Consider the following 71,592-nt stretch of genomic DNA (forward strand, 5'->3'; position numbering starts at 1 on the left):
GTTACAGACAGTAATGCGCTGTCGTATGGGTGCTGGGATTTGAACCTAGGTCCTCTGGAAGGATAGCCAGTACTATTAACCCCCAAGGCACCTCTCCAGCCCCTGAGGTGGATTCATTTTGTGTTTGAGACAGGCTCTCTGTGTAGTCCTGGCTGTCCTGGAACTTGCTATGTAGACCAGGCCTGCCTGGAATTCACAGAGATCTGGTTGCCTCTGCCTCCTGAATGCTGGGATTAAAGACAGGTATGACCACACCTGGCTCTGAAGTGGATTTTTATAAAACTCCTATTTTTGAGGAGTAAGGGTTGGAAAACTCTGTCTATTTATTTACCCATTTGATGAGTATTTAATTTAGTACGCAGGGTATATATCATAGTGAAGAAAGATAATAAAAAAAAAATTGTCCCAGTAAGGTTCTAGATCCAAGTGTCACCAAGTAGGCCCAGGGACAGAGTCAGTGGCCTTCCTCCACCCTGCTCTGCTCCTGAATCCAAGCCTTCTAGCAGACCTCAGACACAGTTTCCAGTAGGTGGCCAGCCCTTTTAATAACAACAGTGATTTTGAGGAACCAGCAAAGCACGGGCCAGTGACTCAGGGAAAGGAAGTTCTCAAGACAGCTGAGTAGCTTCTGGGCCACTCACCAACCGCATGCCTTAGCCAAACACCCCGTCCGTGGTTGAGAGCAATGTCGGTTCTGTGCCAGAGACGCCGCTGGGAAAGAGGCAGGGACTAACACGATGCAGGTGGAAGCGCTTAGAAAATCATTTGTGTAACGCTTGACATATTATACGCATGGTTTCAGGTATTTGTATAAATACAGTATTATATAAAAAAGAATGACCCATTCAGCCAACTCAATGGCATTTCCAGTCGTCTCAGAAAGTTCGCAGTGGTGCTCTGGGTGGATGAGTCAGCATTAAGTTTGTCGACTTGATGAGACGCATTGTTCAGTTGCCCTTTGAAATATTAAGTTTGAGCTGGATGCAGCGGCGGCCAAAACCAGTAGGACCCAGAGCTGACATCATCCGGGGAGGAAACAAGTGGGCATTTTCTCATCCTGCCATCAAACACACATTTGCTGGTTGCCAACTCTGTTTTGGTCATTGCTTATGCCCGCAATAATTATGTCCAGAAAAACACCACCGCCTGACGTGGTTTACCTTGTAATAGGGGGAGATAATATACAGAGATGTGCTTATGTTGGGTAGTGAGTGCTACAGGAAAAATGAGATCAGGCTCTGGATGGTGGGATGGAGGGAGGGAGACTGCGTTAGTGAGATAATTAATGCCAGCTGTGTCAACGAAGAACCCTGCTGTTTCAATGACTTTGCCCAGCAAGGCTTTTTTTCCTCCACTCTCTATCTCGCTTCTTGGGTCTTCAAAGCAGCAAATAAATAAATGAATGAATGAATGAATGAATAGATTTTTAAAAAGGCTTGGTGGAACCAGGCTGATTCTGAGGAAAAGGTGCAGCCTGGTGGGCCTCTAGGGTAGGTGGGGTCCAAGCAAGTGAACAGCAAAGGCAAAGCCAAGGTTAGTCCCAAGAAGAGTCAAGAGTGTGGCCACCCAGTGCAAGAGGTAGCCAAGAGCTAGGAACTTTGGGTCTCTCCAGCCACCGTAGAAAGTGAGAAAATATAGATGTTTAGGACCATCGGGTGTCCCTTAAAGAATTTTAAATATAAAAATGTAACAAAATAGAAACTGTTGATCGCTACAGTGACTACATGAACTGAATTAAGCATTATGTTCTATTTTTTAGAGCAGCAGTTCTTAACCTGTGGGTCCATATCCTGAATATTAGATTTACATTATACTTCATAAGAGTAGCAAAATTACAGTTATGAAGTAGTAACAAAATAATTTTATGGTTGGGGTCAGCACAACATGAGGAATTGGATTAAAGGGTCTAGGAAGGTTGATAACCACTGCTCTAGAGTAAGTCTTCTCAACTTTTTCCCATTTATGACTTTTTTATTCAAGAAAAAATTATATAACCTTAGATACATAGCTATATATAATCATTATAAAAAATCAAACGTTTACTGATAATAAATCAATTATTTCAGACAATTATTTTCTATGCATATAATTTCACTATGAAATAAAGACAAAAATTGCATACTATTGAGATAAGTGTGCTTTTCTGTTTTTAAAGAAGCAGTACATCTTGAATGAAAGTTTGGTACTGGAAGGCACAGCATCTTCAATGTCTTTCAGAGTTGATTGACATTTGTTTTTATAATCATCAATGCTTGAGAACATCATTTCCCATAAATATATAGTACAGAAAAAATGCCAGAAGTATATTTAAGGTCATCTCATAAATTGCTAACAATTCTATCCTAACCCCAAGCCAAAATTCACTTCACAAATTTTTGTAAACTTAAGTCAGCAACTTGAACAGCAGTTGTAAAATCAAACACGCGAACACAGACTAAAGAGGATTTGACACATGCGCGGTGAGAAAGGACAGCGTGAAGCTATTCTCCTTTCTATCATGGTCCTATAAGAGCAAAGAACTTCATATGCACACTAAAAAACACCACCGCTTTAATACAGTGGTCTTAAATCACAGCTGGGGCCCATGGCGTAGCATTCTTTGGCTTGCATGTCTGATGGCGGGCGCCCTGCAAAGTGCACTTACGGTGTCTGCAGAACCATGCCTGCCGTGAAGTTGAACATGCAACGCGGCTGAGTGCTGCTAGAAGCACTTCAGACCCGCTATGTACTTGATTGTGAATTAGTTATTTCTGTTTGCTGCCTGTTCGGGAAATTTTTACTGTTGCCAAGTTTGTCATGACCCTCAAGTTCAGTTATGTGGCCTCTATATGGGATTGTAACCCACAGTTTAAGAAACAATCTTCTAGACATATCTCTTGTAAATGCATTGCTATATTCACTCCCCTGGGTGAATGATTGTAAGTTATTAATGCTTAAGCACATTCCTGCTATATCCATGACCCTCTGGGGTAGAGTGTTTCCTGCCATTCTGACCACAGAACCAAGCAAGCATCATGACAGTTTGTTAACCTCTCTCCCAAACCCTTATGTCTGAAAAGCATAAAGTCCTTAAGGCTGCTCTGTCAAGCTGAGCTCTTACAGATGTGTGTGCACTTGGACTATCAATAGACTCAACACCATGGAGGTCCTTAGTTATTGCTTCCACAGTTGTTCAAGTCTTCTGTAAGAGCTTCATGTAAACTCCTGGAATTGTTATACCTGAGATAAGCCTGAAACTATGTAACTAACTCTCGAATCTAAAAGAGCAGTAGAGTGAATCTACTGTGTTTTGTCTGACACATTGTAGACTAGACGAACATCTTTTGAGTTACTACATCATATAAGCAGTTTAGTGTTGGCTTCATGTTTCTGATCATGCCAAGTGGTGAAGGAGAATCCCAATGATTGCTCTCCATGAGAATCATCATATCCAGAAAAAGCTGCACTTCAGAATTAGATTGAGTTATGGTTTTGCATGAGGAGGCACAGTGTGAGTCTGGTGTACTGGGTTAGGGGCTTACAACAAGAAGCTTAGATTACCACAGTGCTTAGAATAGTGGAATATTCTTCTGATCGGATTCCCAGACTGTCATAGAAAGGGTTAGAGGACAGGCTGAAATTAATGACATGTGACTAAAGAGCTCCAATTAGGGTTTTCTTCAAAGGAATAGGCTAGACTCAGTTAAGGAGAGTATGAGAAAATAAGCCTTGGGCAAGTTATATACTGAAGGAAAAGATATGAAACAAGGCAACTATAGGAGACTGGACTTGATAAAAATCTCAGGAAATGAGCTTTAATTGAGGAGAGGAATGGTTAATGACCTAGGAGGAAATGTAAAGGTGTGAACATAGGGACCTTCCCTATTGTGTACCACACCTGTAACTGCAATGTTAGGATTCTTATTCTCTTTAGGAAAGAGGTCAGAGATTTGTGCCTCCCCAGACAACAACAACAGCAGCAGCAACAACTGAACAGTGCTTTCCGCATACGTCATTTCCTTCACCTGTAAGATAAGGATGACGTTATCACGGAATCCACACAACCCTAGGAGTTAAATGCAATGCCAGCGACTCGCTCAAGGTCATACAGCTACTCAATGTCAGAATCCAGCCTGGCACCTGCAGCCTGGCTCTGAAGCCGAGCTCTCACGAGTGCTAGCTTTCTGCATACACTTACTGGAAACTTTTTCAGCTCCTCTCCCGCTACACCACCCTGGCCTCTTGACAAACAAGGACCTCCCCGTCTCATCTCCTTGCCAACAAGATCAGAGAGTACAGGAAAGAAAAGAGCTGTACCTGCAGTGAACACACCCCTGGCAAGGACATCCTTATCACTGCAAAAGCTAATCCTCATTGTGCAAGCTTTTTATCACACACGTGGGGTTAAAGTCATTTTAGGAGCATTCACTCCGAACCGTCAGAGAGGGAACGGTCATCGTGGATGCAAACACTCACTTTCTAAGATGTGTGTCTTTGGACTGGAAACACCGAAACAATGTCAGAGGATTCACTTCTGAAAAAGAAAACAAAAAACCAAACGCACCCGCAAGCGCGGTCCACCTAAAGGCCGCCAGTGTTTCCACACCCGCCACGAGGGGGCAGCGGCGGCCGCGGAGTCGGCGCCAGCGCGGCTGCTCGGCCATCGCTTGCTCTGGTCTGGCACGCGGCTCTCGGCGATGGATTAGCGCCGCTGGGGACGTGGGAGGCCCGGGCCCCGCCCCCAGCCGGCGGCGGCGGCGGCAGCGGCGGCGGCCCGGAGCCGCAGTCCTGGCTGCGCGCAGAGCGGATCGGCGCGGAGGGCGCGAGCGGAGCGGGAAGCCGAGTGTGCACGGCCCTCGGAGCTCCCCTCGGCGCACAGGGGCGCACAGGGTGCTGACCGCGGGGCCCTCGGGCCGGCCCGGGCTCCGGGCGGCTCCGGGCTCGGGACCATGGCGCTGCGCGCCCGGGCACTCTACGACTTCAGGTCGGAGAACCCCGGCGAGATTTCTCTGCGGGAGCACGAGGTGTTGAGCCTGTGCAGCGAGCAGGACATCGAGGGCTGGCTCGAAGGGATCAACAGCCGCGGCGATCGCGGCCTCTTCCCGGCCTCGTACGTGCAGGTGATCCGCACGCCCGAGCCCGGCCCTCCGGCCGACGGCGGCCCCGGAGTCCCGGCCCGCTACGCCAACGTGCCGCCCGGTGGCTTCGAGCCTCTGCCCGCCGCTCCGCCCGCCGCCTTCCAGCCGCTGCTGCAGCCGCAGGCGCCGCCGAGTTCCTTCCAGCCGTCGGGCGCCGGCTTCCCGTACGGCGGGGGCGCCCTGCAGCCGTCGCCGCAGCAGCTGTACGGCGGCTACCAGGCCAGCCAGGGCAGCGACGATGACTGGGACGACGAGTGGGACGATAGCTCCACGGTGGCCGACGAGCCGGGCGCGCTGGGCAGCGGCGCCTACCCCGACCTCGACGGCTCGTCCTCGGCTGGCGGCGGCGGCGGCGGCGCGCCTGGTCGCTACCGCCTGTCCACACGCTCCGATCTGTCGCTGGGCTCACGGGGTGGCTCGGCGCCGCCGCCGCATCAAGCGTCCGGAGCCAAGAGCTCGGCCACGGTGAGCCGCAACCTCAATCGCTTCTCCACCTTCGTCAAGTCGGGCGGGGAGGCCTTCGTGCTGGGCGAGGCGTCGGGCTTCGTGAAGGACGGGGACAAGCTGTGCGTGGTGCTGGGGCCCTACGGCCCCGAGTGGCAGGAGAACCCCTACCCTTTCCAGTGCACCATCGACGACCCCACCAAGCAGACCAAGTTCAAGGGCATGAAGAGCTACATCTCTTACAAGCTGGTGCCCACGCACACCCAGGTGCCCGTGCACAGGCGCTATAAGCATTTCGACTGGCTGTACGCGCGCCTGGCCGAGAAGTTCCCCGTCATCTCGGTGCCCCACCTGCCTGAGAAGCAGGCAACCGGGCGCTTCGAGGAGGACTTCATCTCCAAGCGCAGGAAGGGCCTGATCTGGTGGATGAATCACATGGCCAGCCACCCAGTGCTGGCGCAGTGCGACGTCTTCCAGCATTTCCTGACCTGCCCCAGCAGCACGGACGAGAAGGCCTGGAAACAGGGTAAGCGAAAGGCTGAGAAGGATGAGATGGTGGGCGCTAACTTCTTCCTCACTCTGAGCACACCCCCTGCCGCCGCCCTGGACCTGCAGGAGGTGGAGAGCAAGATCGATGGCTTCAAGTGCTTCACCAAGAAGATGGACGACAGCGCGCTGCAGCTCAACCACACTGCCAACGAGTTTGCGCGCAAGCAGGTGACCGGCTTCAAGAAGGAGTATCAGAAGGTGGGCCAGTCCTTCCGAGGCCTCAGCCAAGCCTTTGAGCTGGATCAGCAGGCCTTCTCGGTGGGTCTGAACCAGGCCATCGCCTTCACCGGAGATGCCTACGACGCCATAGGCGAACTCTTCGCTGAGCAGCCCAGGCAGGACCTGGACCCAGTCATGGACCTGTTAGCACTGTATCAGGGGCACCTGGCCAACTTCCCAGACATCATCCATGTGCAGAAAGGTAAAGCCTGGCCTGTAGAGCTGGTGGCATGGGATGTTTTGTTCAGGCTGAAAGCAATGACTTGGATAGGCGTCCCCCCTCTCTGGGTTCCGGTTCCGGTTCATTCTCCATGTCTGGGGACCCTTAGGGCTCTGGACTGTTGGGACTTCCTTAGAGAGTTTTCAGTGGATTGCTCGATTTGCTCCTTCTAGTCAGAGAGGGTGCTCAATGTGTTGTTGTCATTTCAGATTTGAGTGGGCAGGGAAATCAGCTGCTCTGGTCTATATAATCGTGTGGACGGGGCCAGAATTAGCATGGGGACCTAAACCAGGCTAGGCATCCCTTTGAGCACCGCAGTGCTGGCAGAGATAGGAGAATAGGAATCATGGATGCCTGGGAATAAAGGTAAGTCAGGCTTTCCACTCAGTTCCTGCTGTGGCTTGGGGGGTTTGGCCAACCAACCCTGTTCACAGAGCTGGGGCAGCCCAGGGACTTCCTGTGTCAGCTTCTTATGAAATGCCCCAAGAGGCTCTCTACCTTCAGGAACCCAGCTCTCTCCTTGAGTTCGGAATTTCTTAACCAGCTGACGTTTGGGCTGTTCTTTAGGATGCAGGGAGGCTAGGAGTATCACGTCTGAGAGCAGTGAGTTAGCCATCCCAGTGCCAGAGTGTGCTGCTTTTAGTAGTTGGTGGTGGTACCGGCTTTTGTGAAAACACGGACTCTGCAAATCCTTTTTTGTAGACTGCAGCAGCCATGCCTGCCTGACCTGAGGTTCCTCGCCAGCCGGCCCTCCCATATAATGGCTCTATTGATGGAGAGAGATGGGGAGGTGTTGCTGTTAGGAATGTGGCCTTGCCTCTGGAGGTCCACTGTGGGGGAGGTGGCAAGCAGGCAGGCAGTCACCTCCTGTAGCATCCTGGGCTGGTGGAAGGCTGCATGGACAGCCACGTTTGGCCTCGGGTGGGGGTGACCTGTTCACTTCCCTGCCGTGGGGGCGTGGGGGAACAGAGCATTTGGGAACATCCCTGATCTTTGACTTGTTCTTTCTTGGGTTCAACTCAGTTCTTCTTTCTGGTTCGCTGGAAGCAAACAGAACAAATCTGTTCCCCATCATGTCAGGCCCTTAGACATTTGGGGACATCAGTCTCTTTGCCATCTCCTTCCTTTCTGCCCTTTTTCCTTCCTTTTCCCAGTGTGACAAGTCAGTCCCAGTCTGACTCTTAATAGGGTGGGGGGATGGGGAAGTTCAAAGGTCTTGAGTCCCTTCTGGCTGCTGCCGAACGTAGTACTGTGCATATCGGTGGTACTAGTTTCCTGAGCGAACAGCAACTTTCTTGACAATTTGTAGTTCATAAATACAGTCTAAGACTGAACTGACTCTTTGAGCAATAATATTGCTGCTGGCCTGTATTGAACTCACATCTACATTCTTTCTGTTTTATTTTTAAGTTTGTTATGAATCCTTACCCTTCTGGGCTGGTGGGAGTGAAACTGACATGCAACATCTTACCATTTAAATCCTATTGCAATAATACTTCAGTGGGTCCCACGCAGCCAGCTGCCTACTGATGGATTTCTGTGGGTTGGTACAGAATGTTGACAGTACTTGGAGAATTGCAGGACCACGTACTGACTGACTGCCTCCTAGGTGGTGGGGGCGGGCAGATGTCTGCTCCACCTCTGTGTGGGTTCATTCACTGGTTCTACTGTCGTTCGGGCCTTTGGTGAGCCCTGCTGTGGAAACTGAGTATCAGAAAAGCTGTGTTTGTCCCGAGGACTGCTCCAGTGTGCAGTGAGTCTAGTCAGCCATGGAGGTTTTTTTTTTTTTTTTTTTTCCCCTAGACCATAAAGCATGGATTGTCTCCTGTTGCTTGGGACCTGGAAATCCTTCCTTTTCAAACTGATGTTTCAGGTGGCTTAAACAGTTCTACAGGATAAACATCTGTAGGCATTACTTCGGGAACACGACTGATTGATTGATTGATTGGTTGGTTGGTTGTGATGTTTTTTCTTCTGTCACCTTGGTGTGTAACGCACAGGGAGCTTGAGTCTCTAGATGACTTCTTCTGGAATGCTGACATTTAAAGATGTAGTGTCCAATGCATAGGGCCAACGTTGGCTTACCACCAGTATCTCTTAAGGACGCTAGTATTAGAGGTGCAGTTGAGATTCAAATCCTAACCCCCTGGCCTGGGGGAAGCTTTTTGAGTGTGCTGGGGACTTGGTGATGTAAAGGTCAGCTGACCCTCCCTCTCCTCAGCGATGGAGTTGCTGTTGCAATGACTCTTGGGGTTTTTTTTTGTTTTTTTTTTTTTTTCAGTCTGAGCACTTGGGAGTCTGTTGACTGCTTGAGCTGCTTGAGTTTTTTGTTTTGTTTTGTTTTTCATCTAAGATCTCAAAGTACAATCACATCAAAGGGCTCAGCTGACTTGAGAATAGCAACTGCAAAAAAAAAACCACAAGAAAACCTCAAGCGGCCTCCCAGTCTTTTGCTGTAGGTGATCCCAAGTTTTTAATCTCAGTTTAGGAAGAAGTTTTATAGTTGGACATTCACAACAAGTGTCTCACCTCTGGTGCTCTCCTTGTTTAAAGGAAATGCAGGTTTTTGTTGCTTTAACATTTTACATGCGTGGGAAATTAACATGCAATCTGATGGAAACTTCAGTTCCTCATTCAAACGGTTATAAGTAACAAGTGCTTAAGTGAGTTGTGACCAGAAGATTGGGCAATAGACACCGAGGTGGCCATCGTGGTTCAGAGTTTCAACAGCACTGTCTGTTGACTTCAGTAACTCCGCGCTCCTGAGATTCCGGAAAGTTAGTTACCTTTCCGTGTGTTTTTCTAGTAGTTTTCTTTTCCTTCCGTAATTTTGTGGCAATGCTTACTTCCCTTGTGAGCTTAATTGATAAAAAGTGGGAGGGGAAACAGGTTCTGCTGGATGGCTCTTGCAATCCTCCCAGCTGTGAGCCCTGTGAGCCCTATTAACTGGTCATCGCCATGTCTCAGTACACCCACTGGCCTCCTTTGGGAATCTGAGCCATCCTGGTGGGGACCTGCACTACAGAATGGGGGTGGGTATGCTTTAAATGTGATGGGCTGGCTTTTGCTTAGGCTCATAAAGGTTTTAGTTTAGTACTTGGAGCCAAAGTGAAGAGAGCCATATGGTTCCATCAGCTGAAAGATAATTCTAGAATTGTGTTTTTAAATCAACTAATGGACTCTTGGATAAATAGACCTACTTAGTTTAATGGAGTGAGCGGAGGGTGAGGGGGTTGCTGTAGCCTGTAGTAAGGAACGTTGGGTGGACATTTAGAATGTGCACAGATTGCAGCCATACTTGGCTTGACTTAACAGGAGGAGTTCTTTCAGCTCTTCAGAGCCTCTGCAGGCAATGTGTACGCTCCGCTCTGTCACTGACCTGGAAACCCTGTGGCTCTGATTTTGTTTCCCTCACTGGTAACATTTTATCTTCTCTCTGTCTATGGTTCTTGCCTGCAGTGTGCTTTGATACCGCTGAAGCCCAGGGACTTTGAAGCAGTCCGTGGGAGAGTATTTAGTAGGGGACTCCCAGCATGCTCAGTTTGGTTTCCAAAGATGTGATTAGCTTCTCCAGTTTAATAAAGCCACACTGGATGGCTGCAACTCAGGGTTTAAGTTTTATGTTTATCTCTTGAGGATTACAGTAGGAAAGACCATAACAGCAAAATGAAGAGTTCCCTTGTGCTCATCTTTGTTTATAAGTATGAACTAGAGGACTGGAGGAAGCCACACAGAGCAGTTTCTTTATTCCGAGGAAAAGGCCTCAAACCATATTCCACACTGAAAGATAACTCATTTTGGGGAGAATCTTAGGAAAGGGACCTCTGAAGCCACAGCCTGCTAGGCTGTGCTGTTCAATGGAACTTTCAATAATGACAGCATGTCTGTTGGATGAGACCTCATTTGTCCCCTGTGAAGCAGGACCAGATAAATAGACAGTCCGATTTCTGTATTCTTCACTTGATGGTGCAGACTCTATTTCTTTGCTCTCTAAATGGTCCAGATGGCCCTGCCTTTTCAACAAAAAAAATAGCCCCAGGACCTGAGGCCTGATGGCCAGAAGCTGGCCTGCCAGCCCTAGTGGGTAGAATTTCACCATTGTGCTGTCTTTCAACACCCTGAGGAGGGTAAGTCTTGTGTCCCTCGGACATTAATTAAAGATAGCCAGAGTCCCAGCAGGGCAGACAAGGTGAGGCCTTGCTGCCCGGCTTCCATTCAGCGCCCTGTTCTCCTGTACTAAAAATAGCCTGAAGAAGGTGGTGCCCGGAATAAAGAGGAAGGGCTAAGGAGGAGGGCTGTTTGCAAGTTCATCCTTTTGAACCCCCTGTGCCAGACATGGAGGCCAGTCGATTTTTTTGTCTGAACTCAGCTGGAGCATTTCTCCCCTCCCCGCTCCACCTCAGCTGTTGACTTCATTTCTAGATGTAACGTTCGTCCCAGTTTGCACTTTTCTTAGTGGCTCTAAGGTAACCTCTGGGATTTCTGAAGGCGAGGAGTCAGTTGCTTGGTTAAAGCTTAAATGTGGCTGGTCCGTGACTGGTCCATGACTGTCCTGCTCAGATGGCTAGGTGGATGCTTCTGTCTTCTCCCTGCTGGTGGTTTCTAGACTCTGAGCTCTGCAGTCCTGTCTGCCCCACTGGGGAGCCCAGATTGTCCTGCCAATCGCAGCGGAACCGAGGGGACTTTCCTTCCCAGTTCCACCAGGAACTCTTCGCACCCCTGGGCTTCATTGGACTTCCCTTCTTGTTGGGAAATGACACCCTGTCAGATCACCTTATGATTTCCAAGCAGGAGAAATTCTGTGATTCACTAGGAAACAGGAAACTTCCCTTAAACATAGGTTCCTTTTTGGCAGCTCTATAAAAACCTGCTGTATTTCTAATATTTTTAAACCAGACTTTAATATTGAGTTTAATGTTGAATTGCATCATCTCTGAAGCCCATGATACATGATCATCACCAATAAAGTGGTCAGATGACTGAGATTTATTGACAATTTAATGAGATTGTATCCAGAAGACATAGCCTGAACCATCTGGCTGCTGTGGGATGCCTTTCTCTATGCTGTGAATATGTGCTGCGCTGACTGGTTGATAGATAAAGCTGTTTGGCCAATGGCAAGGCAGAATAGGCAGACTAAGGTGAGGCGGTACATTCAAACTGAAGAGACAGGAAGAAAAAGGTCAGGCGAGATGCTGCGAGCCGCCACCGGGAGCTGCAAGATGTAAAAGTACCGGCAAGCCACAAAGCCACGTGACAAGACATAGAATAATAAGAGTGGGTTGAATTAAGTTATAAGAGCTGGTTAATAATGTGCCGGAGCCATAGGCCATACAGTTTGTAATTAATATTAAGCCTCTGAGTGATTATTTTATAAGCAGCTGAGGGACCGTGGTCTGGATGGGACCAGAGAAACTTCTGTCTACATCTGGCAGCTGGTGTTTAGACAGCACATTCTAGATTTTACTGGAGGCACAGATAGCATGCTTTGATCCTCAGTGAGTTCTGGACCAGTGATAAAGGGTGGTCATCCTGCTGTGGCAGTGTGGTTGTGTGCCAGGTTCCTGAGAGTCCGGAGGATCATGGGAAGGGGGTGTGCTCATAGTGTACCTGTGGCACAGAGCGGTTAGGTGGTTGGGCCAAGAGGTCTTGTGTGCTGCTTCATGGCTATGGCGCCGGGCCCATCTGTGGACCAGCGTGGAGTCTGTTGGGCTGGTGTGTGGGTGAGTGGGAGTAACTTTGAACAATAATCCATAATCTTCAGTGCAAAGTGGGAGCACTTCCCTAAGGTCACTCTGAGGATTACACTTTATAGTGCTTAGTAGCTACTTACCAAATGTTTGGCATTGAGAACAGGCAGGTGCTTTTAAAGTGGGAGTCAGTCTCCATGGAAACACAGTTCTAGTACGGACGCCGTCCCTCCCCGGCAGCCTGGAACCACCAGAATTGCAGGCATGAGTACAGACCAGAAGCTGGAGGAATCATTAGTACAGCCCTGGGGTATTCTGTTTGAATCAGGTTATCCTGTATTGAGTACCGGCAGTCATTGCTGGCATCAGAGGGGCAAATCGAGATATTCCCTGGAGCGATCAGTATGTTGTGCACATTAGACAGTTTATGTAAATTCTCTCATCAGACCCTCTTCCTCCCACGCCAAATTAATTTTACGCAGGGACAGAGTGTGTCAACACTTCTGAGCATCGTTCTCCACATCTGTAAAGATGAAGTTCTGGATTTCCTAGATACTGCTTTGTTTAGGGGATTCTTATTTTGTTAAACAACGTTATTATTTCATACTGAAAGTAAAACAACTCAAGAGTGCAGTAAACATTTAGACATTGTTTCAGGCTGCTTTCAATAGTGTTTTGTCTGCCCATGTGACTGCAAGCTGGGAGCTTGAAAATCCTTTATCAGCTGACAAAGTTAAGGACATTTAGTTCAGATCAGTAAACATGTATCCCTGGCTTAATTCATGAGATGCTTCTAGAAGGGAAGTACCTGGCCTCCTGGCTGCCTGTGGCGGGGCTCCCCGTGTTCTGAAGCTACCTTGTGGTGATCGCATGGTGCCAATTCTAGGACCTAGATGAGAGATGTGATGAATGGGGCTGCAAACGCGATCAGCTGGAATGCTATTTTTTTCTTCCGTCTGCAAAGCGAACTTTATTTTGAACTCTGAACACAGCCTCCTTTCCCAGAATAAAAGAAAATCAAGTTAGTTTGCTTTTCGTGTTGTGACCCAAATACCTGCTCAAAAGCAGCTCCGGGACGGTGGATTTGCTTTGACTCTGGTTGGAAAGTGGCATGCCCCTCCTGGGAGAGAAGACATGGCAGGTGGCTCCCTGGTGGCCAGAGTGTACAGGTGGGACTCCTCACTGCTTCTGCTCCCGAGCTTTCTCCCCCTCTCTCTCTTCAGTGTGAGACCCCACCAGCCTCTGGGTGGTCCTCAGTTATCTTCCTTATTGGCCCCTCACAGACATTCCCAAAGGTGTATGTCACTAATATACTTAATGTAGACAAATTGACAGTCAAATTAGCAATCACAGTGGGTGTATGATCCGATTAAACTTCAGTGTGAATACTTTTAACCAACCATGCCATTTCTACCCCTTTTCTTAGAACCTTGTAACTTATGATGTGATTTGATTTTTCCCCCTATGCATTATTTAGTGGATTGGATGACGGGAGTTGGGAGAAAGGCAATATCATCAAGTTTATTCATAGGCCCCTCTAAAAAATAAACTCGATTTTTATTGCATAAATATTTAAATGGATAGCACAGCCTAAGCACCGCCAACATTCCATCAGTGACCCAAATGATTGCCACCCTCGTGTGGCTTACATTCTAGCAGGGTGGAGACACAATGAAAGATAAACACAGCAAGCCATAATGTGCAGCAGATATGTATGATATGCATTCAGAAGTGCAGCAGGGAGCGGGGTGGAGCAGAGAGATGGACCGTCAATGTGGACCTCACCGAGAAGGAGGGATTTATGCAGCACCATGGAGTCATCAGAGCAGGTGTTACTGGAGAGGACTCTTCAGGCAGAGGGTCGTCTGTAACTAGGCCCTGGGTGGCTGTGGACTAGGAAGGTGGAAGAATAGTCAGGAGGAGGTCAAAGGTTGCATCTAAGGCATCCCAGTAGGAGAGGTCCTCACAGAAGAGCAGATTGGTAAGGCTTTGTAGGTCACTGTCAGGACACGTAGTCAAAGTTCAAGCGAGATGGAAGCTCTTTCAGGATTTTGAGTAAAGGGATGGCATCCATTTTAGACCTTTCCCAGTTGTGCTGAGAAAAATGGCTTGGAGGTCAGAGCAGGTACAAACAGGAAAACAGTCGGAGGTGGTGGCCGAGACAGGGGAAGGGGAGTAGAGGTGACCGATCAGGAGGGGTCCCAGCCCACAGAGAGATCTGTGTTGAAGGTACAGTCTGCAGGTTTAGGGCCTGACCAACAAGCTGGGGCTTTTTAAGCCTGGTAGATACATTGGGTTCCTGGGCTGGGATCTGCATCTCTCACACAAGCACAGGCAGCCAAACCCCCAATCTGGACCTAGTGCTTGGAGCCTTCTAGTCAGAATACGGCCTTTAAGCAGTCGCCCTATGTAGGGCTTAGTTGTTGGCTGGTATTTACTGTCTCCCTTTTGTGATCTTGCATCATATAGCTGCACTGCTTTATGTATTTGTAGTAAGTGCTTAATACATGTTTGTCGCGTTAATGAAGCAGGCACTCATTAGTAAACTACTTGGCTGACTTTGAGAAAGATGTCTTATGTGACTTACAGAATGCTTTTGTTTTCCCATTTAAAAGTGTACAGGATCTAAAGATAGGATCTGCATATACTTTATGGATGAAGTCATTAATATGTGAGTGATTTTAAATTCTTAGATTTATGTGGCTATGATCTGACTTTCTAAAATTCATCAGAGGAAGGAAAATGAATATGTACCTCATAGTATTTCTTTATCTGGACTGCTTGGTGTTTCAATGTGTAGAGATAAAGTTAACACACACACACACACACACACACACACACACACACACACACACACACACACACACGTCTTTTCTGGTAGGTTTTAGTAGTAGTAGTAGTTTTCTGGGGTCCTTTCTGCTTGATTTGGAGCATAAAGACCTCAGTATGTGCGTTGACATTACCGATGGACTTGGATTCTTGGAGCTTGGATGCTGGGCAGGTGGTACCTCATGGAAGTCACAGTTCTGTTGGGGGGTAGGATGTATGTACAGAGGATCCAGACAAAAGGCAAATTCATCTCAGAATAAGTATATGAGAATTGAGAAGGTGGAGGGGGTTTTCAGTTTACATTTGAGGCTTGGGTGGAGGGTACTTGGTTTCTGCTTTGAAAGATTCATATTTGACTTTTGGAAGAACATGGATGCAACACACTCATCTTGGATATGGTTTAGGATAGGTGTGATAAGCACATAATAGCTGACCCGTTGGTTCCAACACAGAAGTCCATGAAGGAGTCTGACTAGCTGTGAATACAGTGTGACACACACAGTCACGGCAAGCTCAGGAGAAGGTATCCGTAATTGCACAGTTTCATCTTAAGATGAGTTTTGAAAACAATGGTCAATTTGCAAGCAGGGTGGGAACTTCCCAGACCAAAGGAGCTGTGTATGCAAAAATCAGTTCAGGCTGCCTCTCAGAATCAGCTCCCTGCCCCCAGTCTGTTGAACCTGAATGTCAAATGCATACTGTCTGGACAGTATTGGTCTTCAACAAGTACTTATGATATGCTTCTGGGTTTACAGCCACTGTTGTGGGTGGTGAGGGAAATGTTATAGAAGGTAGGTACTAATGTGGCCAAGTTAACACTTCCGGTGGACAGGTGTGTGGTGTGGGAAGCTTTTGAAATAATTGAAACGACATGGTAAAATCCTGAATGGACGCAGTGTCATGGGATGGAGAAGAAGGGACAGGACCTTCTGTCGGCAGAAGTAGATAAAGGAGACAAAATGACCTGTAGACGGTGAACTGTGGAGCCACCGGCATGGGTCTTGGGGGAATAGCTTTAAACACAGGCTGCAGCCTGTGGGCCAGGTGTACAAAGGGGCTTGTTTACAGCACTTGAGCTAAGGATGGTTTTTATGTGTTTAATGGTTCTGTAAGTGCCTGCATAATAACCCCAGCGCTGCCTGTTGATCTGCAAAGCCTAAAATATTTACTGTCTAGCCTTCAAAGAAAGTGTTTGCGAGCCTCTTGTTAAGGACAGGCAGGCTAGTGGAGTGGAGGTACAAGTGGCGGTTGCTGCTGGTTATTGAGTTTGCTGTGTGGCTTTCCCTGTTCCAGACACTCTGGTGAGCATGACATCATAGTTCTTTGACCAGGTGATTCACATCTGTCTTTAATGGGATCACACGGTGTTTAATGTCTTTAGGCACTGGTGTTACCTCCTGTGTTAGTTTGCCAGGACTGCTCTAACAGGTCATCGCAGTCTGGGTGACTTACACAGCAGGGTTTCCCATTACAGTTCTGCAGACTGGCTCTCTGAAATGAAGGTGTTGGCAGAACCGTTGCCCCTCCACGGAGACCACTTCCGTTCCTGGTTGCTGGCCTGCCTCAGGGTGGCTTGGCTACAGGTGGTCACTCCAGTCTGTACCCATCGTGGCATGGCATTATCCCTGGGTGTAACTGACTGGCCGGCCATCGGGCTGTATGCGCCCTTGGTCCTTGCCTGCTCTGGCCAGTGTGACCTCACATCTGACATCGATTCACTAATCACATGTGCGAAGACTGTTTCCCGGTGGATAAGGATTGGGTGATGCTCTTTAATCCAGGACAGTGAGCTAACTTCCCCCCAGAGGGCGTCATCTCCTGAGGGTGATCCTCACAACTGAGGCTGAGAAGTTGGGCGTGTCCTAGGTCACCCAGCTGACAAACCAGGGCAGGATTTGAATTCATGTTTGACCTTGAGACCGGTGTGAATACTGGCTAGGCAATCGATTCCGTTGGCAGTTAGCAGCTGGTAAAGGGTTTTCAACTAAGTAGTGGCATCTTGCTCATCTTCAAAGTAGCTAGCAGATTTTGAAGGCTTTTGCCATGTACCAGGCGTGGCACTTCTGTATATTTATATACACTGTACCCGTTTAAACCTCTGATTTCGCCACTTTACAGGTGGGCACTGAGCCATGGAAGTTGAAGCGTGAGATTCCGGCATACTTCCTGGTGCTGACTGTAGGCCCAGAAAGCTCTGCCGACGCATGCAGAGATGAGGAGGCTGTTGAGTAGGTCTGCGGGTGTGGCTTTGGAAAAGAGCAGGTGAACTTGAGACGGCTGCTAGCCAGAGCGGCGGCATTTGACCAGGTGCTGGGTGTCTGTCTTAGTGTTACCCTGGGGTGTTACCTTTGGTGATAGGAAATGGTGAGGCCAGTAATAGAAATACACGGGCGGAGAGGAGGAGCCGGCTGAGGAGACAGGGGTGAGGCTGAAAGGAATCGTGGGAATCCTGTGGTCCAGGCCTCGGCCTTCTGTTTGTTTTGTTTGTGTTTTCAGGCAGGTCCCCATCTGTAGCCCAGGTTTGCCTTGAATTTATGGATGTCTTCCTGCCTCGGCCTAAGCGCTGGGATGACAGGCATGCATCACTATGGCCACCTTGGTTATTTTAATTAAAGGAAAAACTGCAGTTTCTTTTGATCTACAAAGATAAAAGGAGGCTCTCGCTAAAAATAAATCAACAGAGAAGCCCCTCCTCTTAAGGCCTGGCAGCATAAATGATACCAGCTCTTGACAAAGACCAGCAGGGCCTTCCAGGAGTGGGGATGGGTGTGTGTATGTGTGTGTGTGTGGGGGGGGGGGGTTGTCTTTATATTCACAGGGGACTCAATTCCTGTTGTGTACAATGGAATATTCTTTTTTTTTTTTTTTTTTTTTGGTTTTTTGAGACAGGGTTTCTCTGTGTTGCTTTGCGCCTTTCCTGAAACTCACTTTGGAGACCAGGCTGGCCTCGAACTCACAGAGATCCGCCTGGCTCTGCCTCCCGAGTGCTGGGATTAAAGGCGTGCGCCACCACCGCCCGGCAATAGAATGTTCTTAGCCAGTACAGGTAACAGCATGGGCCATGGAAGTGTTCTTGTGCTTCAAGACTTGTATTTGGAGTGTATCTTTGAAGTCGGTATTTTCTAGGTCTTATGTTCTGGCTCTGATTGGTTGGTTGTTCTTGTGCCGTTACCCAAGGAAGTTCAGACATGCCAGGGTAAAGAGTAAAGCCATGGACTCCTGGTCCCCGCCAGCACAGGGATGCAGGGGAGTCACGGGGGAGACGAGGGTGCTGGGGGGGTTTCTGTTCAAGCCGGCTGATTAAGAACTGCCCCACACAATCATCGGGTGGCGTGTAGCGGCCGCCCTCATGGCATGGTTACAGTGAAAGAAATATGGGAAGGTCTAAACTGCCTTCCTTGTGTGACATAATCGTAATTTCAGGGAAAATACTAGACAGCGGAAAAATATATCCTCGAACTATCTTTGTGGCCCCAGGTTAATGCAGTCCTCTTGGGCGTTTTCACAGCCCAGCCTCTCGGAAGGCCTTGGCTCTGGGCTCACAGCCCCCACCCGCCTGGTGGCTCATCAAGCTGTGGTACCACTCTCACTAGGCCTGGCCTGGTCCTGCCCCCGTCCTGCCCCGGTCCTGCCCCGTGGGAGGGTCTTCTGTTAGCAGCCTGGGTCGATTGGATTTTAGCCCAAACCTTCATTTTATCTTAGCAGAACAAAAGACACCAAGATTTTATTCCACTTCTAAGTACTTCCCAGGTCCCCTTTTCTCTGCTGTGACTCCTGGTGTTGGTTGTGAAGGGTCTGCTAAATGCAAGTGTTGACAGCTTGCTGGCATTGCTCAGTGGGATTTTGTGGCCAGAAAATATTTAAGAAAAGAAATAAGGGTTGGGGATTTAGCTCAGAGGTAGAGCATTTGCCTAGCAAGCACAAGACCCTGGGTTCGATCCTCAGCTCCAGACCAAAAAGAAAAAGAAAAGAAAAAATATTTGCTTTGCCGGGCGGTGGTGGCGCACGCCTTTAATCCCAGCACTCGAGAGGCAGGCGGATCTCTGTGAGTTCGAGGCCAGCCTGGGCTACCAAGTGAGATCCAGGAAAGGCGCAAAGCTACACAAGAGAAACCCTGTCTCGGAAAAACAAAACAAAACAAAAAAAAAAAAATATTTGCTTTGTCTTTCTTACGCTCCGATTTTAAGTCTTCATCTGTCTTTGCTGAGATAGAGGCCAGTCAGCATTTCTACCCTCATACCCTCTCTTTGAAGTACAGGTATTCGGTGTTTACGGGATCACCTTGGACCTATTTTGTCATCCAGTGTTTGAACATCTACTCCTTGGTTCTGGAGACCAACCACAGGGCTTTGCTTGCTGAGTGCGGCTCCCCGCTGAGCTGGTCCCCACCCAGGTTCAGGATTTCTTGGGAGCTGAAGCATCATAAGAACGTTTATGAAATTCCAGCCACAAACATTTTGTTTTTAGCCAGTAAGCTGCAAGAGATGCATGGCTTCAGGCTTCATTTGGGGAACAAGGCAAAACTGAGCATCCGGTGAGTGAGGGTACGTCACCTTGATGCTCTCGCCCAGCCTGGACGTCATTCTGCCGGGAACCTCAGTGACTGGAGGAAAGCTGTCCTCACTGGTTCTTCAGGGTATAGCAAGGATTTTTACCAAGAACAAGCAACTTATTTTATTTTCAGGACCAAAGTGAGCTTAGACAATGGAATTCTTTAAATGATTTTTTTTTTGTTCCCCCATTAACAAGCAGCCAGGTTTTTCTGTCACACATTCTTGCCTCGACTGTCTGAAAATAGCTCCAGACTTCTCGTCATTTAATTCAGTTACGAGTTGAAAGTGAATTCCAATGAATTTACCTTTGAAAGTTACTAGTACTTGGCTTTAGCAGCATTTAAGCCCTTCAGAAAAAGTGGTTTGCGGCCAGGTGTAGTGATCGTGGAACCTTGAGAGGTTGAGTTAGGGGATTGTGAATTCAAGGGTCCTCAGGGCCACCTAGTGGGACTGTGTCTCAAACCCAAACAAGTAAATGAAATGCTTGTTTTCACTGGCTCAGTATTTGTACCCGGCAGAGTTCATCAGTGTGCTCCGAGCCTAGTGTGACTTGACTGAGTGGAACTCTCAGGCACTTTGGGGATGCTCCTGCTTGATGTGGGCAAGCAAACTGCCCAGGTTCGTATGCAGCCAGCTCTCCCTGGTACTGCCATCCGTGTCCTAAAGCTTTCCCTTCCAACCTTTGAAAACTGTGAGAGCTGAGGAGAAGAGCATGCAACCTTCAGAGAGGGTAGCACAGAACAGGTGTCCTTGATGGCACGTGTGACTGTCACCACCCCGGTGGCCATCCCATCCCCGTTAGGTGGATATTGGCCTTTGTTTTGGAAGCCTTTTACTTGAGGGGCAAGTGCGTAAATACTGGAAGAGAGGGGGAAGTGTGTCAAGTGGGTGAAGACCCTGAGGGAGGAAGAAGAGGAGTGGGGGCCGGGGAGAGGCTGCTGGAGAGGAGGAGGGGGGCTACGAGGGTGTGAGGACCAGAAAGGGAGGAGAAGGAAGTAGGTCACCTTGACCAAATCAGCATTTTCTTTCAACGTTGGTAGTACGAGTGGGAATGAAAATAAACTGCCCATCCATCCAGACTGCTGGTCCCTGTGCTCCATTCTGCTTTACCTCTTACACCAAGGCTCTGTTTTCTGAGACAGCCCATAGGGAGACCAGAAATTTACTTTATGTTTTTGGCACATTCATGATTTCAAACTCAAATGAGTTTTCACCACCACCCCCCACCACCCCACCCACCCGGAAAAAGCATAGCCTTTGGATTCTGGGCCTTTTGGGTAAGTGGCTCGGACAAAACCGACTGGGAAGATATTTGGATGAGGTTGGGAAGACAGAGCCAAGGGGCAGAGAGAATCGGGGTGAGGGCGTAAAGAGGAAGCCCTGCACCAGCCCCAGCAACTTTTCCAACAGAGTTGGGGTAACTCCCGTGGCGGCATATAGCCCGTGAAGCTGGGTTTTTCCTTCTTTCTTTTGCTGGGTCAGTTGGTGGCAGGAAAGTTGTCCTTTCTCTTGGAGCAGGACACAGGGCACAGGCAGGTTTGCTAGGACACTTGTTGACTTAGTTCAGCTGGTGGTGGGTTGTCCCTGTGTGCTAAGACCCCAGCTGCAGGGCCCCCGTGGTCTCTCTGCAAAGGCAGTAATGTGGAAATGCTCGGTGAGCCTTAGCTTTTGACTCAGGGAAATGACGTAATGACATGGTCCGCACTCTGTCAAATGGGGCTGACTTCCTTGATCATTATTCGTTTATAAAATTTGAGTCTTTAATGTAATGATATTAATGAACTTTGTTAGTAATTCAATTCCTTGATTTCATATTCATTGCAAACCTGAATAACATGCTCCCGATTAAAGGAGTGTGTTCGGATTACAAGCAAAGACGTGATTCTCTCTAGCTTTGCTCTTTGCAGCCTGAGCGGATTGTAAGACTTCCCAGGGTGCTTACCCCTGGTAACACACACAAAGGTAGGGAGTGGGCGGAAGTGAATCGGAACCTTGGGTGTCTGTAGAGCTGATTCTGGAGTTCCGAACAGGCACAAAGTTCCTTCCAGAGGTGGGTCGATGGGAGTAGGTTTGAGAATGAACCTTGCTGAATTTTGCAGTTACAGAGTCTGCACGGGAGTTTAGGAGAGTTTGTTCATAACAGCAAAGGAAGAACATTGGTTTAGTTTCTCTTAACTCTGAAAATGTGCCAAGTGAAGGATCCCTTTTGGTTTTTCAAGACTACTTGGTCTCTATAGCCTAGACTGGTCTGGAATTCACTATATTGCTCAGGTGTCTTTGAGCTCATGATGTCTTCCCGCTTCTGCTCTCAAGTGCTGGGATACAGGCGTGAGCTTGCTTGCTAGCTTGAGACGCGCATCTCACATCTTATCTGTTTATGTCCACAAAGGTATTAGCAGTCTCTTGCAGACACCTGTGTAGTCTCCAGGTGGCAAGGGCCAGGCTGGCCCACAGGTGGGAATGGTGGTTTCTTTGAAACAAGTAGCCCTGGACGTTTTGGACAGGTGACAACCTCTTGGAAGATTTTTTAGAATTATACCATAAACTCTTCCACGCACCTTTCAGCTTCAGATACATAAGGAAACCTGGGACCAGCTATGCCCTGTCCACCGGGCCTGGACTGTAGCTCACCTTCCTCAGTCTGTCAGGCCTGGAGTGATGGGGTGGGGTTGGTTATATGTCTGTGGAAGCTCGACCTCAGGGTTCCTGCTGCTCCTTTAGAAATAAATTATTACCCCAGTGAACTTTTAGTCCTGTTGAGGACTCCAGATACTTTGCCAGACTTATTTAATAAGTCAACCGAGTGCCCACCAGAAACATCCCTCTCAATATGTATGCTTTTTAATATGCCTGTCATGAACCCCACCCCCACTCCCACCCCCACCCCACAGAGCGCCTCACAGGAAGGAACCATTAGAATGTGCTAAAGGCCCTGCTGGTGTTCTGGGACAGCCTGTGCTACTTCTGCCTTTTGGGGATGTTGCCCAAGTGTTCCTCTCCCTTCAGGCCCCTTCCTGTGCTTGGAGGACATGTCAGGAGCCGTTTCCTGTGGGTGCTTTGCACCACCTTCCTGTAAGAAGCAAGAGCTCTGAGCCCCAAGTCTTCCCGTACTTCCGAAGAGCACACCCTGGTCTGTAGTAGACCCCTTTAAAGTAAGCCCTTGGTTTGCTCGCTCATGGACTAACTCATGTCTGTCCCTTAGCCCAGTAAAGCCCCCTTAGAAATTGTTCCCACCAATCACTTGTGCGTTTTCTTATTTATTAGCACAAATTCATTGGATGGGAACAGTGGATTTCATCGTGACGTTTCATACACGTTTGGAATGGACTTTGAGCACAGCCCGGCGGCCCTCGTGCTCTTGGGTCTCCTCCCCCTTCCTCCTGACCCCCTCCCCTCCCCCCAGTAGTCCCCTTCTGCTTTCATGTCTTCTTAAAAAGAAAATCTGGACTGAGATGAGAGAAATGGGGTATTTGTCTAAGGGTTATATTTCACACAACGTGGCATTTTCCTGCAGCTGACATCATTTTGCCGTTCTCCCGTATGGGCCTGTAGGTGGGTGTGCGCGTGTGTGTGCCAGCGTGTGCCTCCCTTAGATCTCTCACTGAATGTGGAGCTCACAGATTGGACTAGATTGCTCAGCCAACAAGCCCCAGAGTTGGCCCCAGAGACCCTCCTGTTTGCCCCTCTGGCACAGCAGTGCGGGGGGTATGTTACAAGAGAATTCCCCTACGTCTAGCTTTTAGTGGGTGCCAGGGATTGAACTCAAGTTCTCATGCTTGCCCAGCACGCCCCTCACTAATTGAGCCGTCTCTGCAGCCCCAATTTGTACTTTAGGGCAAAGTAACACCCCATGTGTACACCTGCCACATTGCCTTTAGGCCGATTCCAGAATTTGGCTGTGGTGATCAATGCTGTAATAATTATGGGGGTGAAAGTGTCTGTTGCGTGCTGGCTTAAGATTCCTTTGATGGACACCAGAAATGCTGCAGGTGAATCGTGGTAGTTCTTTTGCTCGTTTTTTGAGGACCCTGCATACTGATTTCCCATAGTGTCTGCATTAATTTGCATTCCCACTGACACTGTGTGAACTTCCAGTGTCTGCTTTTCTCATGCTTTGCTGTTTTTGTTCTTTTTACCTTGGTGACATCCGTTCTGACTGTGGTGAGGTGGACTCTCACTATAGTTAGGATTTATGTTTTCCTGATGATTAAGAATTATTTCAGGTATATCTCGTCTGTTTGTACCCCTTTGAGAACTGTTCATAAGCCTTTTTTTTTTTTTTTTCAATCTGACCGGCATGTTCTTTTCTTTCCCTTAGAAACTTGTCACCCTAACCATGGGCATTATGGGACTTTTTGTTGAATAGTGCTCTCTTGACCTTAGACCTCACCACGTAATCTCTTCCTCCATTCTTTCATCTCCCCGGTTGGTTTTGAAAGCAACATGGCGCTTCGCATTTGTGAGGGGCCAGGTCCCTCCTAAACGAACCACTTAAGTAGAGCTTCTGAAGCCTTCGCCTGTCTCCCATTGGTTCCCTGACGGAAATGTGTGGTCCCTTCGTTGTTCTGGGCTGGGCAGCGGTTTTCGCTTTTATTTCGCTGCCCTCTGGGGTTGGAGGGAATGCTTCAGCGTTGCTGTCCTGCTCTGTGTGGGCACTGCAGCTGGCCGCATGCGTGCACCTCTGCGGTCGTCCCTGAAGCCCTGCAAAGCGTTCGGAAAGTGACCGGGGACGGAGCAAGCCTGTGTTGGTCCGACTCTGCCCCACTTCCCTCCCCAGCTCCCCACTCTTAATGGGAGAGTTGACTGAAACATTTGCAAACACGGCTCTTCTTTTGATATTTAACGTGTGAACCGTGAAACGTGCCAAGCGTAGGGATCTGCACCGATAATTTCCAGCTTCAGAACTGTCAGCTGTGGGAATGAGCAATTTGTAACAAAACCCAACTTCTAGCCCGAGTACACTAGTTAGTTCCCGCTGATGCTTCTTAGAGCATTGCCCTTGGGGAAATGTGCTTTTTATTTGCTCTGGTGAACTCAGACAGCAGAGCTCACTGAGGAGAGGTGGGCAGAGGGAAGCTTCTGGACCCTCACAAGCCATTCTCTGTCCCCATGTGGCTTTGGTTGTTGAAATCTGTCAGGGTTCTATTCATTCCCAGTTTGAGATAGAAGACTAGCTTTTGTAATAATTAATCGTCTTCCTAAGATGGAAAACACATCCGCTCCCTGTTTATTCATTAGAGGTTGTAAAATAAAAAATTTTAATGGCTTTCTTGTACAAAGAAGAAAAATTTGGTTTTTATGAAAAAGAAACTTTTTATGTCATATCGGATAGGGAAGGGCCCTAAAGTTATGGTTATGAGCTTTGTAGGCGGAGCCTGGCTGCTGGTCCTGCACAGAGGATGTGTGTAGAATGCTGGTAGTTTTCTTTTATTTAGTTTTTCAACTTACTGCTGTCAGTTTGTTTTATTTTTAATCATCTTGCTTTCTTTTGAAAATAGTTCTAGGAGAAATCAAGTTACCTGTATTTGATTTAAAAGAGGTTGTAGCTAGAGTTTTTCTGGTCCTGCCTGGCCCACAGTCAGGACAAATCTTTCTCACCCGCCAGTCCCACAGCCACTCAGACCCAACCAAGTAAACACAGAGACTTATATTGCTTACAAACTGTATGGCCGTGGCAGGCTTCTTGCTAACTGTTCTTATATCTTAAATTAACCCATATCTATTAGTCTCTAAGTTGCCACATGGCTCGTGGCTTACCGGTATCTTAACATCTTCTCATGGCGGCGACTGGCAGCGTCTCCCGGCCTCAGCCTTCCACTTCCCAGAATTCTCTTCTCTGCTTGTCCCGCCTATACTTCCTGCCTGGCTGCTGGCCAATCAGCATTTTATTTATACAGAGCGATATCCACAGCAAGAGGTCATGTAAAAAAGATTTGCTCTACATCATGAGTGACAGAGTGGTGCAGTTTGAGACAGGGTCTTACTGTGTGTCCCAGGTGGCCTGGGATTTACAATCCTGCCTCGGCCACCGTGGTGGAGGCGTCACCCCCTGACGGCACAGACGGCCCCCACTAGTCTTTCTGTTTGCACGCTCACAGTGTGCAATCCAATGCCGTCACGTACTGTCTATATGTTCTCAATGTATCAGGCATGCGTGCTTTGTCACCCCTTGCACAGGAGACCCATTTTTCATAGACACACCTCCTGCTCATCTCTGCCTTGCAGTCTTGACGTGCTGTGGCAGCAAACTTGAATTTCGTTAAGTGGGTCACACTGAAAGTCTTGGCATTCATCTTCCAGTGCTCTGTCCCGTCCTCTTTAATTCACAATAGTGATGTGTTTTCTTTGCCAGAATGTTCCAGTTTACCCGTCAGATAAACATACATTCCTACAGCAGCTATGTGTTAATATTTTGGGTTGGAACTGACAGTGGATGCCGTCTTCCACGGTATCCAAGTAGATGGAGAAAAAAGAAGAAAAGGAAAAACAAAAACACGGAACTCCCTCTAGTCTGAGTTTGTTTTAGATTTTCAAATACTGCAGTGTTTATTTTTTCAGTATTTAAGATAAAAACAAAAGGTTTTACAGATTCGGTTAGTAAATTGAATTAGGTTAGTATAAGGAAAATTTTCAAACATAAACAAATAGCTTCTTTTTCACATTCAGAATGCCTCTTGAATTACATGGCGAAACAAAGGCCAGGGGGCTGGGGGATGGTTCTTTGTGTAAGAGTTAGCATGAGGATGCATCCACTCCCAAAGCTGGATATGGCTTCACCTGGTGGTAATCCACTCACAAGGCTGGGTATGGCTTCACCTGAGGGTAATCCCAGTGGTTTGGGAGGGGAGGAGACAGGAGGGTCACTGGGCTTGTTTAGCCTCTTGCCTTGCTCCAAGTTCTGTGAGCTAATCCTGTCACAGTAAGGTGGAGAATGATAGAACAGGGAATCTGCACATGTGTGCATTTACCATACATGTACGCCACACTCCCATACAAACTTCATAGTCTCTCTCTCTCCCTCCCTTCCTCTCCCCTCCCCCAGCTACTGTAAGGAAAGTGAGAAAGGAGACAGCAGTCTGACCTGCCCCAGGACTGGCTCCCCAAGCCCACTTTTCTTGCCCGTTCAGGCACCAGTTCCTTTTCTGCATGCTTGGGGTGTTTTCTTTGAAATCAGTTACTCATTCAGATCCCACCTCAGCCTCTCCAGGGTCACCTGGTGACGCAGGATCACATGGCGAGCAACTCTAATTTCTCTGTTCTTCGGGTAGGGGTAGTAGCTGCCGTAGGTTGTGGCAAGGTTAGAGGCTGTGCGCACGGTGCCTAGCATGTATTAGGACTGTTTTTGGCAGTGACCATTTGCTGTCTGCCTACTTCCAATCTGCCCCGTTCTTATACCCCACTACCCTTGGCACAGCACATGGCCTCTAGCTGGTCCTTGCAGCCTTTTCTGTCATGACGTAATCCGTGTTACCTTTGGGCAGGCACATCCGACTCCCATGCAGAATTCTGCACTTCGCGGCTGAGTGTGCTTGCCACATGGCTTCCTGGTGAGCCCAAGAGGGTGGGCTAGAGTACACATTTGATTCTACCTGTTCCACCAAGCCAACACGTTAGGCATGTTAGGCTCTCCATCAGTAGTCCTTAAATGAATTGAAGCCCTTACACGGGCTGTAAATATAACAGCCCTGTTACTACTTAGTAGAGTTACACGTGGCAGAAAACTCGGTCTTGAATTTTTCCTTGGCCCCTTGAACACTCACACATGGAAGCCTTAACCTTCTAACTGCTCCGAATTCCCTAGACTTCAGCTTAGGGGGCGCTCATGCACCCTGGGCCGTGACTCAGTCTCTCACGGCTGAAGAGCCAGAAGAACGTTACCGTGAGACAGCAACCGTTGTACACTGCATCGGCACCTGAGCAGGAGGGTGTGCACTGTACAGACCCGGGAGCACACTGTGGCCAGTGGTAGAGCTTGTCTCTGTGTTTGAACCCTGGACTGTGGCTTCCAGAGGTTCCTTAGCTCGAAATTGAATGGAAAAAACAGTCAAATCACCAAGACCTCTCCCTCTTCTCTCTCTGCCATTTTAAAACATGGATTTTTATATCTTTAGTTGTTTCTTGAAATATTTTTTTTTCTAGAGTGTTGCCTCTCAGTGTTCTGGTCTTTCTCCATGTCAGCTGGAACCCTGCATAAAAATAACTAAGACACTATGTTACAAAAGGCACGCGAGTGGATGCAACCTTTTTAATATAGAGCAGGAAGGGCCGGGCAACATGCATACGTTTAATTCCTATACTCAGGAGGCAGAGGCAAACCTAACTCTGTGAGTTCACGCTCGCCCCTCCCCAAGTCTACAGAGGGAGTTCCAAGCCGGCTAGGAGTTTACAGTGAGAGCCAGTCTCAAAAAAAACAAAACAAAACAAAACATAATATGGAGCAGTCAAATATTAAGACTTGACTGGGACTGCGGACTAGGAGAAATGTCGAAAGTCTGGTACTTGCCTTAGCTCTTAGCTGGGCGGGGGTAGTCTTGAAACCATGTGTTGTCCCTGGGACCTAGCTGCCTCTCTGCCCAGCAGAGCATCCTTCTCTCAGTGGCGGGGGGTGGGGGGGGGGTGGGGGCGGAGATGATATGATGATGATGATGATGCCCATGGCAGGGCCAGATGATTCAGGAATGGATGTCTGCCCCTGCTGCGCAATGCCCTGCTGCTCTGGGCCCCTGCCCATTTCAGTGAAAGATCTCATTTAGAATGAATACATGAAAAACACGTGGGTATGTGCATTCCTCCACAGACATGCATTTCTCTGCATAAAATTTGCTGTTGGTGGTTTTTTTTTTTTCCATTTCCCATCTTTGTATAGTGCTGAAGTGGGGGGCAGGGAGGGGGAGGCACACAGGAGCTCAGTGGTGGATCATTTGCCTGGTATATGTGAGGTCCTGGGTTTTATTCCACAAATATTTTTAGCATGGCATTTTTTGAAAAGCACACTGTTTAATCTTTGTTTCAGACTAGTTTGCTTTGTTAATTTGCAGATTTGAAGGACTTAAGAAACAGGGATGGCCTCCTAGGGTAAAAGCGAGCTCCCTCACTCTGAATAGGCTGCCTTTCTCCCCAGGTGTCCCAGTCACAGGTTGCTGGCTCCCGCTCCTGGCTCCCGCACCCTGTAGTCTCCGCCTCTTGGAGTGTTTAGCAGCAGCGTGCTTTCTAGATGCCTTTGACCACCTCTATTCTTCAGCTGCTAAAACGTGTCCAGGCCATGTGAGCGTCGACATTGTTTAACCCTGGGAACCAGTGGATACCGTCATTTCCTGTCTCCCCCGCCTTCTGTGTGGCCCGTGTTTCTGGGGGGGAGAGTCCACCCATGTGTGACACCTGCCAAAATGACTGATCCCCACCCCCACCCTCCCCACCCCCCACCCGCAGCACTCTGGAGAAGTTTTTAGATAAAAAGCTGTGGTTCTTTTGTTGACCTTCTGAAGCAGTCATGAGAGCAAACAGAAAACCCGCTGGCCCAGTAGTCTGGAGAAGATGCAACATTCTAATCATTGGAGATGCTGGTGTTCCATGTGTGGTCTCCAGGAGAAGGTGCTCCAGGATATGCACACATGCGTATCACCCTGTTGTCAGGCACGGTCTCTGGGTGAACCCGGCACGGGCTTAGGTGCCCTACAGCCTCACTGTCCACTGGCAACACTACCCAGCCCCCCCCCCACCGGGGCTTGATTTCCAGAGCCAGCTTGAGTTGGCACTGACATACTTCAGGGACGGGTTCTAACTCCACAGAATAACTCATTAGGGAGATCCTCTCAGGAAAGGGGATTTCATCCTTTCTGAGGTGTGGTTTGGCATGAGTGTTTTAGTCTCATACATTGTAAACATGAACACTGCAGCTTCGGGGTTTTTCTGTAAAAGAACAGCTTGTCACACCTTTTTGTTAGGTATAGCATCTCAAGAAGTACGACAGAGGCTTGCTCAGTGTGGAAGACATTGGTTGGGAAAGTGGAGTTGGAGCCGCGGTATAGCTTCCAGAAGCCAGGCTGCTTTTTAAATTGGTATTTACGGTGACCGCTTTTATTCCAAAGGATGTTGAAATAGTTCAGACAAGTACTGACAGGACCTGAGTTCCTGTGCGATACTCAGATGTCACTGGGGTTCGTGTGCATCTCTGTATTTAATTATTACTCTCTCTGACTGCAGGAGCTCTTACCAAAGTGAAGGAGAGTAGGCGACATGTGGAAGAAGGCAAGATGGAAGTCCAGAAAGCTGACGGCATCCAAGACCGCTGTAACACCATTTCTTTCGCCACGTTGGCCGAGATTCATCACTTCCATCAGATTCGAGTGAGAGACTTTAAATCACAGATGCAGCATTTTTTACAACAACAAATAATATTTTTCCAAAAAGTGACCCAGAAGTTGGAAGAAGCTCTTCACAAATACGACAGCGTCTAGAGGCTGGACACAGGACTTTGCCCTTGTTTCCAGTCCAAGGATAGTTTCTGCAGCGGAATCAGAAGAGCCGTTGCCAACTCTAGGTGGTGGTACAAGGATGGATTTGTGTTCCACTGAACCCCAGCTGGATATATAATTATGTAGGAAAGAAACAGTTAATATGGCTATGTAGCAGAACAGTACCACACTTTGTAACTAAATTATACTATGTATGCCTACACTACCATTGTAACTTTTGGATAATGATTATACTATTTGCCTTATTGCTTTCTGAAGTATGGGTATATCAGTGTATACTTTGTAGACCTCAAAACCCATGAAGAGTCTCAAAGAAGCTGGCTGGATAAAAGCCTGCTGTGGATGCCTTTTCATTCTCATAGATCGAGATTACCTAAATTCAACCTATTCTCTGTTTACAGACTCCAACTAGAGCAGCTATGCGACTTTGTGCCTTTAGACTGGTTGTTTTCATTTCTGTCCCACCCCTGTTGAAGCCCCCACCTTTCTGATGGAGAGTGACAGGCCGGCGCGTTGGTGACAAACTGTTGAAAACCTCCTGTTTCTTGGGGCGGGCGGGCGGGCGGGCAGAAGACTCCGTGGCCATCACAGGAAGCATCGTCCGGTAAGACGCCGGCAGCCACAGAGGAGAGAGACGCGATGCCGTCTGTGGATGTGAAGTCTCATGGGGAGAGAGGCAGTGTCCCATGGCCTCTCACACCTGTCGTAGCATGGCCTCTCAACTCAAGGGTCCCGCACACTGGGCACGCCGATTTCAGCAGATGCCCTGAGCACATGGGGAAGGAGGAATCCGATCAGTTGGAGATAAAGTATAGAAACAGTGACAGACAGCACACCCGCTCTTAGTTCTTGGGAGGGCTTCCTTCTGTCTTTTCTTTTCCTTTTTTTTAGCTTGACATTTTCTTTTAATGTTCAGCTTTTTGTTTTGTTTTTAAATGGATCTACACTGTTAACTGAATGAGACTCCACTGTGATTCACTCGTTTACTTAATCAAAAAATTTCAGGGATGTCTGTAAATTTCAGTGTTCTACGCGAGATGTGTTGGTTGATTTAAGGAGGGACCAGAAATAATTTCTCCTATTCCAGTACTGAAGAAAAAAAAATACTGATTTATACTGTGTTTTTAAAAACTAAATATTGATAAAGCCCCCCTCAGAACATTTAACATTAAAAATTATTTTAAATATAGTCTTTTATTATTATAAGGGAACTACAAATGACTGATAAATACCAAAAAAAAAAAAAAAAATTCAAAAGCAGCTTTGTTTAAAAAGCACAAAGAGATTCTGGCTTGAAGTGCCCAAATCTCAATGTATTTTGTAGTTGCTGAGCTAAATAATGTGATTCTTGAGTTTACAGATGTAAAAGCTGTCACTGAAGGTTGAAGCACCCATATCTACTGTCCCTGTGAACTACACTTAACGCTACCCCAGAATCCCTGGTACTGAAATGTCAACATGGGGTACAGAGGCCAATCTCCAAGGGGTGAGCCGTTGACATGAAAGGGTCAGCTTGCAGAAAGGTCAAGAAAGGAAAGGCTACTGGGATAATTACTCAACAGCACATTTATTCTCTATGAAGTAATCACATATGGTTTGAGTTATTAAGAACAGATTATGATAATTTTGATCTCTGGTCAAATTCTTACACTTCAGAACTTAGAGCCGGACATCACATGGTGTTGTCTTTACCACAGGCGTGTGGGGCCGTCACCAGAAGCCGTGTTCTTTTAAAAAACAACTTCCTCTTGTTGATTGCAAAGTACAGTTAGATAAAGAAAGCCCATATGTATTTAAAAATTAATTTTATTGCAGAAGTTTGGAGGTTATAACGATAGCATTTAATTTAAGTTTGAGTTGGTACTGGACAAGTAAGTTCTCTGCTTCTCACATGATTTGAAAGTCACATTTATTTCCCTTTCTGTTTTGATGGTGGTTTGATTTTTTTTTTTTTTTTTTGGTTTTTCGAGACAGGGTTTCTCTGTGTAGCTTTGCGCCTTTCCTGGAGCTCACTTGGTAGCCCAGGCTGGCCTCGAACTCACAGAGATCCGCCTGGCTCTGCCTCCCGAGTGCTGGGATTAAAGGCGTGCGCCACCAACGCCCGGCTGATTTTTTTTTTTTTTTTAAGTAAATTACTAAACTTGTGCAATAGTAGCAAGGAAATTACCTGAGGTGTCTTGTGTGGTTGTGCTTTAGTCAGGGTGGACATAGCTTAAATGACAAAAACTAAAGCTTAAAGTAAAGGAAGTATAAGTTCACGCTGCCTCCTTCTGAGAGAACGTTTGTGTCCTAACCACATAGCATAATGCCACTGACTCATGGGACTTTAAATGGATTCTGTGGGGTAAAGCACAGGAGTTATTAGTGTCCATATTCATCCAAGATTCTTATTCTCTAACGTTCTTGGTCCTATTGAAACATTTCAGTATCTAAAAATACTGCGATGTTAATACCCAAGAGAAAAGCCATTATGTGTATGCTGGTCGTCATGATCAGTGTGGTACCTTTTTTGTTGTTGTTGTTTTGTTTTGTTTGTTGTTTTTGTTTTTTAAATAAACTATCATGCCCTTCGAGCCCTCATTTGTCTTTATTTCTCTTTTGAGTTTGAAATTCTGATATGTAATTGTGTAGAGCACAGAGGCGTGTGCCCTGGAGCCTGGTTTACTGTTTTAACTGCCGGCAGTGAGTTGTTTATGGGCTGTAGCCATGGCGCAGTGAGACCGGTAGTACAGCCATGCATAGGTTTCTAGGCGGTTGTATCTGAAGGCACAGTTCACACAAGTGAAGCAAATCAGAGCACTTTGGCTGGAACAGTGTGGTGACGAGATTTTTTTTCCCAGGCTTCCCTGCTACTATTATGGTCTTGCGTTTATTCCTAACAACACAGCAGACTCTCAAATGCTGGTTTTTAATTGTCTTACATTTTGTTAATATGTCTTGCATAACTAAGGACCTGAAAAATATTTCAGTGTGTCAAATCAAACATGTAAACATTTATATGTAAGCCTTTACATGTTAGTCTCTACTGAGTTCCTTGCTAGGCATTTCCATCCCCGTTGGTTTTAATTTTCTCAGAATCAAATACCTTATCTGAGCCTTTAATGCCACAGGCATTATCCACTTTCCTCATTTCCAACTTTGACTTTGGTTAACCCAGTAAGTCCAACGTGGTATTATTTATATTTAGATGAGAAATGTTAGATATTGTTTACCTCGGAATGTTATGAATAGTGCGGATCAGACGCGTTTATCTTTCAAAAAATAAACAAAGGTTGCTTCATTCTCAACTTTAATAGGAAGTGTTTTCTTCTCCATTCATCAAGGAAGCTCTCACTAACACGAGACACGGAGAAACTGGAACGTGCTCTCCATCCTCAGCTTTCAAGGATACTGCCACTTGGATTGTTCATGGAACTCCAATTGGACTAATTTCAAGCCATGTGCCATTCAGGCGGTCTCACTGAGTGTTGTCAGTAAACTGAGGTCTTTGAGGTGATAGTTAACTTGGATCCCACACCGAACATACAGGCGTTGAAGTAAAAGCCTTACAAACTGTCTCCACTAGTTACTGGAAAGCGGCAAACTCAGACCTGCCCGTGCCAGACAACAGCGTGCAAAGGACCTGGCGGGTTGAGGCCCGAGATTATGCTTGCTCCTTTGGGACTTTGTGATGTGTAGTCTGCACATTAAACCTGCCTTCCCTCACCATGCCAGCCTGCCTTTCTTAAAGTCCAGCAAGGGGAGGGAGGACATGACCGGTTCCTCTCACCATGAGCTACATCTGATGGTTGTCACAGCAAGCCTCTGAGGAAGAGTCCATCTGTCCCGTTAACGTGTGCTTTAAAGCCCCGGTGAGATCTTTTCCAAGATCACATAAACCGAGGGATGCTGCTATTGACACTCATCCTGGGATCTGGCTCAAGCTGTTAATGTTAACTGGTTTCAATGGGTGACATTTCTTGGCTTTTTAACATTCCCAATAAGCCTTGCAAGCTCTCCAATGCTGGATGAATAAGAATCCTAGCATTCTTTGGCCATGACATAAACGTGCAGGGGAAACATTTAGAATCTACTTTGCTCCTTTCCTGCCGGGGAAGGGTAAGTGTGTATGGAGCAGCTTTGTCTTAGTGGACGGGACTGACTGACTAAAGTCTTGACTGACTGGGAAGCGAGTCAGAGCTTACTGATGTCACCCACTCCTGCCTCATAGACACAACATGCCATAAGAATGGCCTTGGTTGAGTGTGGGTTAGATATTTGATCCCAGATGGTCAGAGTATGAGTTAACTACTTAGTCACAGAGGTGGGAACAACAGAGCATTCTAGTGATAAGTTCTGGTGACTGAGAAATAGACCATAGAAGGATGATGCTGTGTGGGAAAAACCCACAGTGGAAACAGGAAGGCCTGTTTGCCTTGTCCCAGGCCTCTGAGGCGCAGGGAAGTTAATCAGGATTGGTTTATGGCCGCAAACTTCATGGAGGTCACAAGTTCTAACTAGGCACTGATCCCCAATGTCCCTGTGCCATCATTCCTGTGGCAGTCCTAAAGCTACCTGCCTTAAAGGACAGTCAGTTCTCACTGGTCAAGTATTTGAGTCACGCATTAAAGACGAGATTAACTGTCCCTGTGAAGTTACCTTTAAGGGGGCTTGAACCACTCAAGAGAGGGTGTTCTATTGTGTTGTGACTTAACTAGTCCACTCAGAAATGGTCTCTGAGGTTGAAGTGGTTATATTTTCCCTGTGCCTCACAGTTTCATTCACTCCAGGGAATGACGCTCAGGCCCGCATAGTAGTTGGGCTAACAGGCCTCTGTGCAAGCTGAACCAGCACATCTGAAGAATGACACTTTGGAGCCAGAGGCCTGGGTCAACTCCTGGGTTCCCCAGACCCCATATGACCTCGGACAGTTGGCCAACCTATCCTTGCCCTGAGTTGTGCTGTAGGCCTCCTTAGAATTCATGGCATTGGAGACCTATTGGTTAAGACCACTGTGGAAAGTCCTTATGCAATTGTCCTCTAAACAGACATGGGAAGTGATAACTGATTCCAGAATTAGGTGATGAACATCATCACATGACCCTGAGCTAGGAAGTGCATCTAACCTGTACCCTATAGGCCTCATGTGCCCAGAATAGCTGTGAATGGGTCTCAGAACAAGATCGCAAACTTACTCAAGACTCTATGAGATACTTTTGCAACTCTCTTGGACAGTCCTTGAACTTGAACTTCTTAGATGCAACCATGAGTTGCAAACCTGACTCCCACCGCTCTCAAACCCACTGAACTGATGAAGGGGGCCGGAGTCCAGCTCCTCCTTCACCCTTTCGGTACAGATCCCCTGGCTTTCTAAGAGCTGAGTGCCAGTGTACTTAGGAAGTTGTCCCATAGCTTTAGCCAGGGGAAAAGCGTGGAAGGCAGCTCAGAATTCTGTTTTGACTTGCCAAATCAATAGTGGTCCCATGCAGGTGCTCTTCTACATCTCACAGCATGAACTTGAGACCCAAAGGAGCAGCCTGCTCGGTGTCAGTACCTGACTGACCTCATCACTACTACCCAGGCATTTGGATGGGCAGTGCCTTTTTCCAGGGAGCTGAGTTCTTGGTACCTCGGTAAGGTCAGTGTTAGTGTAGATCAGGTTAGATCACGTAACATAGTTGCTCTACTGTTGTCCAGCCCAACTGTTTTAGAAAATTGTTTTGTACTTAAAATAGTTCACTTGAGAACAACAACAACAAAAAATTGAACTACAGTGAAGGATTTAGCAAATCAGGTTCAACCTAAAACTAATATTGACTCTTTGTGCTAACATGCAGTCAAAGGCTGTATGGCCTTAACTCCATACATCTGTTTGGATAAATCACAGGGCTTTTGGGAAAGTAAGACCTAGGATTCTAGAGCAAAGGGGCTTATTGAAATGTTAGTGGCTGTTAGTCTAGAATCCATGGAAAGCTTGACCTTTTCAGATACTTACATTGACACGATCTTATGATATAATTCCACGGTATCTAAAGTACCAAAACCTATGTAGGTATCAGTCATTTTAAAAAGAGGATGATGGAGCATGGCTGTAATCAAGAGGCAGAGGTTGAGGGATTGCTAAATTCTAAGCTAGCCTGATCTACAGAGCACCAGGCCATCTGGGGCTACATAAGGAAATCCTGTCTCAAATAAATAAGAGGAAACCTATATGCCAGTATAGAATTTTCCAAGAAAATTAAATGAAATAAGAGAGCAATCTCCCCTGGAAATAAATAAGTAAATAAGTAAAAAAAAAATAAGTAAATAAATAATACATAAATAGAGGCAGACAATGTTCCACATGCTATTCCAACAAGTAAAACAAATGATTATACATGTGTAGATTATTTCATAAATGCCCCCAAATTGGTAACATGTTGTTTGCTTCTGGGGCCAAGGACTTGGGGCAAATATGGGAGACACTGTTCATTGTATGGTCTGTTGGATCTTTTGTGTTTGAATGATTGACTTGTTTGGTGTTTGAAAAAATAGATGGAGATAAGATTTGAAGTTAACAGAGGGACTAGCAAAATTTAAGAGGGATGTCCAAGAGGTGGATGGGGCTACATCCCAATGCCAACGCCTTTGAGACCTAGAAGCTAATCTGTTGGCTGGGTTACCTCTTGTTGAGACCTAGCCACAGGTGGAGTAGCTGGACCACAGCCTGTAAAGACAGCTGTGATCAGGCCATGGCCTCTTGTTTTATATACTCTGAGCTATCCACTTGTCTTTCTAATCAAATTCCCTCCTAGCTCCTATCCTGTGGATCCTTTCATGATGCTTTCTTTAGTGCCTGGCCCCTTCTCTGAACTAACACTTCAATGATGGCATTTAACAAAGAGTTACCTGTGGATCCAGGGGTCCTTCTTTTTCTTACCGCCTGAATGTGGGGTGTCTGCTATGGACATGATCCTCCTTCCTGCCATTACCTCCAAGTTTTGTCTATAGGACTCTTCCTTCTAAACAATTTGATCAAGGAAGCCGGGCCTTATTGTCGCCCCTAGAAAAGAAGAGATCTAGAAAGAGGTGGAGCTGAGATTTGAACATGAGCCACCTGATGCCACAGCTCACAAAGCCGTCTAAATCACTTGTCTACGTACCTGAAAGCTCCGGGTGATCCTATGCAACATGCCAGGGAGGACATTTTCCTGTCTTGAAGACAAGTCTTTCCCCTGTCCCTGTCTTGTACTTGCCTGAGAGCCCAGCTGTACACAAGCCAGTAGATGCAGGCATGGGCAGCCTTAATCACAGAAAACCCAAGTGACCCCCCAGGTTGGTGAATGATACTAAATGGCACTTTAGGGAACAAATGAAACGGAGACATTTGAGCCCTGGGCACCAGCATTGCCAGCACACAGTTGCCTTCCTGTGAGGGCCATCTTTCACAAAGACAGACCTCTGTTCGGCTTCCAGGAGAATGGTGGGCCGGCTGGCCACAGAGGCGCTTTGTTTCGCAGGGCTCTGCCTCTGTGCACCAGCCTGCCTGCCGATGCAGATTTGTGACCCTGCAGAGTGACAGATCCCTCACACATCACACCCTTTTGAGCCATGCATGAATGGCTGTTGGGTTTTGACTGTCAAATCCTTGTCTGCTAAGTTGCTGCTCTGTGGAGCTGGCGGGGAGGCTTAAGGAATCAGGAGGGAAGCCAGCCTCTGAGAAGGGGCCCAGGGAAACAGCGTCAGCAGAGCTGCTGGAGTGGAAGCCCCTAAATACCCTGGAAAAAAAAAAAAAAAAAAAACTTAATATAAAAGACTCCAGACCAACATGCTCACTGCCGTAGACAAACCCTTTGAGAAACCATCATTTCATCAAGGACGTTTACCCCCATGGACCACACATTCAAGTAAATAAGTTTCAAAAGCTTATGAGGGCATCTGTCTACACAGTAGAGATATCCTGGATGTGGGTGGAGGAAAAGTGCTCTATTCATTCAACATAATGGACTACCTATTGTGTTACGGGTGCTGTCCTGGGCATTGGGAATGCAGCAGTGAGCAAAACTCACCAGACTGGACATCCTAGTATGTGTGTGGGGTGGGGGACATTTGTTAGTGAAATAAATGGCACTATTTAGAAAAGGGCACGTGTTCCGGGGAAAACATGAAGTGAAGAGACAGAGGACGAGCAGTGAGGGATGGTTTTGTTATGAGCTGGTCAGGACGGGACTCCCAACTTGAATGAAGGATTAGAGAGCTTGCCACATGGATAACCAGACACAGAATGTTGCAGACCATGTACAGCAGAAGCAGAGGCCCTGGGGCAGGCGCACACCTGGCATGATTGGAGGATGGCAGGGCATGGTGGGGGGGCGGGTCCTGTGTGGTTATTGTGAGGAAGGAGGGGTGAGGTGGGGCAGGCAGTCTTGCAGGGTTGAGTGGAAGGAGTCAGCCTAGAGGTGAGTGAGGAAAGAGCAGAGTGGGCAATAGCCGTCGGGATGCTCAGTGCATCCCCTCTATAAGATGGAGAGCTCTGAAGAGTTCAGTGGAAAGGTTAGCGCGACAGGAACTGAGCCTGTGGACGAAGGCAGGAAGATGGAGACCCGGCAGAAAGCTTTGTGATCCTCCAAATGTGGGGGTGGTCCATACCAAGAGTGTAGCAGGGAAGCTGAGGGCAGCTGGGTTGAGTCCCTAGACCGGGTACCATGTCCTTAGTTCCTTGGCAAGTTGGGGCATATTTCCTGTCTCTCTGAGTTATCACTGGTGACCACCAGCCTTTGTTGATTTAGTTGTGATTTATTGACTGCCTTGCCCAGTGAGTCATTTATTCCCTTAGATAGGATCTCTTAGACACTGCCTTTATAAGTCAGCTCCTGGAGGGTCATCTTATTCATAAGTTCTGGAACCACCTCACCTGACCCAGAAAACTGCCTTCCAGGCTTCCGGGTGCCACATCTATTTTCAGTTTTCGATTGAGCTTCCTGAGAATCTTGTTTCAGCGTGCAATTGGGTCGGCCTAGTTGTCATAGGTGCCAAACTCTGGTCAGCCCTGGGATCTCCATGGCAGGTCCAGGCCTGTTCATCGACTCTGAGGACTTCATAACTGCCTGGTCAGGATGCTGTCACTTGACAATGCAAACTGAATTAGCCAACTTGGACAGACTGAGGATTGCTTGGATTCCTTACCACTGCCCAGTGCACAGACATTGGCTTCCCAGCTTTCTGTAGCATTGAGGCCTTGGCTGTTTGCTTGCTTATTGGGCTGTATGTTTCCTCCAAGTGAAACTTTGTGTGGCTCCTTGTACCTTTCTTTGTACTTTTGGTTCATCTATTTTTTTTTTTTTTCATCACTTACCCTGCAAATGGGCTAGCAAAACTACACTTTTTTCTTGTGCCCTCTTCTGGATGTGGTCATTTTTGGAACCCAGTTTTACATCAACATCACCGGGACCTTTCAAAACGCTGTTTTGTTGGACTGGAGGGATGGCTCAATGGTTAAGATGGTCCACTGCTCGCTCTTGTAGAGAACCTGAGTTCAGTTCCTAGAACCCAACATTGGGGGGCTCACAACTGCCTGTAACTCCAGCTCAAGGGGAATCTGAATGGTCGATCTTCCACAGGCATGTACACTCATGTGCACAGACACACATGCACATATACATAATTAAAAAACAATAAAGTCTTTTCAAAAATATTATGATGTCTAGACCAATCAAGGCAGTAACTTGAGGGTAGGCTTGGGCATCAGTGTACTATAAAAAGCTCCCAAATAATTCTGAATACAACTTCATTTTCTTTAAATAAATATGAGCAGGGCCAGGCCCCACAAACTGTTTGGCCTTCTCATTCTCTACAGCTCCAAGGTTCTCTCTGGGCAAGGCCTTATAGAGATTCGGTCAGGGAAGGGATTAGAAGAAGAAAACATTCAGTATATAAATTTAACTCTCCATTCCATGACCAGGACCCAAGGTCTGGAGTACACTGTGAGTTAATGTGGTCTAGTCTATGATCTGTTCTGAATAGCACAATTATGTGTTACAGTTTGTGTTCATGGTTAGAGGAGGTGATTTGTTAACAATGAATGATTTCTACGCATCACAAAATGTTTCTCGTTCTTTAATGCTTTGGGGGTTTTCATAGTCTGGAAGCAGCCCCAGCCTGCCTGGGAAGTGGGGACTTTGGGGAGAGTAGACATAGCCAGGAAGACAGAGATTTCCAAAAGTTGGATCATGGTTTTTTTTTTTTTCTGGAATGTTCTCTTACCCCTCCCCCAATGGGGGGTTCCGTGCTTCTCTTATTACAAAGGAGGACGACTGAGGGCTGCCGGGAGTTTTACGAAGTCGATAACATGTACTGGTCCTTCATGCAGCTTTGTCGAATTTCCTGGTCTCCTTGTGCGACCCCACCCATCTGGCCACATTGGCCCTCATGCCAGCTGGCCTTTTGTAAGCGGTTTCCTCTGCTGTGCTGGCCTTCCAAGTCCTCTTTGTCTGGCTGGATCCTGCTCCTCCTTCGCGATGGGGTTCAGGCACTACCTCCCACTGGCAGCTGTCCCTGGCCCGTCTTCCCGGTCTCACTTGGTTAGATGTCCCTCCTCTTGTCCCCAGTGCTTTTACTCTGCTTTGACATTTGTCACATTTATAATCTCTTCCCTACTCTCTCCCCCTCGGTTCACGTTGTCCTTTGTTCTTTATTTCCCCGTGTTTAGCACAGTGCCTGGCGTATTGATTTATCAGAAGACTGAAATCAAGTCTGGGTTGATTCAGAAGTTCTACAGATCCACGGTTAGGTTCGATTTGCCATGGAGTTCCAAGCAGAATGACTGGACAGCTCAGCAGCCTTCTTCCTCTCCCTCCCTTCTGGGTCAAATTGGTTGGCCCGAAGAGCTACTCCCTCCCTTGAGCAAAGTACAAAGTCCTCGGCATCCATTGTCACCGCACAGTGCTTTAGTGCTTTAGCAGACTCGTGTGTGTGTGTGTGTGTGTGTGTGTGTGTGTGTGTGTGTGTGTGTGTGTGTTGGGGTGGGGGTTTCCAGCCACTGCTGTGGTTCAGATCTGCCTTGAGTGTGCCGGAGGCGTGGTCCTCATTGTGGTGTTGAAAGGGGTGGAACCTGTAAGAGATGAGTGAGGTCCAGTAGAAGGTGGGTAGATCAGTGGGGGCACCATCTCTGAAAAGGCATACTCTAGTTCTTGGGAGCAACTGGGTTCCATGGGAGCAGTTGTTCTGAAGAAAGTGAGCCCGGCTCTACAGCTCTCTCTGGCTCCTTGTTCCACCAGTGACCTTCTACATATGTCTCTGCTACCGTGATGCTGTTTATCACCAGTCCCTCACCAGCAGCAGAACAGATGGGGTGGCCCAAACTTGGATATTCATTCTCTCAAACTGTTTCCTTCCAAAACGCCTAGCCCTGAGTCTTTGTTAGATCAATAGAAAACAACTAATACAGTTACTTACAGTTTTTTTGTTGCCGTTGTTTCAAATGATGCCTCAGTGAAGAGCCTTACTCATTACATTAGTTGCCTACTGTTGCTATAACAAATGATCACAAATTCAGTTACGTAAACAAAGAGAAATGCAGTACTTTATTGTTCTGGATGTCACACATCCAAAATAGTTACCATGGAGGTCAAGGTGTCAACAAGATGGCACTGCTCTTTGGAGACTATGAAAGAGAGTCTCTTTCCCTGGCTTCGGTAGGGTCGTGATGATGCCGTCATTTCTTGGTGCCAAACCTCTTCTGTCTTGACAGCCCAGGCTGACTGAGTCTTTCCTATTTTGAGTCACTGTGACACAGTCCCTTCTGTCATCCTTGTTCACGTTTAGAAGACCCTTGGGCTACACTGGGCCCAACAGACATACTCGAGGAGACTCTTACTAAGGTCAGATGGTGGGCAACCCCTATTGCTCAGGCAACCTTTGTGGCTGCCTGCCGTGAATGTAACAGATTCACAGGTTCTCAGGTTTAGGATGTAAACGTCTTTGGGGGTGTCATTACTCAGTTTGCCATAATCTTTGAATGTTTGTATGATGCTCTCTGTAAAAACAAATCAACTAGAAATGAACTTGCAGAACCGTGGGAGATTGGCACAGAAGTTTCGGTTGCTTTAATGAAGGTCTAGAGCTCTGCCAGCCTGTCCCATTCCTGTCTCCCTCCAGCTCGGACACTTTCATGCATTGATTCACTGTCACTTGTACTGTTAAGAGTAACTTAGTGCCCCAGAATATGAAAACTAATAAGATCTGAGGCATCCGTGTCCCTAAAAGCTGATGGAGCACAGATGTCTCCAGGATCCCAAAGTCAACGGTGTTTGTCTTTCAAAGGACTGTGTTTTGCTTCAGTTAACACTTATTTAAATTCACATGGTATGAGTACCAACAGCTGATGAGTAAAGATATACGGAATCAAGGATTAGGGAATAGTTTATGATAATGTTTTTGCTAGCAATACATACTGGGATTTGAATCATTGATTTTTTTAATTTATTGATTTGTGCATTCATATTTAACATACACCTTACTCATGCTAGGCATTTCCTGCCATCCAGGAACTTAACGAATCATTAAAAGGGCTAAGACACCAATGCCAGTACACAGCATGTGGTTAAGAGCTGATGATTATATTTGTAGAAAATCCACCCATTGCAGCTGTATACTGTCCTGTTATAACAGGCCACCTTTATTCTATGTTTTTAGGCAAATAGATGATTATGCAATATAAAGCATAGTAGCCTGAACTTTTGCCTGAGTACAAAATTTTATCAAACCTCAAAGAGTAGTCTCCAAAATAGGCTATCTGAAAATAAGCCAATCACGCAGTTTCAGCAGGTAACGTAAGGTAGCGAGACTGGTCAGATCTATAGGCACAGGAAGGAAGCTAATAATTGCTGGGGCTGGAGGTCAGAAGAACTGTTGATGGGCAGAGATCTTTAGGGTTTCAGTTTTGCAAGAGGCTGGGTGTTGATTGCATAGCAGTGTTAATTCACTTAATGTTACTTAGCTACAGACTTGAAAAGGAATGAGATAGTAAGAATCGCATGTCTTGTATATACCACCCTTTAAAATCTTTTAAAATACTCTCTTGTAAGCAGTCATGAAGGAAGTTACTGTAAACACTTAAGTACCATCTTCGTTAGACACATCTATGCCCTGCCTGCCTCGTACTCACCCAAACTTGTGGGTTAGATATTAATTGACCTATTTTGTAGATTAAGAAGGCTCTAGTCATAACTGTCTAGTCACAAACTAGAATTTGAGCCCAATTCACTTTTCTCCTGTGTTCTCATGCCTAATACCCAGAGGCACCCGACTGATTTACACTGAATATCCCCCTTCATAGTCTCTAAGCTAGAAATAACCACATTAAAATTGAGCTGGTCCTGTTGGTGCATGCCTGTAACCCAGGTACTTAAGAGGTAAGGGGTGGGAGGGAGGATCAGAAGTTCAAGGGCAGCCTTGGCGGCTTAGTGAGTTTGAGTCCAGTCTTCGATAAATGGACCTTGTCTTAAGAACAACAACAAAAAGATGATTTCCAGAGTTGGGCGTGGTGATTCATATGCTCAGTACTCAGTACTCATGACCTCAGTACTCAGGAGGCTGAGGTAGGAGGGTGGAGGACTGTGAGTTTCAGGCCAGTCTGGGTTATATGGTTAGAATTTGTCTCAAAACAACAACAAAGGCCCTACCAAACACCACAAAGAAAAAGACTCCTCCCCACAACAACAAAACACCACAAGCTTATTCCTTCAGAATATAAAGGCCTCGGAAATATTCAGCATCTACAGCTGAAGTTCATGGTACTAAAAAGAAGTTCTTCCTTTCTCCTCTCTCTTCCTTGCCCTTCTTCCTTTCCCATTCCTTCTTGCTGGCAGCGTAGAGCACTGCCTGAACCACAGTCACACAGCAGAGCAACCTGTGTCAAGGTGACTTATAATTTCCTTATCTCCACCATGGCGTCTTTCGCTCAGAAGGCTGGGGCAGATCTGTTAGAGATCAGACGAAGGACATGCCCCGTCTGCTTCTCCTCCTACTCGGCCCTGGATGACATCATATGAAAAGTCATTTCCTGCTTGATCCTTATCTCTAATGCTCGCTAAATTAATGGTCTCACTTCCTTTACTCTTGTGTGTAGAATCTGAGAACAAAAGTACAATCACTTCCTATTGAGCTTTATACTGATGACCCTGAAAGGGTCATGTGTTTGGCTGGTTTTCTCCTCTCTGGGGAGAAGAGAAAACAAAACAAAAAACCAAAAAAAAACGGTAGTTTGCTGTGGAATTACCATTTGCTGATGGATGTATTTCCAACCTACAAACTGGCTGAAGACTGGAAACAAGACCCGACGGACAGTATGGAAGTTTTCCAATTGGTTGGGAAAGGGTGGTGGTCGTTATAAACTCTATCACCTTGGGACACTCTGAAGCTGAGTCCCCCGTGCGGCAAGGGACTATGAAAACAGCACACGCCACCAGATCCACAGCTGCTCATTCCAAAGGGAAACTGGGCATCCAGTGACAAACTGTCAAACTGATTCCTTCAGGGAAGTTCGTGTTCCTAAAAGGACCAAACTGTAAACTGCAGTCATCGCTAAGGGCGAGTGGGTTTAGATGACACCACTCAAGGGTCAAGCTAGCTGACCAAATTCACTGAAGTCTTCTCTTCTCTACCACCCCTTTAATTATCATAAATGTTTCGTTTTATGCCCCAGAACTTTTGGGGTCCCATCTTATTGTTGTCAAGCCTTGACAGTGTTGTTAATGCAACAAAGTGACAGTTCTGTCTACTGTATAGATGTATTAATGGTTTCAGAACACAAATACCCAGGGCCTTTGGACTCTTGACTTTTCATGTGGAGATTGTCTATCTTTATTAGTCCTCTTAACAGGAAGCAGATATATGACTGCGGATATAGAGAGCAATGAGTTCTAAAATTTAAAAATTTTCATCATATCATGATTATTTTACTTGGAGGGATGAAGTTAGCAACCTGTTTGGATTGTTCTAAAGGGAGATTTTTTAAAAAAAGTATTTACTTTTATTTTATTTGCATTGCTATTTTGCCTGCATGTATGTCTATGCGAAGATCTTGGAGTTAAAGTTGTAAGCTGCCATGTCGGTGCTGGGAATTGAACCTGGGGCCTCTCTGGAAAAGCAGTCAGTGCTCTTAACCTCTGATCCATCTCTCCAGCCCATTTTTTTTTTAATGATAAAATTAATACATGGTAAGTAATACTTGGTAAGTACAGGAAGGTGAGGTAAAAACAATCTGGTGTTAAGTTATTTTTTGTTCATGACATACACACACACAAACACACACACACACACACACACACCTGCTGATTACATGGCCTCCAATGTCTCGCAGTCCTCAGACACCCTTGGGGAGGAGGGAATAGCACTCACTGCTGTTGGGTACTAAGAACAAGGTGATTTACAGACGGTCACAGTAGGAAGCAAGCGGTGAGGTAGAGGTGGATTTAACATGTAGGTAGTGTGACCTCAGCGCCTTTGTTCTTAACAGTGGGTGTATTTTTGGGCATTTCCCTCGGGTTTTCTTTGAAATATGTTACAAACACAGCAGCAGGAAAAAAAAATGTAGTAATCAGACTTAAATGCCAGCGAGTACACTGTGGTGACTGGGAGAAGGGGCATTGGACGAGGGAGATACTGCATCTCTATTCCTTGTCCGATGTGTGTCCTCAGGCTGGCAGCTACCCGACCCTCCATTTTTTTAACCAAGGTAGAGCCGTTCCTCCAGGGTCAGTTTCCCATGATCCTGTGTGGATTTGATTCTTTTTTAATATTACCCTTTCTGTTTGAAACAGCTTGAGGAGCTCATCTTTTCTGAAGCAAAACTCTGATTAGCAGATCTTGTGTATGTGTGTGTGTGTGTGTGTGTGTGTGTGTGTGTGTGTGTGTGTGTGTTAATATATATATGTATATATTTGTATGCATATTTGGTTTTTAATTTCATGTTTTCTCATCAATATTCCACAATTTAAAAAATCAAGTATCTATTGATTACATATATTTACTCATTTGTGACATTAATCACTTTCTATTTTCTTATTATTGGAAGCATGCATTTTTCCATATTTTTACTTCTAAAGATGAATACTTTTTATGCAGAATATTAGCTTTTAATTGCTGTTGTAACAAATTACTTAGGCTCAGTGGCCTAAAATATCACAAGCATTGCTTTCTAGTTTTAGAGGGCAGAGGTCAGGAATAGGTCTCCCTGGACTAAAAAGAAGGTGTTGGTCGAGCTACCCTCATACTGCAGGATCATGGGAAAAGGAATCTCCTTCCGTTTTCCAGCTTGGCTCATGGCCACCTTCCATCTTCAAAGCCAGCAAAGGCAGGCAAGGTGCATCTCACAACACATTCCTCCAATCTTGACTCTCTGGACCTTTTCTTCCACTTATAAGCTCCTTGGTGATTCTGTTTGGTCTACTTGGATAATCCAGGATGAACAAATTTCAAACTCACTAGCTTGGCAACCCCAGTTCCATGCAACCCAGCTCCCTCTCACCGTGTGCCATAGCATGATCACAGGAGTCAGTATTTGGGGGACCACTTGGGGGAAACATCATTCTGCCCCACATGCAGTAATTCTTCTAGAAGTCTGTCCTGCAGAAAGACTCAGGGGAGCAGAAAAAGCTTAAAGGCTACCGTGTCAAATATAACTCTCAATTTATATTGCATTTGGGAGTTTAAGAATCCCTATCTCTTTTTTACTATTGCTTTGTACTTAGGATTGTTTCTCATTATCCTCCCAGCCTGTGAGACTATCAGTGGAATCGCTTCATGTGATAGGAAATTCAGAGCATGAAATGTTACATCATGGAAAGTGGGTCTCTTCCTGACCCATATCCTCCAAGTTCTTCTACAGTGGCTCTAGGTTGTCTGTGGAGATGTTCTGTGTACATAGAACATGTGTGCCTATGTGCATCCTTTAGTACAAATCCTTTTGCTTTTACAGTTAAGGTAGGAAATACCATCTTGGATCTAGAAGTCCTATGTAAGATTGCTGCAATGAATGATCATTTATTTTGTTTTAGGCATTTTGACTGTATAGAGACTTTCTCATCTTTTACTTAGAAGCAGGATGCACAGAAACCTCTAGCTTGTGTAGCTGTGAGGTCAGTGTGTAGAGACATATTGAAAGAGTTCAGCCCCAGAAGCGGCACACACGTCTTCATCCTCAGAGTTCAACATTGTGTTTATGCACTGAAAAGTGAATAGTATGCTATGTGATAAGTCTAACTATTCCTAGCTGAAAAATAAATGATAAAGTAATATGGGTTTTTGCAAAATGTAGCAGATAAGTAGATTTCACTACCTTGAATTCGTACTTTCACAAGAACAGTGTGATCACCTTATCTAGTAATCACTTTCTGAACTATAGTGCAGAACTATAGAACTTTCTGCAACTGTTTGGGAAAATAATAGTTGAGATGGAAAAAAATTATGATGAAATAAATTCAACCCAGATTTCCTCCATTCAAGCAATAAATAGTGTGGGTCTTCCCACATCATGTAAACAATCAAGATAAATTCCCACATGCATGCCTAGAGACCTGTCTCCCAAGTGAGTCTAGATGCTATCCAAGTGACAATTAACACACTAGCTATCACACGCTCTAACATATCTGTAGATGACAGAGTCATGTCTCAGTGTCAAAAAAAATCAGACACAGGACTGGGAAGAGAGCTCAGTGATCTGTTTTCTGCAAAAGCATGAAGACCCAAGCGTGGCTCCTCAGCATCATGTCAAAAAGGTGAGCATAGGGTAGTGCACACCTGTACCCCAGTGCTGAGGGGAAAACGGGCAGTTTCTGGGGACTCACTGGCCACCCAGCCTAGCTGAAATGCTCAACTCCAGGTTCAGTGAGAGATCTTGTCTCAAAAAAACTGATGGTGAGCAATAACAAAAGAAATTTGGGCATCAACTATTGACCACTACACAAAGCCACACAGACTAGTGTACCTGTGTATATACATGCACACATGTATATAAACACACACACACACACACACACACACACACACACACACACACACACACACACCACAGAGTCTTGGCAGCTCTGTTTATAGGAATATAAAGTTATAAATTATCAGTTTGTTTTATTTCAAATGTCAACACATAATTTAAATTTACAACCCCTGGCACATTTGCATTGATATTTCTCTAGGCTATTTTGTTAAAAACAAGAATCTCTAAAACAAAGATAGTTATAAATGATGTGTATTTCAATGTTCTTTATAATTTCAAAGCATTTGATGATAAAATGAAGTTATATGAAAAAAAGTGGGTGACTAGAAAATAGTTTTTAACAAGAAAAAGTATATATTTTCACATCTATAAATGTCTATGGTAATATTCTATAGCATGTTTTTAAGAAACATTACATTGTATATCTAAAACTTTATAAATCTCTTTAAAAGGGGCCTAGATGGTCATGTATGCAACTGTAGGGTCTTGAACTTATCAGCAGTGGACTGGGAAAGTTGGGTTCAGGCAGGGCAAGGGACAGCTTTATACTTTTAACTTTATATAATCCGTGTCTGCATGAGATTTTACTCACCAAATAAGCCACATGATTATTATTAAAAGGAACATGAACGGCTCAGAGTAGATGGCAGGGTCCCCAGTTCCAGGTGGTCACTCAGAAATCCACATTTTGGCCTGCCTCTGTCACAGGGTGTTATCTTCATTTGAGGATTGGAGTTAAGGACCAGGAAGGGGAGATTGTGAAATACATGTGCATTGTTTTGGGTAAGGCAGAAACTGGGATAGTTTCTCACTTTGTATTGAGGACCACACACACATGTCTAGACCTAGAAGGAGAGATGCTTGAAAATGACTCTCCTCCATCCCTGTAACCCCCTCACCCAACCCAACTAGTGACTCATTATTGTGGAGGAAAGAAAGACGTGTTGGTCAACAGCTGCCTTCTCCTCCCAATCTGGTCTTGCTGCAGATCAAGAAATGGTCTACATCCATCACCATTTCTGGGAAGAGCTTCCTGTGTGGTCTTGGCCTCAGAGACCACTGAAGCTCATCGGTGACACTCCCCACAGCCCTTGCTGGGACTCAGCCACACTCTGCTTCTCTTGTTCTCCTCTTTTCTAGGAATTGAGATGCCTTCAGTCTACGTCACACTTTTGCGTTAGATTTACCAAATTTGTGCTGTTACAACCAATGCTTGCTAACTTGGGAGAAAAGATAACATTGCTTGTGGGGTTAAATAGAGTCATTTGGAGCAGAGGCATAACACCAGTGTGTGTGTGTGTGTGTGTGTGTGTGTGTGTGTGTGTGTGTGTGTGTGTGTGTAGAAGGGTGTGCTTAGAACCTCAGGCACTGGATATGAGAGTCAACATGAAATATAAGAGTCAGGTTTTTTTTTTTTTTTTTTTTTTGTGGCCCAGAAAAGGCTGGTAAGATGTGCAACATGAAGAAAGTTATCAGACTGAGCACAGGGGAAGGGGAAGTAGAAGGATCTGAACCAGGATAGAGTATGCTTTGGTGCTTGAGAATTGATGCTTCGTCTTGTGGTAGGAAGGATCCAGGCGTTGACCGGAGGAACTATGATTTCACCTCCTCATCTTGCAGCCTTATAAAATCGAGATCCAGGTAAGCAGTAAACTTCAAGCAAGCAGCAGATCTGCTCAGCAGACGTGGCTGAGAGATGTGTTTAAGAACTGGACTGACAGTGTGCCCCGAAAGACACGCAGAAAGATCTCACCTGCACTCAGTGTGGCTCAGGGCACTGATTCCCACTTTCTGCCTGATCTCTGGGTCTTCTGCCACCTTTCCAATGCCCACTGTGCCTGGGCTCCTGCTCTGGAATGCTCTGTAGAAACGGGCAGCTGCTGCTCCAGGAGGAGCCTTGGCCCCATGGCTGGGAACTTCTACTGTGCTTAACAAGGTCCTCCCTCCCTGATGCACTATTTGCTTTCAAAGTTTCCATAGAAACCATGCCTATAACACCGAACTCAGCCTCAGACCCCTTGAAACCAATTCTTTCTGTGCAAGTCCCAAGGTTTGGTCTTTTCAGTGTCGCCCTTTTGACGTGTCCCCACGTTCCTTCTGTTTCTCAAATGTGGCCATTCACGAGAGCCAAGGCCTCCTTTGTCACACCAAGGTTTGTGCTTACGGTCTTGGCAGGACTGCCTCTGGGGAAGAAAGATGTGCTCTAGTGACTTCATGTCTGCATCGTTTGCTAGCCGCCGGAGATGACATCAGCAGCTCTCACAACCAATTCTGTGGTGTAGACGACCTCCATTCACCAGGTGGGGATGCAGACCAGTCCCTGGCTTGTCCATGGAACGATGGCCTTCAGTGGTCACCACTGCCTCCATCATTACCAGGCAACCTCCTCTTCAACCAGATCTCAACCATCGTTCCAAGACCTTCATTGCCTGCAGCTGGAATCACAAACGCCCATATTTCAGGGTGACCTCCTTCAAGTAGCTTCTGTTTCTTCCTGTTTATGTAAGTGATATGAACTCACTGTTCAGGAAACAGAGAAAGATGTAAAGAACATTAATCACTGCTCACAGCTAATCGCTCCCATCTGCTAGACCGTTCCTGTGCGAGCCACACATTCATACTTTTAAAAATGTAACTGTACTGTACATGGTGCTCGTCAAACTCAATCTATGATTTATTTCCTTGCAAAATCAGCCTTCAGCTTAGAACTGTGAACTAGCAACAGGTTCCTTACGCCACGTGAGTCCTGTGTGTGAGAGGCGAGATGAGGAAAGGGGGGGAAGGGGGCATGCTGTGGAATAGCTCCATGAGGTCTGGGGTCTCACCTAGGGAAAAAAAATGGCTAAAGATGACGGCAGTGTTCAAGATCTGGAAACAACTGGAGGTTGGGGCTTAGATTCCTGGGTCCATTTGCAGTTATTAACTATAGTGCCTTTGTGCGGCTTCTTCATGTGGCTTCCTCATATCCTAGTTGCCTAAGGGTAGTTGGATTGACATGGGGGTTCCAGGCTCTAGAAATGGGTGTCCCAGCGAATGAGGTAGAAATCGTGGGATTTGATTATATGGCATAAACTTGAAAATCATAAGGCATTGCTTCTGTCATTATATTGATTAAAGTAGCAATGAATCATTATGATTTGGACATGAATAGTAGTCGCCAGCTGGCGGTGGTCTTTTGGGAGGTTCTGGGAACTTTGGGAGATGTGAACTGGCTGGAGGAAGCCAGGTCACCGGTGGGGAGTCCTTGGGAGGACTCTTATCTCTAGCCACTTTCTGCTCACATTCCGTGTTCAACCTCCACCACACACCCCTGCTGCCACGACGTGTCCAACTACAGGAAGCCGAGTGACCACAGACCGACCCCCCTGAACCAATCTTAGATAGATCTGAGAGACACAGCCCTGTGATTATTAGCATGAGATTTTACTGTATCTGCCGTGGCATAGAACGCTCACTTTGTTTCCTCCACCACAGGGCTGAACACAATCGTAGAGTTCGCCTTCAGTAAATATTGACCAGCCTGTCACCAGACCCAAGAGATTCCTCAGACAACACAAAAGCCAATCATCCAGAAGGGTTACAGGAAAGGATTCTAAACCTTCAGGGTATTAAGGATATAAAGAAACTCATCCTTTCTCACAAACCTCTTTCTTAAGGGACTTCCGGAGACTATGAAATTGAGCCTGAAAGAGCATTTCCTACAGTGGTCAACTATTTTAGATACACGGGGTCATAGTACAAAAAGGTTCAAATCTATGACTTACAGATGTAATCCTTCCAGTTCCCTGGCCACAGGAAGTTCTAAGTATCCAAGCCTCTTTTCCAAGTGTTAAGAAATGACTCAGAAATATCAGAGGATGGCAGAAACACAGTCCTGTGGTATAGGCCTTGGGCCTCTCCTGATTCCTTTCTTGTTTTTGAGTTGGATGGAGCCTCCCGGGTTTTCCTTCTCTGGGGCAAGTCTCTCTTTGGCCCATTTATGTCCTTTCTGTGCAGAAGGGAGGGGAAGGGGCAGCCCGGGAGGAGAGCCATGGGGCCCCTCCCAGTCCCTTGGGTGGGGGGGTCAGAGCGGCCTGAAAGCTGTTTGCTCTGCCACTGTGAAGGCGTCTGTAGGAAAAATACAGCGAGCTCGAATCTAAGATACTTGGGCCTAGCTTTGGCCGTTTACAAGGGATTATTACCTGCTCCAAAATAACTGTCTAGACAACTGTTGAGAATGTGGTTAAAGGCCATTCTCAGTTCTGCTTTCAGTCTGAGTAAGGGCTAATGGAGGCAAACTGTTGGACTGAGTGGAGATTTTCATACTTTCTGCGTGCTGAAGCTTGGGCCCACCATAATGCCTTCTCAGAGACATGCCCTTTCTCTAGGGTGAGTGGAGATGGATTTTGTACCTGATGGAGAGCCTTGGCCACTCTCTGAGCTGGCTATGAGCTTGGATAGGCAGGAAGGGTCCTAAGCTTCTGCTGTTTCCCAGTGGGTGGGAGGGCCCTTCCTAGAGACCATATTGGGGTGTGTGGTTTGTTGGAGACTGTGTGTGCTGTACCATACCACAGTTTTGCTCCCCTACAAATGACAAGCAATTTTTTTTGTGGGTCCCTACTGTGTGTCAGCTGTAAGGTTAACCAGAAAATCAACAGGAAAGATGATGCTGTGGTCTTTTCCCAAGATCCTTTCCTTTTGTTAACAGGACTCTTGGGATTTTTTTTTCTTTTTTCTTTTTTTAAGGTGGAGATGATTTGGGGTAGGAGACTATTTGCTGAGCCCTGAGTGATTGATTGGCTTGTGATGATCTCCTCCTTTTCACTAGAAGTGGCCATGTGCCAGGTATGGTAAGTGAGAAGTAATTATTAGTTTCCTAGAGCCTTGGAGAAGGCTTGTACTTTGCCTAATAAAAATGTCATACATGAAGCTAATAAGGCTCTGTTCTTTTTTTTTTCTTAGCTTGTGTGGAACACAGACTTGTGATCTGGAGCTATAACAACTATTTTATGATAGACAGGGATATGAAGAAAGGGCTAAAGCATCTCACAACCACAAGCTCTGATGTCAAGGAGCCCTCAATCAACCGTGGTTAACTCCCTAACTTCTCATTTGTTGCCGTTACTCTTGACCAAAAGATAGCTACAATCCCAGTCAGTAAATGCATACTTCTCAAATTCTACACTGAAGTCCTCCATCGCTAGAAATATAATTAGGCCGGGCGGTGGTGGCGCACGCCTTTAATCCCAGCACTCGGGAGGTAGAGCCAGGTGGATCTTTGTGAGTTCGAGGCCAGCCTGGGCTACCAAGTGAGTTCCAGGAAAGGCGCAAAGCTACACAGATAGACCCTGTCTCGAAAAACAAACAAACAAACAAAAAACAAAAAACAAAACAAAAAAAAAAGAAAAGAAAAGAAATATAATTAGCTGTAGTCCTGGAGTATAGCTCAAACTTGCCCGTCTTTTTGTTTTTGATTTTTTTTTTCTATTCATGTGTGTGTGTGTGTGTGTGTGTGTGTGTGTGTGTATGTGTGTGTGATGCATTGCATGTTTGCCTGTGTGGGAACACTGTGTGTGGGAAACTCAGGGTTGACGTTAGGATCATCCCTGATATTCTTCCACAATATTCATTGACAAGGTCTCTCAACCAAAACTAGAGCTTGCAGATACAGCTAATCTTGTTAACCAGCTTACTCTGGGGCTCCTCTGTCTCTGCCTTCTGAAGCCAGAATTACAGGTGGCTCCCATGCCCATCTGGCGGTCACATGAGTCCTGGGGATCTGAACTCTGGTCCTTACACTTACCAGGCAAGAGCTTTAGCCACTAAGCCATCTCCCAAGACCCCAAAACTGAACTTTTACCAGCAAAACATGACCTATGCTTTATTTGACACATACCCTCACACATGTATATATATATGCTACGTTCTACTTCATAATACATTAGTGTTTATAGTAACATATAAACTGTTCCCCCTTCCCCTACCACCTTATATAACTGATACTCTGAAAAGAAGCAGTTTGGTTACTTGGGGCATGAATAACCCTGTGTTCTGTCTGTCTGTCCATACTTTCGGGAGTGCAAATGGTGTGATTTGAGAAGAACCAATGAGAAAAGTAGCAAAGATAGAGATCTAAAAAGATAGAGCTAGGATCATGATGATGCCCTTGAGGTGTCAAGATAAGAAATTGGAGCTAAGCCAGGCTTGGTGGCACGCACCTTTAATCCAAGCACTCAGGAGGCGGAGGCAGGCAGATATTTCAACGGGAGGCCAGCCTGGTCTAAGGGATAGTTCCTGAACAGCCAGGAGTACACAGGGAAGTCTTGTCTTGAAAAACCAAAAAAGGTGGTGGTGGGGGGGCGGAGAAAAGAAAAGGAAGAAAGAAAGAAAGAAAGAAAGAAAGAAAGAAAGAAAGAAAGAAAGAAAGAAAGAAAGAAAGAAAGAAACAGAAATCAGTGCTAGACTCCTTCAGAAGTGAGATACTGTAGAAGATTCAGGGAAACTTGTAAGGCCAGCTTTCTCCGCAGGTGGCTGGTGGTGGAGCTCAGCATGTTCCTATCCTTTCTACAGTGTCTAACACTGCCTGGGACGGCACCAGATGTATTTTAGCCATGTTATGTCATGGTCGTTAAGCAGCAAAATGAATACAGAAAGAAGGAACCAGCTCAGTTTCCCCTGCACTCCTTCCTTCGCTCACCTTTGAATCTGGTCTCTGGTTCCTTTGCAGCTGGCCAGCTTCCGGTAAGATAAGGGTCTAGAAAGTGGGAGTGTAGAATAAAGGACCCACAGGAGGCTTTTCTGAGTCAGACCAGATGCAGCAGCTGCCGTTGTGGGTGCTGACACACACAAAAAAGTTAATCCCAGATGGGAAAGAATCTTCCTGAGTTCCCAAGAGGATGCTCTAGGAAAGGTCCTGGGAGGCTGTGGTGGTAGGCAGCGTCATTTCCCACCCTTTCAAGGAACTTGTCTTCTTGAAAACAATGTTAGTTTCTCAAGGTAAGAACCAAAGGAAAGAAATCTGTTTTCCTTAGGATAGGTGTTTGTGTTAAGTGCGCGTGCGCGCACAAGCACATGCACACACACATGCACATGCACACGCACACACAGCCCCAATAAATCCATACAGTCTGGCTTAGGTTACAGTGGCTGAAACATAGTAAGAGTTTTTGAGAAAAAAGGAGAAAGAAAGGGAGAGAATTCTGAGTCAGGCTCTGGCCTGATGGGGCTTGTAAAACTGGCCAATGAACCCTGGCGGTGGTGGCGCACGCCTTTAATCCCAGCACTCGGGAGGCAGAGGCAGGCGAATCTCTGTGAGTTCGAGGCCAGCCTGGGCTACCAAGTGAGTTCCAAGAAAGGCGCAAAGCTACACAGAGAAACTCTGTCTCGAAAAAAACCAAAACAAACAAACAAAAAAAAAAAAACAAAAAAAACTGGCCAATGAAAATCCAGTTACAGAGCAGCATTGTGAAGCCCCCCCACAGCAAACACGGCCCTCTGTCACTCCCCTCCCACGCCCCAACTGACATTGTAGCTTGTGTGCTCTCTTGTGGGCTGGCGGCATTTAGCAGAATGTCTCGAGAAGTGTGTTTTGGTGGTACGTTTTTTGAGTGTGGAATCTATGGAGTTTACGAGCTTTTCCAGAGGAAATGTTTCTTCCCCTTCTCTCAGTGGTTTTGCGTTTCTTTTCACAGTTTGATCTTTCCCTTGCATGGTTCCGAGTTCCCTAGCCCCAAGCAGTTCTGACTTTAAATTAGTTTATTAATTTGATGGCCAGTAGTTAAAACACATACCTTCTACTTAGCTACAGACTGGGAGTGTGTGTGTGTGTGTGTGTGTGTGTGTGTGTGTGTGTGTGTGTGTGTGTGTGTATTTATATGTATATATACCCACATATATATTTTCTTTTCAGATGTGCTGAGAATACTCACGTATGTTCTTCACTTTCAACTAGTAAGATTTCAACTAGTTTCTGTACCATTTCCGGGGGTGCATAAAGTGTACATAAAGAGATTTATGCAGAAATTCCAAGTGAACTGGATAATTTGGCCACCTTTTTTTTTTTTCTTATTGCTTTCCCTAAAGACATTCATTGAAAACATCCTAAGTGACGCTCTATCAAAGACAAATCCAAGAAGAGTGAAGAGCAGGCCTGAGAGCAAAGCTCCGTCCACCAGAGGCATTCCTACCCAGGATGGAAACTTGGGCTTTTTCATGGAGGGAAGACCCTACATATCAATTTGCATGTCCTACTAAGAGATAGTTCAGGCATTTTAACCTCTGTTTGGGGAGAACTTTTGAGGGAGTACTGACAGTGGTTGTCTTAGTTTGCTTTCCACGGCTATGATAAAAACTATGACCAAAAGGAACCTGGATAGGAAGGGGTTTTATTTCAGCTTACACTTCCAGTCCATCACTGAGGAAAGTCAGAGTAGGAACTTAGGCAGGGGCAAGAACTGAAGCAAAAACTGTGGAAGAGCTGGATGGTGGTGGTGCACGCCTTTGAGAGCAGAGGAAGGAGAGCAGAGCACTTGGGAGGTAGAGGCAGGTGGATCTCTGTGAGTTCGAGGCTAGCCTGGTCTACAGAGGGAATTCCAGAATAGCCAAGGCTACACTGAGAAACCCTGTTTCAAAAAGCCAAACCAAACCAAAACAACAGAACAAAAAGCCATGGAAGAATGCTTCTTACTTGCTTGCTCATTATGGCTTGCTCAGTTGCTTTTTTATATACCCCAGGATCACCTGCACCACTTATAGTAGGCTGGGCTCTCCCACATCAATCATTAATCAAAAAAAAAATGCCCTATAGACTTGCCTACAGACAGAGGTAATTCTTCAATTGAGAGTCATCTTTCCAGATAGCTTTAGCTTGTGTCACATTGACAAGAAAAAAAAAATCAAAACAAAACAGAGGTAACTGACGTGAAGCTAGGGCTAGGGGGTGCCCCAGGAAAGGGTGATGTAGGTGGGTCTACTGGAGGAGACCAGACTGGATGGTGTGGTGATGCTGAGGATGAATTGACATTAAGAAGACCGAGAGGAGCAAATCTGACCCCAAAGAAGCAGAAGGTGAGGACAAGAGCCTTGTGGAAAACTAGATGAAAGAGTCATCTGGTCAACCTGCGGTATGCTGTTGAATTGTACATTAGTCCCCTGAGTTCCCTCTGTGTCACAGGGTAAAACAAACAAATCCTTGACAAATATTGTTATTTGCCAAGTTATATTTGGAAGATTAATTTCGTTTCCCTGTGTGGGAACGATCAGAAAATAGGAAGAAGCCAGCAGAGGTGGCAGGCCAAGTTAGGACACAATTGTCTAGGAAGGGAATGAATATTTTAGGAATTCAGTTGGGGTTGCTATTGCTCTGGGGCTAAATATTCCAAAGCAACATACTGCTGAAAGGGAGTGTTTTAAAATGTGACAAAAAAATAAAAATAAAAGTATGACCATGCCTGATTTCACTTGGGAGTGAGTGGAGGGGGGGAGAGGGGGGGGCCCGGTGCCGGGCTTCTCCCTGACTTCTTCCTATTATTCTGCTCTCACCAGCTTGCAAGTTTTTTTCTCCTCCTTTGTTTTGGGCACTGGGCCTTGGAATTTAGCACCAACCAACATTCAGTAGAGCAAACAAGAAAAAAAAATCCTGGTTGTCCTGTGCTGGTGGAGCCTCCCTAAAATGATGCTGCTTATTGAAGGCATCACAGCGGGAGCAAGCTGTCTTATTGAACCTGACGTTTGCTCAGCTCATTGTTACAGTTTTGCAAAGCATTTCCTTGCCAGTGTGTGTCCCCATCTAGAGGTGCTAAGCTCATTGTGTTGGGGGACACACACAGGGTCATCTGTACCCCTCTCCAGCTGGCATACATTCACCAAACTGAGTTCCCGGGCGTCACCTCCAGCCATTGGCAGAGTGCCATTGGGGGACTTGAGTGTTAACTCTTCAGGTTGGATATCAGCTTATGTCTCTATATCCTGGTCCAGCTGTTCTGTCAAAGCATGCCTAGAAGTGGGGAGTGGAGAACTTTGTCATACGCAGGTAAAACTCAGAGGGAAAGTGACAGGTTCTAGTCTGCTCTTGTTAGAGCCATGCGTCTTGATCCTTCTTCCTTTCTTATATTTCTAAACTACCCCTCAGATGGTGACAGTTGACTGCACCCTAGACAAACTGGGACCCTGCTAGTGCACTCACTGGAAATCATGGGAAATCCCTTGAGCATTGACTGGGATACTTTCAGTGACAACATGTTTTTAAATTTTTTCTGTTTATATAATTTTTGTCTAAATATAGAATCTGTTTGGAATGTGGAAAAAGGAAGAGGAAAAAAATCAAAACTCAATACGTTACTTGTTATCACTGGCTTTGAAAGGAACCAACCAACCACAAGAATTCATTTCAGGAGGGGCTTTGTATGTAGTCTCTTTATTTCCCCATCGTTCTTAAGAGTTTAAATGGGGTCAGATCTGTTCTTTATAAAGGTTTGCTGTGTGGGCACAACCCACACCCTCCTCCTCCCTAACTTCTATGAGGGTTATGGACGTGGTTTGAATGAGAACTCTCTCCCACCGGCGTCGGTATTTGAACACTCGTCCCCAGCTGGTGCTGCTATTTGGGAAGATAGCCTTTGGCTTGGTGGAGGAAGTGCATCCCTGGTGGATGGGCTTTGAGATTATCTAGCTCTCTCCACTTCTAGTTTGTCCTCTCTGCTTTGTGCTTGAGGTAAAGGATGTAAGTTCTCCACTCCCTACTCTGGCCACCACGCATGCCTGCCCGTTGCTATGCTGGCCCCACGGTTATGGACGCGAAGCCCCTGGAAATGTAAGCCGAAATAAACTCTTTTTACTGTGAGTTGTCCTGGTGTCTCATTACAGTGTCAGAACAGTAACACAGTCCCATGCCATTTGTCCCTCATGCTGTGCTGCCTGGCATTGCTCAGCATTATGCGTTTTGTCACGAGATGGTGACAAACTATAGAAAGTGGGGTTCCTCATTTTCTTCTTGTTACCACCACAGAGGCTGAGCACAGTGATGAGAACTTGATCAACGCCGAGTGACATCATCGTGTACCTACTTGGGGGCTCGTTTCAGGAGCCCCCTTGGCCTTCCTTTTAATGCTGGATGATCCCAGGGTCGGCACAATCCAGCGCTTGCCAACTCATCACCTGTTACGAGCCACAGAAGAGCCGGGTGGTGGCTTGAGCCTTTTATCCCAGCACTGGGGAGGCAGAGGCAGGTAGATCTCTGAGTTCGAGGCCAGCCTGGTCTACAGAGTGAGTTCCAGGACAGCCAGGGTGCACAGAGAAACCCTGTCCTGCAAAAACCAAACCAAACCAAAAAAAAAAAAAAAAAAAAAAAAGAAAAAGAAAAAGAAAGAAAGAAAAAGAGTCACAAATGGCCATGGGCTATGCCTATAGCACAAGAAGCATTGGCTTTGAGGTCAGCAAATCTGAGCCCAGAGCCTGCTTTCCCTGAGCAATATTAGACAAGTATGTTTACCAGAGCATAACTTTCCTTGTGTGTAACATGGAAATCAAAATATTACTTAACTTCCTGGCATTTGTTGGCTAAATAGAATAAATTATATAGAACTGTAGGTCCTATCAGCTCAGTCAGGTATGTAAGGAATGCACTTCCTTTGGTTGACTTGAACCTTGCTACTTGGAAGCCTAGGAGCTGAAGGTCCACAGTTCTGTTCCTTCCATATGGATCCTTTGCCTGTGCCAGCATGGATACTCCAGAGAGCTTACTGCATGGGTCAGGGTGGAGTTTCAGGTCTTCGATCCTTATTGGTCTGCCATCATGCTACTGACAAGGCCTGATGCCGCTATTTTATCATAGATGGGAAGCAGAGTCCTAGATCGCCAAGATCACGGATGTTCTGGGCTCCTGGGGTCATTATGTTTAGAGAGAACTTCCATTAACTGTTTAGTTATCCTGGATCAAGAGGGATCATAAATTTCTGTCATCCTAACATGCCTATGGATGACTGATACCTCACCTGAAAACATAACCTGATGCAAGGTAAAGACATGTTAATGAGGCTTCATGTGCCTGGAGGATGGCCATTGGAATCCCTGGTCTTGCTCTTTGACAAGATTACTAAAGGGCCAGATTTCTATTTGCCAAAAACCTAGGGATGGCTGTGAACTCAGAAATAGACACAGCAGTAAAGGGGACTCCTCTTTGTGTACTGAGAGTAGCACAGTTGATAGAGTGTAGCACATGGCAAGATGCTTCTCTTCTTTCATACTGGGAGCTGTGTGCCTATTCCAACACTAACCACCAGGAGAATGGGGATGAAGAGCCTGGCCTCATACTGATGGGTGCTCTTGGAAGAAGACCAAAGCCAATGCTTGAAGGACTATCCTGGGCAGCCTGGTGGAACGCCTTGGTGTTTTTCTAGACTGAAAGTTTTGGACCAACACATACCTTGGATCATGTGCCTCAAGCCTTTGCTATTTGCTCAGTGGATAAAATGTAAAAAGAAGGGCAAAAATATAATATTGTGATTTACACATCTGATAAACTTCCTATTTCTGCTCGGGATGGCTAAATGAATCAATACTGTCTCAAGAGAACTCCATTGTGCTATAACACACTGGGTTGGTAGTGTGTGATGAAAACTTTGCCATTGGCCTGTCCCCCTGGCCTTTGAGAACTTGGATAGAGACAAGGATTTCCTAGGAATTAGATGCCTTGAGACTGAGACCTCCTTGCCTGGCTTGTGTCTGGTAGAAAAAGGAGAATGAATGACCCATGTGGTAACGTGGTGTCTGGAGCAGGAGCATAAACAGAGGCAACTGTAAGGAAGCTTTTAGATGGGTGCTTGGCGGGCTGGATGGCCCTCCCTGCCTCTCATGCTGCGCAATCAATAGGCGGTGTTCTTGCAATGTGCAAATGTAGTCTGGAGGTTTAATGGAGTCTAGAACCTGAAGCAGAACACAAGTCTTCTGAAGGGGAAATATATCGGATGCTCCCTCTCTAGGAGAAAAATGGAGATCAGCCCTGAAAACAGGAAGGAGGATGGGGAACTGGGGTGCACATTGTATATATTTGATTTTCCTCACCAATGGACTCTGGCAATGGCCAACTACAATGCCAGATTTTTAAAAATTTCTCCTCCATTGTATTGTCCTTTATGCACCAATTAAATTCTTTACCACCAAATATTTATAAGAACACCCTCATGTGATAGTACTCTGTGGGAATAAGGGACAGAGGTGGTCTTAGGGGCATAGTTTGTCCTTGTCACCTGTTTAGGAAGCCAGTCTTGAAGGTGGGTAAGTCGAGGCAGTAGAGATGGTGTGATACAGAGGAGCAAGGCTATACTGGAGAGACATGCACATGTCACCCACAGTAGAGGGAGGGACGCTTGCTGAGGAAAGAGCTGAGTTTCCTGTAAAGCTGGTGACAAATTTCCAATCTCTAACCCCTGGAGAGAAGTTTTTCCCTTTCCTCTCATCCTTAAACAGCAGAACTGAAACCTCAAAGGTTGATAGAATGCTCCCCGCAGGTCTCCAACTTCCGGTGAAGCAGGCAAGCCAAGGAGCTAGTGAGTCTTGACTCTCAGAGTGAACTGCATCCAAAAAGTCCTTCCCTTCCCTGGCATTCTATTTTGTTTTGGGTACCCTAGTTCACTCAATATTGTTCAGCAATTTTGAATCTTTACAGTAAAAAAAAAAAAAAAAAAAAATTGGCATGTAAGCAAGCAGTTAAGGGAACATGCCAGTAGAGTATAAATAAATAAGCCCCGGCCAAGGCAGAGAGAGACAATCTATTATTACTGTATCATTTTGTTCCTCTGAAATAAAGAAGAGCATTTAACCAGAACAAAAGGCTATGCTCTAAGGGCAAATTAATATTTTTATCTTCCACGGGCTGAAAACTGTCAACAAGTACTGAATGGCAGGAAACCAAGTGAGAACCACTACAACCCTTTATGTTCCAGTGTTACACGGTGCCCAGTCTCATGTCCCAGAATCCTCTGTGCCCTCCTTGTCGGGGTTACCAATGCTCCTGCTCCCAGCTGGACCCATGGTTGCTTTCAGAACTTGCTGCCGTTCTTCAGTTCAAGCAGGGCTTACTGTACTCTTGCCCACAAAATCAAATAGAAGTGAGCAATGGGAGTCATTGCTTTTTGATCATATGGTCTGTGGTAGGGCTACAAGTTGACCCCATATCCACTCTCCCACTTTGTGCACGCTCATAAATTCCCCCAAGAATTTTCTGGGCATGTGGCCATGGAGGACACAGTTTGAAGTCCCCTGGCTCCCTTGCAGTTCTTCATGGCCATCTGGCAACACTCTGGCCAACGGATTGTGAACACATGTGATGAGTCCATCTTCTAGGTTGTGCCTGTAAATGGGAGCATGTCCTGTTCCCTATCTCTTTTCAGAGAAAGGGTGGGGGGCATTGGTAAGAAAGCAGCCCCCTAGTGGAAACTGGGCAGCAAGATCAAGAAGAACTCGGTATGAGTGCCCAGGGGCAGAAATCCTCGGATGTTCTTCTTTCACAGCACAGTGAGTATCTGTAATGAGACTTTTTCACATCGCCTCCAGGCCAAAAGCAACGCACCAAAATTCTGTTTTTTAAGTAGTTGTGTCCAAATGTTTTTTAGAAATATGCTAATCACTTCAAAACTATTGGAAAACTAATAAATTAAGAAAAAAAATACTCGTGTCCATTTTTAATAACTACATCACTTCTGAGTGGGGTGTGTACCTGATGAGTACGGCACAACTTCTGAGACCATAGGTCCACCCCAGATGACAATACTGTCACTTGGTTTCATCTTGTGAGGGCATCCATCAAACCCAGCTTTGCACATGTTTAAAATACCACGAAAAAGAAGATCATGAAGTCTAAAGCTTAAACTCCAAGCTTCCTGTAGCGAGTAGTCCCCTTAGCATCTGGCAAATGTCAAGTACCACAGTGTTGTCTTCAAATTTCTTCAGTGTTTAGCAGCTACTGTGGTACCCTGTAGTGCACTTGAGCATCGTAGGGAACCGTTGCCATAGGGCAAGCTACACCACCTGTGGACTGCTTCTGCCTCTTAAGAGAAAAACCAACTTCTGTTGTCTTAATGCCACTATAATTTAAAATCTGTAAGAGCAGACAGACGAACATTGATCCTCCCTAATAGACAGTTCAAACTCTTTTAACAAGGAGTAACATTTTAAGTAGAGGGCTCATTGGTAGAGTATTTGCCTAGGAGACATGACGTCCTAGGTTCACTCCCTAGCACCCTATGAACTGAGTGTGATGGCACATGTTATCCAAGCACTCTGAAGCTAGAAGCTGGAGAATTAGAAGTTCAAGGTCATCCTTGGTTACTCAGCAAATTTGCGGCCAGCTTGTCTTGTATGGGACTCTGAAAGCAATGACTAACTAGTTTCATCTGAAAGTCCCATGAGCCTGTGGTCATCTCCCACTTCCTTCCGTACAGTTACATTTGCCCTTTGGCCCAGGACATTTCTCTCAACTGTTTCTCTTTTCTTCCACCTACCATTCTACTAGCTGCTGGCTGTGAGCCCACTGCCCTCCATGACTCCTGATGCCTTCCCTTCCCTTCCAGAATGATGCCTTCGCCCTAGTGGTACCTTGTCGAAGGGCTACAGGTATTTGCGTGGAAAACAGAATGAGTAGTATGGGAACCCTTGAAGAGCAGCCACCTCCTCCAACAAGGCCACACCCCCTTGTCCTTCTCGAACAGTCTGCAAACTGGGAACCAAACATTCAAACATATGAGCCTATGGGGTCCCTTTTCATTCAAACCACCCACAGTCCATTTCATCTGAAGATTCTCATGCTCATCTACTTCTAATCTTCCTTTATTTCTAAATGTGCCTCTTCACACTGCTTGGGTGATGAAGGCTGGTGTGGCACCAGAGTTTCTAATCGTCAGTCTTTATCACCTGAGTGGTGATGTAAGCTCCTGGCTCCTGTTCCAACGCCATGCCTGCCTGCCTGCTGTGCCCCCACCGTGGTGATCATGGACTCACCCTCTGAAACTTGAAGTGAGCCCCCAGTCAACTGCTTCTTCTATAGGCTGCCTCGGTCATGGTTTCTCTTCACGACAGTACGGCAGTAACTAAGACAGAAGCGATACCAGGGCATTGCTGTGGCAGACCCAAAAATGCTACTTGTTGGCAGAATGTGGACGGTGGATTAGGAAAGTGGTTGAATGATGTAAACAGGGCTCAATGGGCCATTCTGGTAGGAGCATGGGAGACTTTAGGGCTAAGAGCAATGTGGACTGTGGAGGCCCAGCTCAAAGGTTTTTGAGGAAGAACAGTAGCAGTTGGGATAGAGACCATTTTTTGTGATAATTTTGGCAGAGGATGTGGCTGCCTTCTGCCCTAGTCCAAATAATCTGTCAGGGACTAAATTGAAGAGTTTTGGACTAATATCATTGACAGAGGAGATTTTTAAGACAACTTAGTATTGACTGTGTCACGTGGTTTTTAGTGATCACTCTTCTGCAGATCTGCAATGTAAAGGAGCAAGTGAGTAGAAAAGAAATATGAAATTGGAGGAGAAAAAGAACATTTGGGGTGTACTGTTGGAGCCAAGTCTTTGTGCTCAAAGAGACGAGAGTTTAAGGGAAGGCTTAAGGAGAAATGGAATAAAGGAAGGTGTGCCCTTAGGGTAAGAACGTCTCAGCTAAGCTCCCAACTTGTGAAAAGCAATGCTTATCAACAAAGAGAATCATCTGGCTTTATCAAGAAAGACAGAGGTATAGAGGGGTTGTGGGAACTTCCTCTGTGTTTAAGGAGGAGGCTGAGGCCAGGCATGTGGCAAAGAAGTCCCCGCATGGAAGCCTGGAAAAGCCATTGCATGAAGCTGTGAGAGTGAAGCCGGGATTGTGTTGGAAACCCCAAGATGTTGAAGATGCCAGAACCTTGGGGTACCTGCTAAAGAGAGCTGCAAAAGGGTGAACCAGCCCATGAAAGAGAAGTGAGTTGGAGTCAACAAAGCTGGAAGGGATGGGTGATATGAAGAGCCATCAAATAAGCTCTTTACCATTGGACATAAGGGATACAGAATTGGGAGTTTACCCTGTTGCGTTTCAGTCTTCCTTTGGTCCAGTACATCCTCACTATGCCCTGGGAATAATAATAATGTATATTTTGTGCCACTGTGTTGTATGATATTTTGTTTGTGTTCTGACAATAAAACTTGCCTGGAGATCAGAGGGCAGAGTTAACCATAGAGGCCAGGCAGTGGTGGCACACATCTTTAATCCCAGCACTTGGGAGGAAGAAGCAGAGGTTAAGGAGTTCAAGGCCACCTTGGGCTACACGAGCTTGATTCAGTCTAAAAACAAAACAGAGCAGAAAGTGGTAATGCAAGCCTTTAATCCCAGCACTAGGGAGGTGGAGACAGGAATATAAGGCGGGTAGAGACAGGATTCAGTCTGAGGATTCATAGAGACAGAATCCCCACACATTCACTGTGAGATTTCGAAGAGGTAAGAAGTGGCTGGCTGCTCTGCTTCTCTGATCTTTCAGCTTTCACCCTGATATCTGACTCCGGGTTTTTATTTAATAAAATGGATTAGGGTTACACTTCACCATTGTTTGCTGGAAGTATGTGATCTTCTTTTTGATTTTACAAAGAATTAAGAGCTTGCCTTGAGTCTGAGCAGAGACTTTGGACTTTGAAACAGTGTTGAGACTGTGAAAAACTCTAAGGGCTTTTGAAGTTGGGCTGAATGCATTTTGCATTATGATATGGCTACAAGCCTATGGTGGCCAGGGAGTGGAATAGGGTGGTTTGCATGAAAATGGCCTCCCATGGGTGCATATATTTCATTTTTTTTTGGTTTCCACTTGGCAGACTGGTTGGGGAGGATTGGGAGGTATAACCTTATTGGAAGAGGTGTGTCACTGGGGGTGGGTTTTAAATTTTCAAAAGCCCACGCCAGGCCCGGTCTTGGCTTCTCTCTCTCTGCTCCTGCCTGTAGATCAGGATGTAAGATCTCAGCTACTGCCCTAGCACCATGCCTTCTACATGCCACCATGCTTCCTTCCCACCAGGTTGGCAGTGGACTCATGCCCTGAAATAGTAAACAAGCCCCCAACGAAATGTTCCTTCTACAGGCAGCCTTGGTCACAGTGTCTCATCATAGCAATAGAACAGTCACTGAAACACAGGCACTTAAAGCCTAGCTCTCAGGAAGGCCCAACAGTTTTGAGCTTAAAAACAAAGTCCCTTTCTCCCCAGGTCACCTTTTCTAAGGGAAGATGTTGCTGTTTCTGCTTGGCTCAGAGAAGCAAGACATGCCCATTCAATGAACCCCTCCCATGAATGAAGGCAGTGCCCCAGCTGAATCCCCGCTCCTGAAGCCCTACAGACAGGTACTCTTCAGTTCTTAAGGCAAATCACAGCGACCGCCATGTTCTTTTGAGGTCCAGTAGACCTTATCTTTTCTGGTTGGCTTCTTCTGTGTGTATGCTAAGAAATTCAATGAGAAAGCAGCACATCCCCATGGATTCTGGCTCTTCATCCCAAAAGACAGGACTTGGGTGTGTCAGCTTCTATGTGGGCTCCAGAAGAAGGGCAACTTGAGTCACTAAAGTAGCTGAGAACCTTCCTCTGTGATTCTGTTGGGTCCTCCAGTTTTAGCCTCCAAAACGAAAAGGGAAGACTCCTTTTCCCTCCTTCCGTCACTGCGTCTGAGCTGCCTTCACCTCGCTGGGCTGTCCTCGGCAGGATGAGAAAAGACAGAGAGAAATCCACCTGGAGGTGGACAGATTAATTTCTTTCACTTAGTCAATGAACAGACCATTCTGTCTTGTACATACATCTTCCCAGAATGTGCAGAGGGTCCTAGTCCGTAGTGGTCATTGGCCAACTGTGGACCCAGAGCCACTTTTATTGGTAAAATGACCAAGTTGATGAGTACAAGGCTCAGTCAATAAAAAATGACCAAGTTAATTTGTGAGCAGTTAACAAGTCAACCTGCAATCTGCTGTAGAGGGCGGGGTAACTGCTGAAATTATATTTCACGTTACACCATCAGTTCTCTGTTCTGTCACAGGAGAGATCTTTCTTCATTTATCCTTGGAGTTGGAGTGGAGAGAAATCACATTAAGACTTTAAAGGTCCTGCTTGCAACTTGAATTTTGGGATTGTTATGGGACTTGGATTTTTTTTAAACATAAAAGCAACAATAGTTAGTTTCAGTCTAAACTATTTAGCTTAGAATACAATTCCATGCCAAGCTCTGTGGGTCCTTTCAGCTAATCTCTGAGTGTGGAATGTTGTTGGCTCTCCTTTACCCTAGTTCACCTTATAATTGGAAATTATACTCATGCCTAAGTGATACTTGAGTAATTTACAGGAAGCTAGTAAATGGGACAAGGAGTCCAAATGTGGGTCCCTTCCTGATAGTTTTTTTTTTTAAATATGTATATACCTGAGTCCTTGCTTAACACCTTGGTTCTGCTCTGGGTCATAGGGTTTCCAATATCCTATTTTTGATTACAGCCTAGTCCTCATAAAAAATCACATTTTACCACTGTGTATGTTATTTTACATCACATACATTTAACATTACTGTTTCCAGATCTGTGAAGATCTATGGCACAGCATACAAGAGACAAACAGTGTTTTGTCTTGTCATTTTGATGATTGGGAGGGAAAAATCTGAAACCCAGAAGAGATCCACAGGCAGACTGGCCGGACTTCCTGGGTTTCTTTGAAGTCAAGGTTATTCTTGGGATACAGCCCAGTTGGGTACTCAGGGGTGTCTCCAAGAATTACAGCTTCTTAACTCCTGACGATAAGTGGGTCAGTTCTTCAACTTGGCAAATGAGCTACCTTCGGGGACTAAACAATCCTAATAAAAGCTCTGGCTGAAATCTAATGACGTAAACCGAGCTATGAGCCAACTTTATACCAGTGAAATATTTATCCCTGTCTCATATTTGTTGGCAGCACACAGTGCTGAGATCACAGCAAATTCAATAACAAACCCTGTGAGGCAACTTGAAGCAAGCAAAAACTATTGGCTCCTGGAGCAGGCATCGAGAGACTGCCAGGCTGGCCACTGGCATGAGGGGCTGGCATTCCTGTCTCAGACTGGGATGGGCAGTGGGTGGGGAAACAGGAAGCACCTCAGTATTTGCGTCTGCCTAGAAGAGATCGGTCTTTGCTGGGAGACAAGTGTGTGTCCCACCCTGCCCTGATCAGGGACACAGAATTGAGAAAATAAACCACAGACATTGGATGTGAGAAGCTCAGCTGGGCCACAGTCGACTAGTCTTAGAAGAAGAGCAGATGGGGAGAGAACTGTGACTTCAAATTAATCCTGAAGAATGTAGTTACTCACAGCCACAGATGTTTCTCTTACGTGGTTGCTATCAGCTTAGGTTTTGATTTCAGAAAATACAATCAACTTTGAGGATGGGCTGTAGTTCAGTTAATAGAGTGCTTGCCTAGCATGATCGGAGGCCCTGAGTATGGTCTCTAGTGGTGCATAAACTGGGTGTGTGGTACATGCCTATAGTCTCAGAACTGAGGATGTGGAAGCAGGGGACTCAGAAGTTGGGCTACTTAGCAAGTCTGAGGCCATCCTGGGATATGAGACTCTGTCTCAAAACAAAACAAAACAAAACAAAACAAAACAAAACAAAACAAAACAAAACAAAACAAAACAAAACAAAAAAAAAAACCCAAAACCCCAGAACAACAACACACTGCAATTAGACCCTCTGATTCTCTTGAACTGTTTCTGCCCCTGTTTACTCATCTACTTCTCCAGCAAGGATCCCTTCGGAGAGGTGAAGTGAGCATGATGGCAGTGCCCAGGATGGTGCAGGTCCAAGCCTCCTCCCTTTCCCGCCTCTCACATCTTTTCCTGGTACCGGGCTGGCTCTGCCGTCAGACTGAGCGACAGCCGCCGGTCTCTTCTCCTGGCACAGTGATGCCACTAGCACTGCTTTGGGAGCCAGCCGTTCCAGAATCTTATCTTGCTCCGCCCCACACCCCTAAATTCAAATACCTGTGAAAAAGAGGATAGAATCATTCACTCTGTATAAGGCTTCTCTTATGATGCGGTCTTACTTTATAACGTTAGCATGGGGCTGGAGAGACAGATCAGCAGTTAAGAGAACTTAGTGATCATTAGAGGAACTGAGTTAAGTTCCCAGCATCCACACTGGGAAGCTCACAACTGTCTATAACGCTAGGGGATCCAGTGCCTCTTGCCTGCAGGCATCTGTCCTCATATGCACATATCCACACACAGATGTGTGCATATACACACAATTAAAAAATAAGATAAATATTCTAAATGGGATTGCATTACTCCATGAATGGGTTTAGTGGTGACATCTTCTTCTTTGTGGGACAAAGTTGTTCTACCTTTACCAAAGTAGCCTCAGGGGAGGAAAAGAGCAACCCTTGGAGAGGAAGAAAGTGGGAGGAAATTGGGAGTTGGTTTGGTTCAGGGCTGATCTGCTTAGTTGATTTGATTGCTAGGCACCCATTTGAAGACAATGATCAGTGAAAGAGCATCTCTCCAACTTAGTGGGAGCCTGTTTAACTTACCAACAACATGATTCGAGAATGAAGAAGTGAAATGTCCTCTCTCCAAACTCCCCTACATTAGTTTCTAGGCAGTAAGTACTGAGGTGTTAGTGAGTAGCTGGGACTGGTGACCCGGAGGTTCCTAGACTAGGTGAAGGTGAGTAGATCCATTCTCCCATCCATCCATCCATCCATCCATCCACTATGGTGGTTTAAATGAAAAATGTTCCCCATAGGCTCAGATATTTAAAGACTTGGTCCCCAGCTGGTGGCACTATTTAGGGAGGTCTAGGAGGTGTGGCCTTGCTGGATGAAGCATGTCCCTGGAAGTGGCCTTTGAGAGTAGCTTTGTTATGTCCAGTTCTTTCTTTTTAGCTTCCTGCTCCCATTGCCATGCCTACAACTTGCAGCCATGCCTCCCTGCCACGGTGGCCTCTTATTTCTCTTATGCCTTAAGCCAGAATAAACACAAGTCCGATTTGGTGATGGTGCTGTATCATAGCAACAGGAAAGGAACTAATATGCCATCTGTTCACCCACCCACCCAGTCTTCCTACTGGTGTGCTGCAACACCTCTTCTCATCTCTGCCTCCAGTTATAACCTGAAACTGGCCATGGGGGGGATGTGAATACCATGAAAATGGTATTGGTGACAACCATTGCAAATAAAGACTTGTGGTGAAGACCTGGATATTAAACAGTTACCAAGGCCATCACCAAGCTAGTCAGTCTACTTCTTCTGCCTGCCTATCTATCTATCTATCTATCTATCTATCTATCTATCTATCTATCTGTCTGTCTGTCTGTCTGTCTGTCTGTCTGTCTGTCTGTCTGTCTGTCTGTCTGTCTATCCATCTATCTATCTGTTTTCCCGTTCGTTCATCCATTCATCTATCCATCTACTTACTTCTCTATACATGTACATATTTCTATATATACTTCTTTCTATATACACATATGGATGGATGTGTCTAGTTATACATGCAATCAACACATATGAATTAGGCACCTTGGATGTGCAAGCATTCTGATGTTCTTCTGTCCTTCACATTTCACTTTGGGGCCTGAATATCTGCCAGACTCTAGCTGTGAGAGAACATGAGGATGGCATTTATCAATTCCTTTATGACATCCCAGGAGGTGTTTCTGTCCCAGTTGAGGCGATAAACTATTTGAGTCCTGGCACACAGAGTAGCCCTGCCTGCACAGGAGAGCCCTGGCCACTTTTCCTGACCTTCACATTAGATAAACTTTGCTCCTGGACAGCTGGTAACCAGCAGCAGTGTGAAAAGATAGGGGTAGGTTGGGGTCATCTCATCGTGGTCTGGGGAGAGGGGATGTCAGGCCGAGTTCCTCCTCCGTTGGCTCCCCTCTCTGCCTTTGGCTCGTCTTCACTTTTGGCTCCTGCTCCGCTGCACCCCTCCACGTTGATTGTGTTGACCTGCCTCTTTCCTCATGTCTTATCCACCTGCTCTACTCCATGAGGTAATAAGAATACCACGTGACTGTGAAAAATTGCAAGCTATTTTTAGAGAAAAAAAAATATTACATTGCCAGCTGAGGTTCTGGTGATTTGAGGGGTGTGGTTTGTCTGGAGTTTCCCATGATTTTCTATTCTTTCTGTTGATCTGGTTGTAAATTTTCTAAAACCAGAATTTCCTCTAGATAGGCAGAACTCTCACACAGCCTTGTCACACTCAGACATTAAATAGGGTTTCCTAAGTGAGGAAAGTCCCTTCACACATCATCGCTGTACTGGGACGGTTATCACATGTCCAACCTAGACAACATATTTAACTTCCAGAGGCAGATGGTACAATTAACAGGTTTTCCAGCTGGGTGTCTTTCAGTCTTGGTTCTAGAAAATTCTAGGCACCCAAAACCAAGAGGAAAAGAGACAAAGAGACCCAGGAGGGATTATAACTGTCCTGTGGGGGAGCATTTTTCTTTGGTTACTGAAAACCCAGAGTCCTTTATTTCTCCTACTGAACTTCATTAGCATCAAGCTCAGCCCAAGAAACCAAACTACAATGGATGA

At 46.1% G+C, this 71,592-nt stretch overlaps 1 protein-coding gene across 2 annotated transcripts; it reads left to right on the plus strand.

Moving 5' to 3' along the window:
- The first annotated feature begins 4,738 nt into the window (after positions 1-4,738).
- Snx18 (sorting nexin 18) lies at positions 4,739-45,261 on the plus strand. Of its 2 annotated transcripts, XM_076551880.1 has the most exons (3): positions 4,746-6,531; positions 29,825-32,056; positions 32,225-32,669. In XM_076551880.1, exons 1-2 carry the CDS (start codon positions 4,929-4,931, stop codon positions 30,076-30,078), a joined length of 1,857 nt encoding a protein of 618 aa, XP_076407995.1. In that variant the 5' UTR covers positions 4,746-4,928; the 3' UTR covers positions 30,079-32,056; positions 32,225-32,669. The 2 variants fall into 2 exon arrangements, with proteins under 2 accessions (XP_076407996.1, XP_076407995.1); XM_076551881.1 differs by lacking the exons at positions 29,825-32,056; positions 32,225-32,669 and adding an exon at positions 45,134-45,261 and having other exon boundaries at positions 4,739-6,531.
- The last annotated feature ends 26,331 nt before the right edge of the window (positions 45,262-71,592 follow it).

This window comes from Peromyscus maniculatus, chromosome 15 (assembly GCF_049852395.1).
Source record: "Peromyscus maniculatus bairdii isolate BWxNUB_F1_BW_parent chromosome 15, HU_Pman_BW_mat_3.1, whole genome shotgun sequence".
Taxonomy (NCBI): Eukaryota; Metazoa; Chordata; class Mammalia; order Rodentia; family Cricetidae; genus Peromyscus; species Peromyscus maniculatus.

What these genes read in the sequence shown, in the direction of transcription:
- Snx18 (XM_076551880.1), top strand. Translation starts at nt 4,929, where the DNA reads ATGGCGCTGCGCGCCCGGGCACTCTACGACTTCAGGTCGGAGAACCCC. An exon ending in CATCATCCATGTGCAGAAAG is followed by an intron (nt 6,532 to 29,824) that starts GTAAAGCCTGGC and finishes CTCTGACTGCAG; the next exon opens with GAGCTCTTACCAAAGTGAAG.